Source organism: Ammospiza nelsoni, chromosome 13, assembly GCF_027579445.1.
Source record: "Ammospiza nelsoni isolate bAmmNel1 chromosome 13, bAmmNel1.pri, whole genome shotgun sequence".
Lineage (NCBI taxonomy): Eukaryota > Metazoa > Chordata > Aves > Passeriformes > Passerellidae > Ammospiza > Ammospiza nelsoni.
In genome coordinates, this window is record NC_080645.1 from 10,586,607 (window position 1) to 10,658,695 (window position 72,089).

The window sequence follows — 72,089 nt, forward strand, 5'->3', positions numbered from 1 at the left end:
AGATTCTGTTAGCTAGGTATATTGAAGACAGAAAAGACGCACATTTATTTTCCTAATAATTTTCAAATTATTAGGAAAAATAGTCAGGAACGATGTACTTGGAGGTGCACAAGGCAATAAATTATAGCTTGTTCATGCTGTAATTGAACCAAGAGAGAAACACTGGGCAACCAAGGGATGGCTGTAAGCAGATCTACACAATCCCAGGATGATTGCTTGGAAAGAACTGCAAAGGAAAATGGACAGAATGAAGTAAGGAGAAATTATTAGGACAGAAAACTTTTAAGTGCTTTGCTCCTTGTTCATCTTTGATGCTTAGAGGACCAGATAATTTGTTTCAACCAATCTAAAAAGTTGACACAGTACTGCAGTGACTGTTGGTTGACAACCAAATGGACCACAGCTATGTAAGCAAAGTTCATCAAACAGCCCAAGGACATGGCCACAGGGCACTGAAAGTGTTCAGAGCTTCCCTAGAGGGACTGGTGATCCCTCACTGTGCTTTGGTCCAGCAGGCCAAGGACCTCACAGGATACAACCAAAACTGAGCATGAGGCTAGCATGGATACTAAATAGAAGGTGCTACAGCAAACGTAACAGCAAATATCACAGTTGAGATGGCCACAATACAATTTCAGAAGGCTTTAAGCATTTCCCCAAACAGAGTAACATCTTACTCATCAGAAGGCTTCAGGTTCTGCCCATCCAGAATAACACCACACCACTTCAGAAGGCTACAAGCATCTGCCCTTCTTGTTCTTTAGCACTACCTTTTATACCCCCCATGTTGATGCCCTGCCCCTGTGTGCCCTCTGCTCCCTTTGGTGGTTGCTCAGTGCCCCTGGGCACTCCATGGCTCATTGCTGTCAGTGCTGCTCACCTGCTGCTCACAGCTGGAGCCCATTGGGGATGAGGCTGGGCCAGCCCCACTCCCAATTGCTACAAACTGGGTACCTACAAAAAGAAAACACAGATTCAAACAAATTTTAACCTAACATTCTCTTTTTGTCACTTCCCTTAGGTTGAAAAAGTTCAACAATGGCCAGAGAACACAGGAATTGCCCACAAAAATGTGTGAGGAGCAGCTGGACTTGCCTCCCTGTGGCTGGGGCAGGTGGCAGGGCCACACTGGCCCCAAGTGCATCTCCCTGCATGGGTCCTTCCTCTCAGCTGGCACATTAATGGAACTTCAGGCCCACTAAAAAATACTGGATATATTTCTCAGTCTCAACTCCAGCTTTCAAATGAGTGCATTATTTATTCATTAGTACTACATTCAAAGTGCTGTTTCCCTTGTTACTTGGTGAAATAAATGAAAGAATAGTGATATCACTCTAAATACCAATTTACAGCTCTTGCAGGCCCCAGATGACTGTATCATAAAATTCTCCTTACCCTCCCCACTTTTCCACTCCTTTCTGCCTTGCATCTGACTGAGACAAGAACTGCCCACTGCAAGGAGCTGAAGGCTGGCCTGGTGGCCTGATCTAAGAAGAGGAAGATATAATAATGATCAACAGATTGCAAATGGGGGTAAGGGCAGTCCTAGACTCAACACTTGGATCAGAGGATTGGGCTCTACATGTAAGGTGCACCTGCAGATAGATTTTCCCTCTGGAGAAAGACTGGACCGAGAAAGTAGAGCAGACTGGACCATACAGACATGGTGCACATTTGTGGAGAATTTCAAATTCATTGTTTGCTCACTTGTCATATGAAAAACAAAATATTTATCTAAAAAAAATGTAGACTTGATTAATTTCTAAATCTTGATTTTGACTTTTTCTTTGGGAAACATCCCAAAATATCTCTGGTTCTCATGTGCTGAACTCCTTATGACTGTAACACACAGTTCAGCTCTCATAAGCTGCTTCTGGCCAAACTTGCAAATTTGATATTGCAAGAAATTGAGAAAAATACAGGGACATTAAATAGTGGGAGGTTTTCAAATATGATAGGTTTAGAACAAGCTTCAAACTTTATGTTCAGGTACTGGTATTTTATAATTATGGGAGAATTCTAGCTTTGGCTAGAATTTAGCTCACACTGGCTTTGGGATTCTAATCCTGCTACTTTTGACACATCATACTCACAAGGAGAATCTTAACCCCAAATGCTTGATATAGCAGACTAATAAGATTTCAAAAGTTTTCTAAAAATCTATGATTTAAAAACTATGACTTTTAAACCCCATCTGGTGATTGTCAGTAAGGATACTGACACACTGTGTCTGCCTCACACTTGAGACACAGCAATGTGGAGGTATGGGGTGTAATTTTTCAAAGGGCTGTAGCTGTTAAGCCCCCACTTCTGACCAATTTCCATAGTCACTTAAACTCCAAGGAGCCCTGAGTGTCATGGGAGAGCAATACTTAAAGGCAATATTATCTATCATCTCTCACCTTACACTTCCCTTGGAGCTGCTGTTGACTGTTAAGACATTTGAATTACTTTAGTACCAGGAAACTTAAATTTTTCTCTCCCCAAATATTCAGGCTCCCAGGAAATAGCAGATGCTTGTCCCATGCAGATGTGTATGTGTGTAAGGGCACAGGAAAGAGGGAGTGCAGATCTGTGTAAGGGTGTGACAGACTGGAGATGGCTCCTGCTGTTCACTGAGCTGTCTAAACACACCCAGATACCTTCAAACAGGCAGAAAAATACCAGCACTGCCTGCTCAGGAGAGGCAGACACGTCACTGTGACTTGAGAGGAGGATCTAGTGGGACAAAAGCAAATTTAGTCCTTTCTGTTTGAAGAGGTAACTCAAAAGAGGCTAAAGTAGGCAGAGTTAAATTAAACCAAGGTCAGAATGTAACCATTCCTAAAACAGATTTAGGCAGCAAACCCCAAACTGCTTGAGGAGACAAAAACTGGTACTTTATCTTGAAATCTAATATGCACTCTCGGGCACAGCATTGTTTCAATTATGAAACAATTCTCAGCTGACGCATGTAACGAAGCTTGCTACTTGCCTAGTACATCATTTAAGGTAAAAGAAAAGAGGGTATGTTTTATCATGATCTTTCATATCTCTGTCTATTGTTCTGCAATCCATTTGCATACCTAAAGGGAAATGGCCTTTTTAATTTCTTTCCCCTCTCCTAATCATCTGAGGCCTATTTAGAAGTGTTCTGTATCCTGTAATCAGACAATTTATACAGTGTGCACCCTTAGGCTACAGCCATTACAAACAAGCTGAAAAACTCCTTTACAATAAATGATTTAGCATGGGAAGACACCATTCATAATTAATTTTTTTCAGTTTTCATTGGCAGATGGTCTCAGACATTTAAACATGGCCTATTGCCCACATCTTTATTCCAAAGACAAAAGGGCAGCCTTAGAAGAAAAAGAAAAATGCCTGTAAGACTGCTTCACTTTGGGAATAAACATGTCCCCCAGCTTTTCATGAATTTGTGTATGCTAAAGACTGGATTCAAAGATTGTGGAAGTCAAACGAAAAATAATTCCCATTAGCTTCTGACCAGGACCTGAATTAAAACCACAAGGAAAATATTGACTTGAAGGACAGTGTGCCTTTTTTCATTACTTTCCATAAGAGTTATTTCTGAGGCAGTTTAAACAGATTTATTGTGAAGGTGGTCTTGAAAATGATCATCTTTGGATTTCTGAGGCAGCAAATAAAAGAGAGTTCTGCTACTAGCTACATTCTAAAACATGCATTTTCCTGCTTCCACAGAAGGACGGCAGATGACAACCTCATTCTTGATTTACTCATGTGTTTGCTCACTGTTTACACATTGCTTTTCAGTACTTTAAAACAACTTCTGATGCACTTCTGAGTTGCTGGCATCACTGCAAACTCCCCCAGACTGAGATCCAGTCAAGCAGGCTGTCATTTTAGTGGCCTGTGCCAGCATTTTGTTGATGGTGATAGGATAGTCCAAACTGCTACACAGCAAATTCCTAACTTAAGGGAAAAGAGACCTTTCTGTGTCATGACTCAGAGTACTCTGACCCTCCCTTTTGCTCTGTAAGAAAATAGCAAGCTGCATTTCTATACGCAATCTCTAGAATGTGGACTAATCAAGTCTCGCTGAAGTCTGCAATGTGTTGAGTGCTGGTACCAACACCCAAAGTCACTGACTGCCCATTCAGGATGGTCTGGCTGGATTTACACACACACAAATGCAAAGTGCCTGCATGAGTTCAGAGGCATGGCACAGGGATGACAAGATGTTATCTGAAAATGCAGTTAGCTTTAGCTGCAACCTCATATTTGTATCTAGTCGTGCCTGTGCTTGCCAGGAAGACACATTTACCATAACCTCCTAGGTTATTGTAGCCTCCTAGGGCCAGTATCAGATAACTGAGGTGAGCTGACCTTTCAAGAAGAGATGACACAATGTACTTTAGGCAGGGCACTGCAAGGAGTGATCATACACAGCCAGAGACACTCGCCAGGCCTCCACAGGCCTCATGAGGTTCTTGTTGTTGACCTCAGGTAATCTTCTTCTGAAAATGTAAGAATTAGCTAGCACTAACACCTACAGGCATTCCACACTACATTACAGTTTCCAAAGGAAAAAGAAAATGGGAACACCCCATCTCCAAACACTTTCCTGCCCTCTGGATGTGCTCCTCAGCGTTGCTGACCTGTGAGGACAGAGCCAGGCCCGGGGATGGCCCCGGGGCCCTGCAGCCACACACAGGCACCTCCAGCAGCACAGCTGCGTGAATTAAACCAATACTCACTTTCCACTGAGCTAAATCTTACTGATTTCTGCTTTAAGAGGGTTTTGGGAATCACCAGAGTTGCTTAATGTTGCTTTGGTCTTCTCTTTTTCCCACTGTGCCAAAGCCGACTTCCCTGACAGATGTGTTGAAATGCCAACAGGAAAGCTGTTTTCACTGTAATTTCAACCTGGCTCAAACCATCAGTTTACCACCACAAGGATTTGTGAAAGTAAAAAAGTTTCATCTGATTTAGAAACAATAAAGCCTTTGAGTCTTTAAGTTTTTCATTTATCACATGTCCTAACTATCAGTCCTGTGTCAGCTGAGAACTGAGGAAAAAGCTCTCTGAAAATCTCCAATTCTGAAGAAATAATCAACTGTTGTTAAAATGGCATTGTTCTCTCTGCAATGCAGAACCATCTGGATTCTAGCAGAGAACTAGGAGACACTGGATATGCCACTGGCCCAGGGAAAAGTACTTTCAAAAAACCAATAAGCTTCCTTCACATGAATACATTGCTCTCACTGTTTCTTGCAGTTGATGCAATACATGTTTCTGCCTCTCTATGAAATTTCAGCAATACTTGTATTCATCATAACTGACTGCTACTGGTCTTCAGAATGAAAGCATGTTTATTTTATTAATTGGACCAAGTCTTGAGGCCATTAAAAGGTTATTTTCTTAGCCCTTCATTACGTATTCAGTAGAGAGGGTAGCCAAGGTATCTTTTTCCCTTTTCTTTCAGCCACAGAATAGGAGCTTTCTCTTCTCTCTCTTTCCCTCACTGATAGACACTTAAAATTCAAATTACAATTATACTAGACCACAAAAATATACAGGTAAGGCAGATGTTGTGAGCAAGGTACTTGACAGAACCTCTTTATTTGTTTGGATGACTTAATAAACTGCAGAAGCTGAGGTCATCAAAACTTCTCAATCATGTTGCAGTCTAGTGCCAACAGCTGTAACAAAAACTGATGATGTAAAACATGTTTAACATGCCAAACCCAAATTTCAGTCAAGCCAGTCTGTAATAAGACTATTTTCTACTTGAACATTACACGGCAGTGTGCTCAGGTTTATTTATGTTGTTCTTAATAGGAATAACCAGAAACCCTGTTTCACTTGCTCAAGGCTGAATGCAAAGACTGTTTTGTCATGAAACAGTTTGAGATCTATGTTGCTTTCAGATCCAGTTAGGCAGAACACAGATATTAAAATTGGATTTTAGAAATTGAGTTTCATCATTTGTAGGAAAAAAAATCTTTTCTTATAAAAAATAGGGTGAGAAAGAAAAAAATACATTTGTTGCCTTCACTATTTTCTGCCTCTTACTTTAAAACCCTATTTCAGTAAGTCAAGAATTCTATAAAGAAAGCATGAATTGTACAAATAAAAACAAAAATATCAAAATTGATTGATCAGATAAAATTAAAAGGTCTTGGGCAGGATTTCAGATTGTGAAAAACAATCTACAGGCAAAACAAGTAAAAATTGCTATATAGGTAAATTATATTGCAAAATATTAGGGAAAAAAAAAGTAAATAGAAAAGAGAGTAGAGGCAACTCTCCATGGTTTTCCTGGGACACCACTGTGGCAGAGCTGAAGGGTCAGATTCCAACATCTAACGCACAGCACGTACTGCCACACAAGTCTAAAAAATTCTGCTGACACTCGCAAATTGCCACATGTTTGGATTTCCAACAAGATCTCACAACAAGCTGTGTTACTGCAAGTCATTATTTCCTTTGGGGGAAAAAATGTCTCTAGTGATGTTAAAAGTCGTGGCAGGATGTGCAGTAGTGTCAGGAGAGCTCACTGGGGAGCATTCCTGCCCCAGGGCCAGGAGGTTGGATATAAATTCTGCACCTGGTTAGGGGCTGGGGGGAATGGGCTGAAGTTTATCTCAAAACTGTCGAGAGTCAGTGGTTGTGGACAATGCCCCACTGGCAAATCCAGAGAGTAAAGGCAGGAGCAGTGCAAGATTCCCATGGTTTACACATTTCCAAACTCTCCTGTATGGAAAGTGCATCTGAAAGACACTTATGCAAGCACTTGCCTTTTCAAAGGTACACACTAAGCTACAATGAGCTTTAGAGATTTTTCTGTCAAAGTGAGACCCATGTTAATTAGCTGGTCTGCATTCCCCCAAATCAGAGACCAAAGAACTGCATCTATTTTCCCATAAATACATGGTTTGTATCTGTTGCGTTTTTCTGGAATAAGGAATCAGAAAATGACCAGAAACACTAAGTCAGCTTGCTCTTTTTTTTGCTCTTTTTTTTCCAAACTGATTGAAAAGATGCTTTATATTTGAAAATTTTAAACAAAAATATGATTCTTCCTATACACAGACAAAAAAAAAACCAAAAGAAGGCATTAATCTGGAATAGCTTAAAATGAAATATTGATGGCCTGCACAAAGTTAATATCTTGCCTGTTTGTCTATGACATTGGCTTAAAACCATATGGATTTGAGACATATTTTTGTTTTTCACTTCCTGTTACACGTTGCTTCAATGGCCTAAGGTTAGCAGGCAGCATGCAAAACTGTTACTGAATTTTCCCAAGTTTGAACACAGAGAAAAGGGGAAAAGTTTGAGCACCAACTTATCAGTGCCTATGATAGGTAAGAAGGGGCTGAGTTTGTTATGTGAAATGTTTTTCAAGTTCCTTAACAGAGTAGAAATTAAACATCCTACTCTCCTGAAGTGACTTTTGTCTCCATAACTCTGCTAAGAGGCTAGACAGGGCAGTCTTATTTCAGTCACATGATATTGTTGAAGTTTATAAAAAAAATTGTCACAAGAAAACCACTTAAAAGCAACAATAAAGGCATTAATGAAAAAACAAGATAAATTTAAATTAATATTTTGTTTATGAATCATATGTTATCTTCTCATAAAATGTTGCAGTTGACATATATTTATACATAATATTTACAATGCAAAATTGAGTTAAACAAAGATTTGTACTAAAAATAAAATCTTAGCTTCATTTCTTAAATTCTTAATTGTGCAATCCAGTAATGGGACATAATTTAACAGGACTGTCTCAGTATAAAATCTAAAATTATATACTTGGCTAATAAAAACCAGTTTTCCCTAAACAGGCATTCAGAGGTTTGACCTTTAACTACATTGAAAGTAATCCAAAGTATTCTGAATTTATTGGACTTTGGAAGAGCAGTTAAGAGGTCCTGATTTAGAAAAGCCCATTTTAATCTTAATTTGAACCATGATACATATTTAAACTTTAATCAGGCAAGAGTACAATGCTACCATCAATGGGGTTGAAAATAGGAGGGTTTTTGACTCTTAGTGGTGTGGCCTGTTCTCCACAGCCTGATGCACCATGGTTACTGTGATTTAGTGGTATTTCACATAGTTCCTCAGCAGATGGAAATGATGAGAAGAAAAGACAAAGGACACAGACTAACATTTTGTGAAATAACCTTAGGAAAGTCCTGAAGAACATTTTGGAAAATAAACATGCACTCTTTTTGTTTTCATAAAAGTGATAATGGCTTTGCAATGGGGGAATTTTTTTACAAGAGGATGGGAGGACATGGTAGATTAACAATATTGTGAAGTAATCTGAAATAATACATACATAAATTCCTCAGTTTTTATGAAGACCATAAAATATTGATGACAAAAGTTTTGACTTCAGCCATGCAGATGTAGATGACGACACCTGTAAAAAGAAGTTAAATAAGATTCTTATAATTGTCTTATGTTCACAGGAACTAGTGACATGATTATACCATTGCTTGAATGGAGACTAATATAATTTCTTTAAGTTTGCTTGGTTTTTTTAAATCTTATTCAATTGAGAGGTGGAAAGAAAACATGCTTTTTAATACTAATACTTGCACTAAACCACAAACAACTAACATGCAAATATATATAGAATATCATTATTTTTCAAAATGTACCAGACTTACAATCCTAGATCTTAGTCTTTTAGAAACTTACAGCCTTAATTACCTCATGTTCATGGCTATGATCTTAGTAAATTAAAGTAGTTATGTCTTTTTTAAAAAAGCAGATGCATAGGAGTAAGTGAGGACTTACTAAAATCAGGGGGGGAACCTCAAACCCAGTAGCACATCTAATCTTAGTTTACCTAATAGAAGTCAAAATACAGTGAGTCAACCCTCAGCTCAGTGTAAAACAGCACATCTTACTGATGTGAATGGAGCTATGCTGACTTACACGTACTGACACAGCAACCCAAGAGATGTAAAGGGAAATTCTGATCCTTCCATTCCAACAACTTGCATCAATCCAACTCACTGTCACATTGTGATTTCTGAAAATTTAACCATCTGGGGGAGGAATGTGAAAACACTGATTATTTGTTCTTGTCTGATGACTTGTTCAAAACACAGAAATAAAATAAGTTGCAAAAACATTCTCCATACAAAGGAAGTTTGTTTTGGAGAAATTAAGAAAGAGGAAGAAATAATTAGGCACCTAAGGATTTTTACTCAATGGTATTCCAAAAGTAGTTTATGACTGCTTTTGTTCTCTTCAACAAATAACATTTAAATACTCCATACGACAGAGAAGCCTAAGGATGTTTCATCACAAAGTAGCTGATTCTGTGGGGTAACACAGTTCCTTGAGACATCAGAGCCCTCAGTTCAGCCTCTGCTGAATTCAGTGCATGGGCAGAAATTTGGGTTCTTCTGGCATATGGTTGAACTGCTGTGATGTGAGGATTCCTTCTGTACTCAATGACATACAAGTTGACGATGCAAAGTGAAACATTTGTCAGGATAAGAATCAGAGCACACATCACCTGATGGAAGGGCGAGAGTGCCCTTGGAAGGCTCAGATGTGCTTGAGCCAAGGCATCTCCTGGCATTTATTCGGTAAGAGTCCTCAAGTAGCTGGATGAACTTAGCCTTTTATTTCCTCAGCTTCCATTACAATGCAAAAGCCCAAAACATTTTGAAATATCAAACCAGTTCATTTGACATTTTAAAGACGAAGCATTTCAACATTGCGTTGAAAACATTTGCGAGTTTTGTTTCTACTCAGACTATTTGTCAAATAGTTTCAACCACTCTGAGCCTTTTCTCAGCAATAAATGTTACCCTGATTTCCCCCACTCCTTAGCTTTGCCTTTCAAATGGCTAAGCCACAACCCTACTGATACTTGGTTAAATTTTTGTTCTATTTCAAATGGTAATTTTAAGAACAAGGCTTCCTGTAATCTGCAATGCAACAGCCTGCTTAGTCAACACCAACCCTGTGAATGCTTAGGAGAGCACATGGTGTTTAGAAGGAAGCAGGATATGTAACATTCTGCTAATTGAATAGGACAGCTTTTATTACTAAGCAGCGTCTTTCCATTTCCCACTGAAGTCAAGATATTTACATACACCTAATGCTTCAATTTACAGGCTATAAACAGCCGAGTCATTGCAATGCAATTATTAATTGTTGGTGTATTTGCATGGAAATTATTAAGCAGTTAATATTTTAAAGGAAAGAGCAGCAGCTAATTTTGGCCTTACAAGACAATTTGTCCAATGACATACTTCCTAGACCTCAGAAATAACAGACATAAAAAGACAGGTTTACACTGGTATAAGATGACTAAAATACAGAATTTTCAATAAGTTATTTCTACATGTTGAGATGTGCAATTTATATGAGCCCTAGTTGTAGACTTGAACAGACAGTAGAAAAGCATGCTGAAATGAAATGCCTGGATCATTCAGACCCACTGAAATGGCACAAGTTTCAAGGAATCTCTCTGATCTTTTAGTCAGTGTTTTCATTTAGAGACAGACTAGGAGGGCCAGTGTTGTACCATAGCACAGCAGGCAAATTGCTCTAAAATTTATATTTTGGGTTATTATCTTGTTTTGGATGTGTTGAAAATGTAATTATATCAAAATATGCCTTCCAAGCTTAATTGAAATCTTAGAATGCAATGTATATAAAAAAAAGGCAGCCTCAATATAAATTATGACATAGGAGCATATATATATATAGGCCATGTAACTAGATGGAAAGACAAATTAAAAATTATCCAGACTTAAATGTTCTCCTGACTTTAAGGGGAAAGTTTTGGTGGCTAAGCTCAAATATGAACAACTGCTTCTAAATACATAGCTGACTATTTCTGTCTTTTGCCAAATGTAAAATTATACCATGTACTACCTGTAGCAGAAATAAAAATGCATGTATTTTTGACTTGTAAACAGAAATAGCACTGATAGCTCTTTAAAGAAATAACCTATGTAAAACTATGAAAGTTTTAAACCAAAACCTGTTTTTCTGGGGAATAAATTAAATAATACCAAAGAGGAGGTCATCATTACAAGTGTGTGCTAAAGCCAAGTGAAATCAAAAGGCAATTTCACAGTATTCAAAGAACTGGGTATTTTGAATCCTGAAGTTAAGTAACAGTAGCAATTCCCTATCATCTGTCTAAGCCTAAATGCTTCACAGGGGTAAGGAAAACACATTTGATCACATTTACTTTGTTACTTACTATGCATTGACATTTTTTTGTGCTCAAATCCTATAATCTATCTGGTCAGGGAATATTGCAGATATGAATTGTGCCTGGAAGTCACTGAAGAATAAATGAGAAAGGCTCATAAAATCTGATTCTACAAAGGCTCAGCCCCAAGTTACAGTCAACAGGCTTGGAGACCTCACCAGGGACTGCAAATGGGGAGGAAGACATTTTTATGACTGAACTGTACAGAAACATTGTGATGTTTCTTTACACAAGTTCTGGACTAACACAAGGTCAGTGTGATTAGTCCAGAACTTCAGTGAGGCACACAGTCTTAGCTGTCTGTGGGATCAGGATCTGACATTGCCACTAGCATTTTCTACAGAAATTTACACTGCTATGGGTCCTCTAAAATCATTATTCAGAATATGCACTTTGAAAATAAAATTCAATTTGCTAACAAGTTTCAAGGGCCTGTTAGATACTCTCCTAAAGTTTCTATCTTCAAAGAGGAGAACACTAAAGTTCAAAGATTACAAAGAAAGGAAACAAGTTACATTTCAAACTACTTGTGGACGAAATTTAAAGCTTGTTGCTTTTAAGGTTTTCTTGTCATCATTCATTAACTCATTTGCTCATTCAAACCCTCAAGAGAGTAAAACTCAAATCCTGACAAAGTCACTACACCAAACATTATTTTAAATTTTGTACGTGCTGCTCAAAGCCTTGTGCTCAGAGCTACAGGAATATGTCTAATCTCAGAGTCAAACACGGTGCAGCTCCTACCTTGACTGGGAACTGTTAGTAATACGAGCAAAAGACATTGCACTGCTGGTGCCAAAGCTTTGAACAAAATTACTTCCTTTAACACACCACCACCTTAATTATGTGCTGGGGAACATAAAGCAGGTCAGACAATTTGTACTGGGACATCATAATTCCATCAGTATAATGCTGACATTGCTAAAGATTTATGAACGGAATGCCGCAATTATTTTTTTAGTAAACATATCAAGTTTCACTAATGGGGGGGCTGGAAGTACTAATTAGCTTTTGTTTTGGGTGGGTTTTTTTGCAGTGTATCATATAAGATGTGGGGAGCAGAGGGTGGAAGGGAAGGATCTGTGACAAAAACAAGCACACACAATTTATGTATGGCCTGTAATTCAAGCAGATGTTCTTATATAGGGGCCGCAGGGATTAAAGCCTTTCTGCCCATAATTCTATTTGCTAACTACCTTCTCTCTGCACAAACCTTCCAGCCTATGACAGAATTTTGCTAAGCCACATCTCTTTAAAGGTGAAAAGGAACAGCAGACAAACAATCTTAAAAATTTCTGTTGCTAAGTCTCAGGGTTTGGCAGTTTGATTGGTTTTAAGCAGCTGGGTGATTTTATTGGAATTATTATAACTGCATCCAACAACAGTGACCTTGGTTGGCAGAGTTTCCTTTGGATATCCATTCAAACCAGCACTGGACTACTGTTGGCACATATGCACCGGCACTGCAGAAAGAAATTTTTCTCATGCTAAGTCTGAATAATTGATATTTAAATAATATCCAGACACTCCCCCATTAGTGACCATGCTCAAAGGGGTTTGTCAAGATAAATAGACAGCTCTAGAGAGAAAGAGGTAAAACCAGTTGAATGGTCAGGATTGTAATTCTATAATATGGCAATATCACAATATGATGGCAATACAGCAAGCTGGGACAGAACATTCCTGAATTAATGGTTTAACACTCACCTGCTGGACACTGCCTCCAGAATAAAAGAACTGGTGGAAACGTTGAAGAATTCTGAAATTTTCACTGACAATTATTTACCTGTATGTAAAGAAAACAGCTGCCCGAGCCCATTTTCTCAGACACATCAGTGCAATTCCATCCTGACACCTCTGTGGTGACTCAGCATTTGCACCAAGCAATATCCAAGCGTGTCTTCAGGAAAAATCTTTTCTGTCACCACTTGTAGGCACATCCAGGAGTTTCTAGCAAGGAAACATAATATACAGAGATAATTTTTGTAGCAAGTAACCGTTCAGGAACAGATCACTCTGTCTTCCTCCTCCTTCTTGAAAACCTGTCTGGTTCATCTCTAGCTGGGTTTAAAACCACAACACAAGTATGGAAGGAGAAACAACCATTAACTAACTCTTCTTATACCTTGTCATTCTTCACAAATGTAAAGATTGTAACAGTCTCTTAATGCTTGTAAATAAAGCTCTATCTATGTGGAGACAGGCAAAAAGGAAGTGGAACAGGTTTCACTTCATGATCCGGAGCTGGAACTGAATTTTCACTGTCCTCTCTGTCATATTGTTAACTAGCTTAATACATTAAAAAATGAGAAAATATTATTCAAAACTTATCTTTTATTTTATAAAATAGCTGGTGTAAATTGTGGTTTAGGTGGATTTCATTAAAAATCTAAATTCTGCCCCATCACCCTCTGCAAATAACTTAAAACATTTAAAATACATAATTTCAAGGACATCTTTACCTATTTTCACATGTAAGAGACTGACACAATCTAGTTCAGGAATATTTTGTATAATCATCTTTTACTCTCTTACAGCTTCATTAAAAGGTTGTTGATTCACAAGTGCTATGGATCCTTAGCAGGATGCACCTCGGTGCATTTCACTGTTTCTCAAATTGTCTTTGAAATAAAGAACATAAGTCAAGAACATGATCCTATAAATGTGACAGCTAAGCATAGAATCCTTAAGGCCCTAAAAGACCTGTAAGATCGTCAAGTCCAATTGTAAACCCAGCACCATGTTCAACATTAAACTATATTCCCAAGTGCCACATCCACATACCTTTTGAGCTCTGTAAAGTGGTAGGATAAATTTCTGATCTCAGAATAAAGATAAAAATTAAATCTTTATCAAGAGATTTGCTTTCAATTATTCTCATATTAGAGTGCTTCCAAAGAAATCTGGATAGCATCCAAATAGTTTGGGATCACTTATTTTCTTTGAAAAGGCTTTTAATATGATGTTGATCGTAGACACTCCCATCTTCTTGTGCTTCAAATATGTGACAGCAATGAAACCTTTTCTTTAATGCCAGCCAGCTGCAGCACCTGCTCTTGTGTTCACTTTTCATATTTCACTTGAGATTTGAAGCTTTGTATAACAGGGCATGTTAACTAATTGTAGTCTTCTTATTTAAGTATTCGTCTTCACGACACTGAATATAAAATGGAGAATGTTACTGAATCCTCTGCTCAGGAGTATCAGTGTGAATATTGCACATACAGCAGGGCTTTTGTCCTATATCACTCTGCAACTGCCTTAGAGATTTTGCACACAAAAGGTGGAAAAACCCCAACAAATTATTCTATAAACATAAATACAAATCATACTTATTTGTCACTGGGTAATATCACACATAATAATTCACTATTTTTTTTTCAGCATGTCAAAAACAACTGATCATCAGAAGCTGTGTTTAGTCAAAAAAAGTAGCATCATCAGGACCTGACAGCGGAAGCTTCTGAGAATAAGACAGATGTTCAGAGATCACCACTCAACTGTGAGATGTTCTTCAGTGACAAGTGGTGCCAAAGTAAAACCCTGGATAGGAGCTTTCTTCATGATCCCCAGGGAGAAAGCAATCTTCAGAGTGGTTTAAAAATAAAACAATGTAGTCTGAATACTTTTTATCTTATCCATGTTTCTATTTTTTTTCTAATATTTACTTGCTTTTTCATCAGATATTAGGAGGATTTTTTTTTTGTCTGTGAAAGCTACACCTAAAATAACATTATGATGAAACTTCAAGCCCATCTATTTTTGGTGGTATAAGGCAGAAATTATTTCCTCATTCACTTGCACCGAATCCAGTTGTGCCTACAACAAAGCATTAGAAAATCTCATATGTAGCATTTTTGTAGCATTTTCATAATTCTTTCATAATTATTTTTAAGCCCTTGCTTTAAAAATCCACACATCTTCAGTGAAAGAAAATGAGTGGGAGAAACAGATTTCTTCCTTTTTATATCATAGACTAATAGTTTCCTCACACCACTTTTAAACACTTCATTGGTGAAGAGCACATCATGAGAGATTAAAACATAGGATAAAGACACAAACTGACATGTTGGAAGAGGGAACAGATGGTGACATGCCAACATTACTGGTAGGAACAAGAAATTCCAGAAGCGTAAGAGGAAGCAGCAATGCAAGACACAGGAACAGCACCAAATGAAACTTTTCTTCTGTGCTGCTTTAAAGACTATTACTTGCCTCGATCAAGGACTTGTGCCACCAGTGGCCTTGATAAGAAACATATGGATGCATTTTACAATGGTGTGAGGATGCGATTCTGGTATTATTAGATCAGTCGGCAGCGTTCCCCCAGGCAGTGGGCACATTGTGAGCATAATGGTATTAATTCTACTTCATTTGCTACAGCTTAGTTGTTTCCTTTGCATCAAAATCCTCATAATGAAAGGAGAGAGGTCAGAAAGTTTTCCAGTGAACTGAAGGTCCACTGTAAGCCATTTGGATGCACATTCCTAAATCACTGTTACAAAGGAGAAGTTATTAAAACACAACAGGTAACACAATGGCTTGTGAATATTTGTGCAAATGAAGGCTTGCTCATGAATGGAAGGTTGAATGGAAAGAATCCAAACACATATATGGAGTATGAAGGATTGCTTTGGTGAAAAAATCAAATCTCATTCTAAAAATCACATATGTGAGAAACAGATATTTCACCCATTTATAGTTGCTACACAAAGGGATTCTGAACTTTCTTCAACCTTTCCCATTCTCAGCTACATCTTTTTCTTAACTGAAAGGATTTTTGCACTCAAAAAAGTCTATAATGCCTGCTGTGTACAGAGTTTGCAAAGATTTCTAATGAGCACAAACTCTTAAAACCCCTCTTCTTTTTTTAGATAAACATATTTGATCTTTCCAGTCATTATCATTTTAACTTGCAAAGTGACATTATGCCAAAAAGAAGGAATTCATAAATTAGTTCCAATTTAGAAAGTTTTCTTGTCATTGTATAAATGACAGATCTTTAAAAAGACGACTTAAAATGAAATGCAATAAAAAAAAATTCACTTTTGTGTCAGGTTTTTCTTTTCTCGCTCTCTTTTTTTTTTAAGACTGAAAGAATAAAACAATGTGCTATCAAAAAAGAAATGAGTGGTACAAAAAAATCACAAATGTGCATGGACAGGAAACTCATTTAAATTCTCAGATTGTTTAGGAAAGTTAAATTTAGTTGGGACAGTAACAAAATAAAATGTGTGCAGAAAACACTTTGCAAAGTTAAATTCACTTTTCAGCAGAAATTAATAAAGCAGGATTCACATCCTATTTCAAGCCCTGCTGGTGGCTGGAGCTATTGATGTTTGGGATCAAACGTACTCTCCTGAAGTCAACTAGAAATTTGCTAATTATGTTACTGAGCCAACATCACACCCATGCATTTTGTTTTTATTCTCTTTAGAGACTGCAAAATTTAGATGCAGAGTTGGGTTTGGCCTTCAAATAGCTTTAATGATTCAAGCACTTGACTTGAATTCTTCGAGCAGAGTGTATTACTGTAATGAATTGATGATATGTGCAGAAAAAGATCATGAGCACAAGAGATGCCAAGGACAAACAGACCAGAAGCTAATGGAAGACTTCCCTCAGTGAAGGGGAGAAAACAAATTTAGGGTTGTGTGTGAAGATTTTCTACACAAGGAAAGGAAAGCATTCAAGCGAGATACCAGTCCAGGCAGTGACCACAGAAAACTCCTGGGGCTCCTGTTCCTGAAGCAATTCTTCAGTGGATGCATTACTTTAGCTTGTTCTCAGCCTAAAATGGGATTTATCAGGGGTCCCACATGCCTGTTCTGGACTTATGGCTGGCAAATTCATCAAAACACTTGCCAATGTACTGCAATGGAACAACAACCACACAACCATTGACCTATAGGAAACAATTTCCTGACATCATCTTTTTTCCTGCTAACTGTCCAGAGTTACACACATTTCTTTCACTCTAAGATCTACCTGGCATCATAACATTTACTTCCCTGTTTAGTAAGTACATGTTTAGTTCTGTAATACTGAGATTTTACTGCCCTGCTCTTTCATTTCTAGGTGTCTTTTCTGAAAGTTTAATAATTATTCCAAACAAATAATTAAAATTAAGTTAATGAGAGCTCTGTTTAACACCTCGGGTTTGTGTAGTCACTTCTTAGTGAGATTCTCTTACTATTTTTAGCTTCAAGTTTTAGGCAAAAGCATTTTAGATAGGAGACAGCTACTTTTTCTCACTCAAGAAATCACAGTACTGTCTTGTATTGCCTGCATCACCACACTCCGTGAAAGGCAAATAAATTAATTTCTGAGGCATTTTCACCTTTCAGCTCTGAAAGAAGTTTCAGCTGAAAAGCAAGTCTTTAGGCAGCTTAACAACAGCAATGTGCAGGTTAAAAAGTACATCTGTCAGAAGCCAGTAGATATCAAAATAGAATAAAATACTCTGGTGCTTGTATCACAAATAGGAACAAGGCTAAGAGAAAACCATTTGATGTGCAGACCTACTGCCCTAGTGCTGGCCATTTTAACAGAATCCAGCTAAAACAATAATGGTTGCAGGACACAACTTACAAACCTTCTTCCCTAGTGGGGCAGAATTTGTTTTTCAATACCTTTTTTTTGGTAATAGAAAGTTGAACATTGAAATTTTCTGGATGTAGTGCCAAAGTGTATTTCAGACAGTCACAAATGAACTGTTAATTCCTGAGGTGCATTTCTCCTGAGTGGTTCTTGGCTACAAGCAGGTTCCCTGGTTAGTTTGACCAAATGCAGAGGATCATTGCAGCCATGGCCTGGAAGTCCAGATTCCCCTTTCAGCATTGCACACGCAAGGGAAGACCAGCAGCACTGGACAGGAATGCCATGGCACTGTGGGATCAGCTCCCAGAAAGTCAATTCAGTTATTTCAACATTAACAACTGCCAAAGTATAAAGAGTTCAAAGCCTTTCATGGGCTGTAACTTCATTCTTCCATAGGAATGCATTCAGAGTATGTCTGACACCTCAAGCAACCAACATTATTTTGGGGAAAATTTGGATCTGAGTCTATCCAGTACAATTTCAAGATATTGTAACTGCAGCTGATAGAAACCTCAACATGATTAGAATGATCACTATCCCCACATGCAAACTTTTCTGGTTTTCATTTTTACTCTTGTAGTAGACCTCCTTTTACTACTTTAATGCCTATGTTTAAGGCAGAAAGTGAAATGATATTTAGGATAATGTTTTAGTGCCTGTTTCACAATGGTTTTTATTGAAGCTGTAAAGCACTTGCATGCATAGAGAAAAGAAGATGCATTTTAGAAATAAAAGTATTAAGTAACATCTTGCCATGGTTCATTCCCACTGGGATAGGAGAACCACTTGAAAAGCATAACTGAATTCAGCTGAAATATAATAAACTTTTTACCTCTATCTTATCCACCTTTTCAGCATTGCATGCTGATCAAGAAAGTAATGAAAACATTAGTGTTTATGTTTAGAAGCTTTTTTCTCATCATATGTTTTACAATACCTCCATATTTCCTCCCTACTACGTAAATTAGAGAATAAGTTGAGCATAACAGCTTCCTCCTGGAAAAGAGGATGAACATATATGTTTCCATATCTAATTACCAATATACAGTCCACCAGCAGCAATCAACATCACAAATGGATGAAGATAGAGGAGAAATGAAAATGTGCCTCTGCATATCATGGCAAGAACAAATGGTCTCCAGGTAACAGAATGAAAAGGCTGCTTATATCCAGCAGAAATTCACAGAAATACACTCCAAAGCAAAATTTACAGAGACAACTTCATTGTCATTTTTCTGGGGGAGAAACCCTGGATACTGTATATATTTCTTTTGGGAATGCAGACACTGACAGGAACCATAGAGGCATGCCTATTAGTTATCTTGAAAAGATTGTTTATTGATTCTTTCCAAAGAATATAGAAACTGTCTTATTTAATTACTAAATATAGCTATAATAAATTCAATAAAAACATAAATACAAGATTATGAATAAAATTTACCAAGTAGTTAACTGAGAACTAAATTAGTATGCATTTTGAAATATAGGCCCCATATCCATTTTGTAAGTGACTGGGTCTATGAGTGAGCTGCAGACTCACTCATCAGTGACTCTGATCACTGATGATCAAAGATGCCTTTTGAAGTATATTGGTTCTCCTATCACCCTTATGAACACTGCTCCATATAGAAAAGTAATATTAAAACCCCAGTACACAGTAGGGAAGCAGCATTTCTGCTTTGCAGATGGCCAGCTGAGACATGAAGAAATTAAGTGATTTTTCCAATGTCAAACAAGAAACCTGCATCAGAATGGAGAAAATCTAGGCCTTCTGAGTCTTGGCTGATTTCCTGAACAATCAAACTATTCTTCTGTTCTGGCATGAATAAACCTCTGGTTGCAGATTGGATTGGTGAAAGCATCAGTTCATCATGGGATGAAAAACAAAAAAAGAGAAGAACTATCTGACACAGTACAATATAATCTGTACAGCAGTTTTCTTCTCCAAAATTATACCCCGAAATCTCAAAGTAAAATAACACAGTAATTAAAAAAAAGAAAAAAGAAAGGCAAAAGAAAAATTAAGTATCTTAGACAAAGAGAAGAAGATGTTTCAACTGAGGCATGAAAATAAATGTAGATAATAATTACCACTTATGCAATGCTTTTTATCTTCAAAATGCTGTATAAATATTACTTTAAAAATCCTCACAACACCTCAGGAGGTGGGAAAATATTAAGCATAATGTAATAAGTTATATCCTCATATGATTAAAACCAACTTTCATTCTAGAAAACCAAACTAAAAAGAAGGTTGGGAGGCTAAGAGAGTTTGTTTAAAGCGCCTGAACCTGGTCACATTCTTCAGAAAAACCTCCACTACCACCTAAGAGGACTGTGGTTCTCACAGGCATACATGAGTCAGCTTTAATTAATCCAGCTCAGACTCAGCACAGGCTCAGCAGCCAGGGTTCAGCAAGACTCCACAGCCCAGGGCAGACCCCAGGCAAATCCTGCAGGATAGTTAGCCTGGTCTGCAGGCAGTGGGATGGGGTCACTGACAGGATATGAGCTGGCTCATTAAAAACTGAGTACCTTGCACAAGAGGCCATCCTGAGCCTGCACATACCCAAGGCTGGGGCTCTGGAGCTGCCTCTGAAGTTTTCTCCTTGGGCTCAAAGGCACCCAAGCAGGCACACACAGAGGCTGTTCCACACAGGATGGAGCTGCAGTGGAGATGGAGCTTTTCCACCTGCAGAGCCTGCCAAAATAACGTAAAAGGGCAAAAAGGGAAGGTGGTAAGTCTAATCAAAGACAATGTTTTGAGCTGAATAAAACACTTAACTGCATGGAAAATTCCATTAGGTTGATTAGATACTTGCCTTAGGGCCCTCTTAAAACACCTGTTTAAAAAAAAATATATAGCTATTGCAATGTGGCTTAAAAATATTGGGAAAGCAGGAAATGGAGCTTATTAGAGCTCAAATTAGATCCAAGATTTATGTGAAGAACAGTTGGCCTCTTTAAAAGGCCTGCTTAATCCCTAGATGGTTTTTATTGTTTCTATTATTATTATTTATTTATACAGTGCCATAGGTATACATGGCACTTTACAGACAAATAAAAGAAAACATGGGTCCTCCCCCAGAGAGTTTACAGTACCTGATCCAGCAAAGAGTTAAGTACATGAGTAACTTCATTTGCAGGACTAACCTCCCTCAGAACCAATGAGATTTTTTTAAAAAAATCAATTTATTGACATGATTATCTCTTCCAGGTCAGACCCTCTCAGCTCAGACATTCAGTCTGCAGCCACAGGTGAAGGACCCAGTTCACAGGAATAACTACTTGAGCTGGGCACTAACTTCTGCTGAGCAAACCTTACAGTAGGATGTAGTTTCCCGTAAAGATTTTGTTCCATGATAAAAATAAGCCCAAGCAAAGAAGGAGGGAAGCTAAGCATGTTTTTGTACTGGTAAGTTGGTTTCAGTGAAAGTCTTTCACCAGTATTTGTGCTATCCTCTGAGAGATAGACAGAGAAAGAAAATAGAGACAGAAAAACGAGTCAGTGATTGAGGAGCAGCTCCACAACATGGCTTGGGGCACCCCAGGGAAATGGGATATTGTGCTCCTCCTTACTGCACCCCAGTGTGACAGAGCTGGCTCTCAGGCCAGCTGAGAGGGACAGGGCTCCACTCTGGGCTGCTGAAAGGGAACCTCACAGCACGTGCATTACACCTCAGGTGCAAACTCCAACAACATTCCATGGAAATGTGTTCTTTCTCTGCAAAAGAAGCACTTCCGGCTCCCATGAAAACCCCACTATTCTGTTGTATTTTGTCTGGAAGATGAGGGGATCCTGCTCTGCTCCGTACTGTCCTGATGCCCCTCTTTCTGTGAATGGAAAATTGGAGCTACCTCAAGCCACTTCTCTTTTGGAGGGGAGTAATGACTACTCCAAATGTGCAACCCTATTTGCCTGCATATAAACTTTTAATAATGTTCATTAAACTTTATTAGAATTGTTCGTGCAGCCAGATCAGGGTTACAAATTAAAACCTCAATCCTGCAAACACTTATGAAGCTTTATTCATGTAACTAAAAGGAAAAATTTCTCTTTCTATACTCACACACTTAAACTGAATCTGAAATGTAAATACAGTGCTATTTATTTTCTTATCCTCTGGCATTAAGGCTAAAACGATGCAGGCAGGAAAGAAATTATATGTTACTGGTGTTTTAAAAGAAGAAAATAACTCCACAACCTTTTTGAAGCAGCGTTTAAAAAAATCATGTGGAAAAAAATTTCAAGTTGCCACAGACTTAGAAAAGTCAATGAAAAAAGTGAACTATGGCTGTAGGTACATAATGATGCACAGTAATGCTGGCCAGAAAAGACACAGAAGTCTCTAGAAGCATAGCACAGAACTTTATGGGCAAAAGGACCAGATCAAATCAGAGCCTGATACAAGAACCCAGTGAAGCTGGAAAGAATTTTCCCATTGATATGCTTTGAATCCGATGCAGTGACCAACAAACTGCAGGACTGCCTGTATAGGAGCAGCCATAAAATCCAGAAAGAGTTTTTAAAGAAAGCAGACATGAGTGTCATAATGTCAAGGTCAAATTCCATCACCAACACAAGTGCATGTGTGAGAGAATTATACCTCTTTTAATGCTAAGTACAGTATTTATGATTATTTATTTATCTTGGAACAAAAGGTAAATTAATCCATTTATTTTAAAAAGAGTGTTTTTATTCCATTGAGTAATTTCCTTTGAAAAAGAAAAATGTTTCCTAAACCCATTAGCAATTAAACCCGATATTTTTTGTTGTTTCTATCTGAGATGAGGTTGCATATCATTATTCATGCATAATCTGATTTCAGCTGATTCCTTGTTTACAGATTTTTGGGTGCATTTTCTTATATAAGCAGGAATTAATATACTCAGGCATGAAAGAAATATGCTCTATTGTCTTTTTTTTTACAATTCTTTGGAATGTGCCATACATCATCTTTAACTCCCAATGACATTCAAAACAGCCTGAGGAAAACAGGAATATATACACATATAAACAAGGAGAAATACACTAATAGCTAAATCATTTAAACACAGGCTTGCACAGAGGTACATTAAACATGTGTAATATAAGCAATGCAAATTATGAGCTGAGCCCAAATTTTGGAATAAGCACAAAAAATTACTTAAAGTCCATGCAGGCTGGCTGATAAGCGAAGTGCGAGCAGAGCCCCAGAGTCACTGGCTGCTCCCTGGCAGCAGCAGATGCCAAAAGCTCAGCCCTGCATTCACTGCCTGCCCGCGGGAGGACCCCAGCACGAGGAGCTCCTTCTGCTCTAAATTCGAGCACCCTCCAGTGTGCACACCCAGGAACATCCACACACCAGTAACAGCATCCCCACACCAGTAACAGCATCCCCACACCAGTAACAGCATGCACATACCAGTAACAGCATCCCCACACCAGTAACAGCATCCCCACACCAGTAACAGCATCCCCACACCAGTAACAGCATCCCCACACCAGTAACTGCATCCCCACACCAGTAACTGCATCCCCACACCAGTAACAGCATCCCCACACCCAGTAACAGCACCCACACTCCAGTAACAGCATCCCCACACCAGTAACAGCATCCCCACACCAGTAACTGCATCCCCACACCCAGTAACAGCATCCCCACACCCAGTAACAGCATCCCCACACCCAGTAACAGCATCCCCACACCCAGTAACAGCATCCCCACACCCAGTAACAGCATCCCCACACCCAGTAACAGCATCCCCACACCCAGTAACAGCATCCCCACACCCAGTAACAGCATCCCCACACCAGTAACAGCATCCCCACACCAGTAACAGCGTCCCCACACCAGTAACAGCGTCCCCACATCAGTAACAGCGTCCCCACACCAGTAACAGAGTCCCCACACCAGTAACAGAGTCCCCACACCAGTAACAGCATCCCCACACACCAGTAACAGCATCCCCACACTCCAGTAACAGCACCCACACTCCCGTGGGCGTTCCAGGCCAGCCCCGGGCACTGAGCCCGTCCCTCGGGAGCCCCGGGCCAGCAGAGGCTGTCACTGACCCCAGCGCTGCTCCCCGCCGGGGCTCAGGGCATCACGGACCTCTAGGGAGAGCTGCTAATCCCGAGAGGATAATTCACACCAGAAACACGGTGAAATATTGAGCCTTGCCTGCAGATCCACCCTTTCTAACCCTCCCGGGTTTCCTGTCCTCACCCTAATTCCCTCCTGCTATTTCCCACACATTTTCAATAGTTCTGTAGCAGTAAAGGTCTCAGAACACCTTGAATCAATATAACCTGCTTGATTCTTCTCCTTTTGACTTTGTGATACTTTTTGATCATGGGCAGTCCCAGAGCCTGCAGCCTTTCATCAGCAGGCAGCTCCTCTGATATATTAATTGTGAGGAAAAAAGGATAAAAACACTTCCCCCTGCTCAAGTACAGGAAAATATAAGTAAATATGGAGTACAGTAATACTCAAAAGCCTCTGTCCCATGCAATCCATTAACATTTATTCCTGAGCTTCTTATTACAATATAATTTTGCTACTTCTTTATATTTTGAATTTTCTGTATATGGAATCACAGGCAAAAAATTTAATATACAGAACACTGAGACTGTTTATCCTGCAGTACTCTTTCTTTCTTGTTTATCCTTCATAATAATTGTCTTCTCAGCAGCTAGATTGGTTTTTATTTATTTTTACAATTTAAAAAAATATATGCAGTTCTCATTGTTTTTTGCCTACATGCAGTAGTATATTTTGTGGCATTTTAACAAATTAAATTTCACATGGTCAGTTTTACCAAACTGTAATTTTGCAAGAGTAGTTCTCATATTCATGTACAGGAAAGATGAAACAGGTATAACAACTCTAGAGGTAGTGATGGGTTGTAAAGTTTGACCTTATGAAAGAAGTAATGTGATGACTGTTCAAAACTAAACTGTTGGAGGTCTCTGGTATTTTAGGGCCTGTCACAGTGTCCCTCTGAATGCTGCTCACAAATATAAAAGCTGTCTAACCTGTCTTGCAACTAAAATTAAAGTTTATTCCAACTAGTCTGTTCACAGAGCCAGATTCTAAGGGCAGCTGTGACTTGGCAAAACCCAGGTCACATCCATCTTTTCCATTTCAGAATTTCTCTTCCAATCTAAGGTTTAACAAGAAAGAAAAGATTTTATAGTAAATTTGCATATAATTAAGAGGATATACTTGCCATCTAAATGTCTGATTTACATCACTATAGGCTTTGCCAGGAGCACCTCCCAGTGTGCTGAAACCAGTCCTACTTCCCAGGGAATACTCCAGAATTTCAAAGGAATCTGTGTGCCCAGCTTCTGCAAAGTTGCCACCTAACGTCTTTCATCATGTTGACTGAAATCTCAAAACCTGATTTTTTACTGATAGATTAGTTTGGATGCCCAGAGCCTCAAGCAGCACAGCTGCTTTGCAATCTGAACCATGTTCTCCAGCAAGAACAAGGATGCTGACCACACTCTGCAGCCAAATCCAGCCCCTGCAGGTGAATCTGAGGGACACACAGGTGTCTCTGGAGGCAAATCAGCCATATAAAAATCAATATAACCACACAAAAAATATAAGAGGAAAACACTCCCAGGGAGCTTACTAATAGGTTTTTGCAACCTGTCTTTTACATTTAGATTAATCAATAAAGTAAGAACCATCACTGTCAATGTTTAGGCACATAAGCTTCAAAGCTGTATTTCTCAATTTCACATTTTTCTTGGATATTATCTCTAATCAAAATACCCTACTTCCTAATTCACGCCCTAACAGGACATTTTGAAAGAGGGACTTTGATTCCCTGACTAGTTTAGAATATAATGAAAAGGGAATGTTCATATTTTAACATATTTTCAAAAGGAAAACTCAATTTACTTTTAATTCTAGAATTGCAACCTGGCCCCTGTTCACAACCCCCCTGGCAGGCACTGGGGGCTGCTGAGAGGTTGCCACCAAAGCCTTGTCCTTTCCAAGCTGGACAAGATCCAACACCTGAACCACTCATGGTGGCCCTTTGCTGAGCCCCCTCCAGGTTTTCAGTGTCCTCCTTGTTTCCTTTGCTATTTACTAATACACTTTAACAGCTACCCAAAATTATTGGCAAAACAGAATCCCAGAAACCAGTGTTGTCTTCTGATTAAAAAGATGTTTTCTGCTGGTAGATTCTATCCTGAAATCTATCAGTGGCACATGGTATTTCTGAGTTTTCTCATTCTTACCTTTGATATTTATAATGTCTTCCCCTCTTCTAGACATATAATAGCTTATTTACTCACATGTCACCTGAGGAAAGAAGTTGACATAGTGACATTATTGTACTTAGAAGAAATAATGGAGAGATGGTCTCTATTAAAATATGATCACTGACTTGAACTGCATAGAAAAGGCAGTTAGAGAAAAATTCCCATTCTTGTTCTCCCAGGAGCAAAGCTGCATATTCACTTTTGGTTTCAGTCCCAAATTGCAGGAATGTTCAACTGAAAAATGCACCTATTTTCAATTATGGAACTCTTCTGTGCTGCTCTTTTCCTGTGATTTAACTTAACTGCAGCAGAGAGAGGCTGGATGGGAGCAGTGAGAGATGACATCACATCTGCCTGAATTAACAAGGTTACAAACAACTACAGCAAGTTCAGCTGAATGGATCAACAAATGAGCAGAACTACTCTTTCCCATTGCTTCCCAACATAAGTCACAAGAACTCCAGTCTTTGGTAAATTCTCCTTCAAAGCAAGACTAATTAATTTCACATTCTTGTTTTTGTACATATTAATACCTTTTATAAGTCCTTAACCTGAACAGTCATTTAGCTTTTTAAGTTTTAATGTGTTATATCTTTAATAAATAACTTCTGGTGTTGTTTCTTCCACCTTATCTTTCTCCTCTGCACACCATACATCCTGCTGCATATACAAATGCTGCATCTTCTCTCTCTATAAATTATAAAGGATTGTCTATATTAAAGATGTTCTGCTCTGTTTTATTTAATTTCACTGATTAATACTTTTATTCTCTGATCATGCAAATACTTTAAATGCAACCAATGGAAATAATCTCACAACTGAACAACAATAATTTCAGTTTTTACATGTGCAATGAAAACATTTTGTTAATACGCATAATGAGAAACTGAGTCTGGAAAAATAAATTCCATCCCTGACTTGGTTACCAACTTCTCTTTTTGACCTTGACTGTATAAAAGACAAAAAAGCTAAAATTTGGTTTTGCTCAGGGTTCCTCATTATTTGATTCCAATCTGCTGTGTGAGGGACTGAAGCTGCCCTTCAGGGACCCTTAGCTCAGGGATGTGACAATGGCAGAGTGCTTTGCCTCCTGCCTCTCCAGAGGAACTGGAGAAGAAATTTATCCACGCTGTGTTAAAGAGCCACTGAGGATAGTTAAGAAGCATATTTCCTAGTGTTGGGGTTAAGGAGTTAGCTGGATAAGAGCCAGGACTAAAAGAGCTGCAATAACTCAGGGTTGTAGGTCTCAGCTGATTGTCCACAGTTTTTGGCTTAATTCAAAACCACCCTGAATTTTGGCAAAACCTAGGTTCTGCCTCTTCAAACCTCATTAACAATTTCAGTGACCTGGCTGTTACAGAAACATCACCAAAGCAGCATGCACAAGGAAGGAAATGTGATGTGAGGAAAGATAAAGGACTTTGGACAGATGAGCTTCTTGATCAAGTGTATGCAAGTAATAAAGGGTAGTTTAAGACTTATGTGACCTGGTCTGACAAGAGTTGGTGAGTAAATCTCACTGGTATCTCTGACAGAGGAAGCTGTAAGAAACCCCTTATTTGAGATTTGTGGTACTGAGCTGAACATTTTGAAAGTAGACTAAAAAACTTGTCAAACTCTCAGTTTCTGGCACTAAGAAAAACTGAAGAACTGGACCTGCTCCCTCTAACTGTTTTCCTACTTCATTTATTTTCCTTCCAAAGGCTTGGGCTGCAGCTCCCCTCTTTAGATAAACCATATCAAAACCAGGTGGGCGAACATGCTATTGCAATAGCAGAGTGCAAACCTGCAGCTGTTCTCTGCAGAGAACCTGGTATCAGCCACACTCGGTGCTAAAGCTTGGACATCTCATTGGACACTCTGGCTTTTTGCAAGCCCTTCTGAGGCTGCAGTGTAAGAGGGGAAAGATTTAACAATTATTTATTGGTATTTAGTAATTTTTCTTTACCAAAATTAGACTGCCAAGTCCTCCAGGCCATACTTTTCCTTACACTTATTGTTAAGAAAAGAAAACTGCACCAGATCTTTGGCTGATACAAAAGGGAATAGCTTCATGTCTCCAGGGCAGAGCTACAAATTGAAATTATGCAGTAATTAATTCACAATATTGTGATGGCTCCTAAAGAATTCTTACAAATTAAATGAATCACAAGTTGTTTTACTACTTATTTTAATTTTAAAAATAATTTCAACAAATTCCATTCCCCAAGACTCCCATGCTCCTTTCCTTGTCCTTAAAATTTCAGTGGATTGTAAAAAAGGAAAAACTGCAGTAATTTTTCAATGATGTGGTAATAAAGCTTGGTATATCTAATTGTGATAACAAGAAATGATGAAACTGAAGGGTATTTTCAGTATTAGTCAACCTAGGACTCAAATTTTATTTTTCTACAGCTAATTTTCACAGTTCCACATTGAAGAATGTAGTGAATAGGATTCTTATAACACCACTTGAACACCTATTGGTATATAATTAATCACACAGTGTTTTCATGACTGACCTCTAGGAAAACAAGAACAGATTTTTCATTATTTCTCATTTCTAACAGGCAAACTGAGTAAGACAGAATAAAATACTTTTCCAAGAGTCATAGATTAAACTGGACCAAGAGCAGGAGTTCTTGGACCTGTTATTTCCTTTAGCTCATATTTCTAAACCTTTTTTTCTGAAGCCAGTCAGAGCTGTTGAGGTATTGCAGACTGCTTATTCTGCTTTTTGGCAGCACTGCTAATTCTGTGCAAAGTGGTAGGATTTAAATATATGACTTTCACCACTGCTGCCCATATTTGAAGTCCTTCCTTTCATTTAATATTAGATAACTGAAGATATCATTCATAAAATCAGTAATACCACATAAAATTACCTCTTTTTGAGGACAAGACCTGCTCCACTAAAAAACACAAATGGACTCTAATGACATAATTTCTTTAAGGAGCCCTCTCAGCGTTAGTGTGCAAACGACACCAAGGAATTAGAATTCTTTAATACAAACCTTTCTCTGCTTTACTGGTGCCATTAATGGCCCCCTGTGTTCTCAGGAGTGACAGAGGTGGGAAGGAGAGGGGCACATCGTGGTCCTGTGGCACCCAGGTCCTTGAGCTGGCCCCAGGAGCACCTCCAGGTCTTTATCTTTAGAGAGACTTTCTGCCATGGCTGGGGCTGGCCTGAAAAACACATTCACCATTCTGGTATGAGACTGGCTGCTGCTGCCCAGACTGCTCCTGTGTAATTTGGAGGATAATCTGAGCCAAATGAGGAAGATTATTGCATTTTGCAAATGACTGGCAGTAGTCTAAACAAGAGATTAAGATGAGTATATAATTTCTTTGCTCCTTCACCAGAAACAACTGTGTTTATATTTACCAGAAATCTCTTATGTGAACATTTATTTCTAACTAAAGCTGTTTCACCATATGGATCAGATATTTTTCTTTCTCAAAAAAAAAAAATCAGTTAATTTATGATGCAATATTTTTATGACTATTTCTATAGAATGACAGGGGAAACTGGTAACCATAAGGTTTTATCTGTACAAGGAGAAAATGTCAACACTTGTTTGCTGCAAAAGATCTGAAATTGGAGCTAGTAACTTCAGGTATACATACCTGAAGGTGCAGAAGGTGTAAATCTCCTCAATCTGCAAAGCTATGAGCTCTTCACTTCAACTGTGTTGTCATTGTATTCACAAGCTATTAGTTAACAGACAATTAGAAAGAGAAAATAAATTGCAATTTAGGATAACTAGCATTAATAAAATGAGGGAAAAAAAATCCCAATTTAGATACAGAACTAACAGACACGAAAAAACAGAGACATGAGAGGCAAAATGAAATAGGACTATTTCTAACACACTAAACCCCTTACCATCAATATGGTGATTAAGCTTTATCAGCCATACAGCAATTGTTGTCCTTGTTTATTTTTGTGTTGTCAAAAGTTTTCAAATACAAAAACGTAAAAGTCACAATAATTAAAGGAAATGGTGAAAGTTCATCTCTGTTAAATTGAAGTTAAAAAAAAATAGAAAAAAGAAAAAAGGAAGGAAAGAAGGAAGGAGTTTAAAACCTAGATGTTTAGACAGTCCTGCAAGCCCCCTTGTGACCTTACTCTGATATTTAACAAAACATTAATCTTCTTGCCAGCAATTATAAAGAATACAGTGATGTAGCTGGGCTCAGTGAGTGAGTAATAGTAATTCCATTGTTCTCTTTTATTTATGCCTTGGCTGTACCAGGCAGATGAGGTAAGTTGGGGCTTTTTATATGTTATTATTCTGAACTGGCAATACATAAAGGCTGATTACACAAATATCTGTCTGTTTCTGAAGCACTGTTTCACACCTCCTTCCAGCTCATGATCAAAGCGTTTCAACATTTTATTATGAAATCATGAATCCCTGCTTAGTTTGCATATGAATTATAGCCTTTAAAAAAACCACACTGGTGTACAACAGTGACAGTGCCTTTTGAACCAAGGAACAAAACAAGGTGTTACACATTACTTCTGGAAGGCAATGACTTGCTGATTAATTCTGTTTGCTGGAGCACAGTCCAACCTCCCCAGTGAATACATAAGCCTTGAGACCAAAGACATTTTTTTTTGTGAACAGGCCAGTGATTTTTCCTCTTGTAAAAACCAAGCTCTATTGAGGAGCTGAGAAAATGTTGTCATGTAGCTGTAACCAAAACAAAACTACAAGAGCTTCCCTCTACTTTTCCGAAATGCAGTAGCTACTCTAAAAATGGAAAATAATCCAATTGTCCAGTTAACAGCATCCCACTGTACAAACCTTGCTGTGTGAAAGTTGCTGAGTGAGTTCCACCCCTGTGAATAAAGCACATTGAAAGAAGACAGACAAGGAGAGCTCCCTAAGCCATACACAGGCGTCCTGCACCTACTTCTCAGGAAAGCTGCTGCAGTGCCTTTAAGATTCACACTCAGTAAATTTCAAGGATCAAAAAACCACTTTATGTTCAATCTTTGTACTTCAGAAAGAGGAGGGGTCAAGTTACCCACTCTGATTTTTTACCTTCTGAGAAACTTGCATTTCAGAGTCACAGGACTGTGAAGAGAAGACATAGCACTGAGTTTTGGAAGAACAGCATCCAGTAGCTGATGCTTATGCCAAGATGGGGCATTCTTGTATTACCTATACCCCTAACTGAATGCCAGCAGCTGATCTTTTACATATACCATGTTTTCCTCACAGTAGTCTGAAAAAGTGCCATTCCTATAAAATATGGAAAGGATTTTCCAAGTTTGTTTTGCATGATACATATATGAACTGTGAACAATCTTATGAATAGAAATAAAATTTTATAAGGTTTTACTGTCAGTGATTTGCAAGTATTAATTCTGTTGAAAGTCATGCCATTTCTGTCACTTCAGTCAAAGCAGGATTTGGCCCATAATTATTTATTTTCTTTTTGTCATGACATCTTCCCCCTCTGTTTACTTGTCTGTATTGGCAGATGCAGATTCATCTTGATAAATCTCATAATGACACCAAATCAAAATTTAAGATAGGAGGGCAAAGAGAAACTACTTCTGTTTCATGACCTGCCAAAAGAATAATCTAAACTGTGATTGCTGCACTTCCCCACAGCTGTACAGTTAAAGGTCCTGTGGCCAAGACAACAGCCAAGCTGAGAACTCTTGGTTTGTTAAAAGATTTTTCAGATCATCAGTAGGTGGCTGAAGTAATTAAACTTAATACAGCATTTATTTTCTGAACAGCAAAAATCTTTGCTTGTGACACTGAATCGTATTTTCCTTTTGGAGGAAACGCATGGAGGTTATCCAAAAGGAGGTTCAGCTGAATGGCATCTGTGTAACCTGGCTCTGCCTCACTGCTGGGCTCTGGGGTCCTGAGCACTCACACATCTTTTGTCATGATATCAGCCAAGGAGTTCTTTGGCTGGCCAATTCAACACATTTGAAACATTCTGTAAAGCTAGCTACCACTTCAGATGTTATCTGTGAAATAATTCTGAATGTGCATCTTTGACCTTATAATCATTTCTTCAGCACAGCCTAAAATTGGGTGGGTTTAGATTCTGTGCATTAGAGAAATTGCATTTTTTACCCTAGCACATTTTAAAGCAGGGCAGAACAGCATTGCAGTGTGTGAGACTAGCAATTATGCTTTTATCAGTATAAATACATTATTATTGAAATGAATGAATTAATATATAAAACCTCCATGTGCAGACTTAATAAAAGGGCCAGACCAAAGAAGGAGAGATCCCTGTCTGAATGTCAAACTTCAGAAAATAATCCATCTGGTTCTATTCACAGACAGACAGGCCACATCTCAGAGTACCTTGCAAAATCACTGCTCTCCATGCATGAGACACAAACTCACAAAGGCAAGAATTCAGAGTTGAGCCTTAAGCCCTGTTCATAATTTGTTTCATTGTTCCAGCACATATGAGATATGTAAGACCCCCAGCAGCTTTGAGGCTCCTGTTCTGTTCCTGCACAATAGGGGTGAGTTAAGGATTGCATTGTGTCTGTACCCCCTCAGTTCTGGTGCCTGTGTAAGCTTTAAAGAAGATATTTTGAGTTATCTGAATGAGGTTTTATGGTAATGTTGAAACAACAAAATAATATTTGGGAAAAGTAATACAATCCTCTCTCAAACTAAGATACATTCAAACTGGCTCAGTATATCATGTAATTCATTATATGGAATTACACCATTTCTCTGAGCTATGAATTTACATAGTACTAGAAACCATATGAGATAGTAAAAGACACTTGTAGCCAGTGCTGTAAGAAAAATATTTTTAATATGAGAAAATATACTTTCTCAGAACAGATACTTATATGCTCAACCTAGTAAATTTCTACTTCAAAACCTAATTTTATGTAACAAAAATTTATCAAAGCTAATGATACATAATTTGGTTTTGTCCATTTTTTACACTATTATCTTAATAATTATTTTGTAGTCTCATGAATCCCTGACTTTATGGGATAGATATTGCATTAGCTAGACTCTAATGGATCACGACGACAGCTACTTTTAGAAACACTCCTGTATCACATGCACAGAACCCATCACCACAGAGTATTTAAATAATATTAAATACATACAGATAAATATCATAATTAAATGCAGTTACCACAATAAGATGCATTCAAAAGGCTTAGAAATCCTCATTCTTTATCTATTTTCTACTAAAGTGTATAGAACATAAGAGCCTTTCTGTAAAACTTGTAAAAATTATACTTTCAATATTATCAATGGGGAATTGAGCTGCACAAAAATTTAGTGTGCACCTTGAGGAACTCAGAATTAAAAAGTTTACCCAGGAACACAATGGGATTGTATTATGCTGATGCAATTATGATATTATACCATTTGCCACTTTGCTGGCCCATGGAGACTTGTATTCTCTGCTTGGAAATATCTGATCGTTTTGCAGGTTAACTAGTGATAAGATTGTTCACAGTTCTAGAGCTCCAGGTCAAGATGACTTCTAGGGCTCCCAAAACTGGAACATGTAGAGAATTTTAGTTAAGTATTGCTGGCTTGAGGACATCTTTAAGATTAGAAAAGAGCCACAAGCTCAGCACAACCAGTAGAAGTCCTAGAGCCCAAGTTATTTTCATTTCAGATTTCTGAATCGTGAAAGCAAAGGACTGTAATGAGATTTTATTACCCAGAAGCAAAGCTATAAGTAGCAATGATTTTCGAAAAATCCTGAAGAAACATGAGGTGGAATACTGGGCTCTTCTGGGAGTAAAACAACCTTCAGCTTTTTAGGGTAGGTAGGTGCTGCTTTCTGAGGGCTCTGGCTGCATTCAACTTGGCTGAACTTCTAAGAAAAGCAGTTAAACTTCTCTTTTGAATACTCCTGCTGTCAGAACGCTGTGGGTACCCTTCTAATTTGGGAAAGTGGACAGGGAAGAACAAAGGAGGGGGATATAAACACTGCCTGATTAACACGCACGTATCTTACCTTGAAATTCTCTGAAAAATGTTTCGTTTCCTCTTGCTCTCCAGCTGCAGTTGGGGTTGCAGTTATTAAATTTCTGCAAAAGTGAATGAGGAAAAACTTACTTTGGGGCTCTAACTTGGCATTCAACACTTGAGACTTCTGTTGGTGAGGTAATCTTAGCTTGCTCACACTTGTTGTTGCCATATGGAATTTAGAGCAACCTTTGACTCTGGTTTCTTCTCTCTTTCCTATTCTGAGCTACTACTTCCACTATCAACTGCATTTATACACATTTCCAAACTGTTCTTCCAGTTGCAGCAGTATATCTAGGTCAACTTCTAATCAATGACTGTAAGAGCCTTCTTGACAAGCTTGCTACACTTTGCTCTTGAAAATGGAGACTCATAGGACTCAGCTCAAGAGATTTTCTATTTTCCCCTAAATTTTCTCATTACTCTGATGTTTGTTACATTTCTTGAATTCATTCACGTATATCACACCGATGGTCAGTTTGCACAGCCATTCTACAATATAACTGAAAAATGCATCCATTACTATGATCACAGAAGCATTTGGTGATTTTGTAACTTTAAAACAACCTGTTGTGGTGAGACAACTCAAAGGCTCACACAAGAATGTACAAAACCAAAAGGTCAGACGCTCTCTCTTGGTACTCATCCTCAGAGGCATGGAGAAGCTCAAACACACACATACCCCAAAAAAAGGTTTTCACTAAGAATTGGAGGTTCTGCTCTTGGGTGCACTTGGACAATCATTCACAGAACCCACAATTTCAGCTTCCTTTCTTGTGCCCCCGTGGTTTGAATGAACTTGCATTTCCAAGCACAGCTGGTCACTCCTCCTTTTCTCCAGTGACTTCACCTCTTTTGCTCAGTATATGAGGGAGCTGGAACCTCTCCTAAAGTAATTTTAATGTATTTTTGCTACCTTCTGAGGAGTTTTGAAAGGCAAAATTGTCTTCTACTGAGGCTACTCTACATTAGTCTAAGGAACTTGGGAATTGTCTCACAAAACTTTTAACAAAGTAACAAGGAAGTTTTGCTCATAATAAGATAATAAACCCTTAAAATTGGGTTCCTAATCCCGGTCCCATTCAATGAGATTCTGGAACTTAATTCCCATGGTCTGCACCTTGGAAATTTTGGCGCAAGGGAAATGAGATGAAAATTGGTTTCCCATGAAACTTCATGTCAGGTTTGGTACAGGAATGGTGTGGCAAACATCCAGGCAAAGACAGCTGATTGCCACAGGCAGGGAGGTAAGCATTGGTTCTGCAGCCTCTGCATCAGCCACGTTGCACTGCTGAGCAGAACAATTCTCAAATACTTTTAAAAGCTAAACTCCAAATGCACAGAAAATGGCTATGGGATTGAGCCATATATGATTTTTAAAGATATCTTTTGTCTCTGTAGCATCTGTTCTCATTATGAACTAATTTTCTTATCTATGCTTGGGTCCATTTCTTAAATCTAAACACAGGACAAATATTTCCACTGGCTTACATGGGCGTTTGAGTTTGAAAATAATACTTTCAATATGGTTAATTCATCAGAAAAATAAAAAATACATTTGCACAATTTTAGTACATTTCTTCCTTTAGTACTTCTCTTAACTGTAATTGTAAATTTACATTACTTTGTAAATTATGCTTATAATTATCTATATAATCTCAGCATCTTTAACAAATTAAGAATAAGATGTATCAGTGAAAAACAAGTTACATCCACTTGAAATAAATTAAGCTGCTATTTATATCTGATACACATTCTTCCCAGTCATGATGGGACTGATGTAAGACCATCACTTCAGTCAGATATTCCTGTCTCTCAGACATTTCCTCGCTCTCTCTTGCCAAAGTCTCTTGTTAACTGTTCATGAAAGGTCTTCCCAGAGACTGATCTGCTGCATGAGGTCCTTAGCATGACCCTCTTTATTCATGCTGAGATCATATCTACTGATTTTCTAGCTCTTCTCCTACAGGTTCTGTGCTGCAGTCCTTCCTTTTTGAAGCTTCTATTTCCATAGATGACCATTACTTTCTTATGTTTAATTCCTCCTAAGTGCTGTAATTTCCCAAATGTTTTTAATTCCATAAGCTGTTTCCTGTGATCTTCTCCAGACTACTTCTCAGCATGGTTTTCAGCTTTCTCTGGGGCTATATTTTTTTTATCCACCTCTTCCTCTCCTCTCTCTTCCCTCAGCATACAACAGCACTGGCCTCCTTCAGCCATAGCTCATTTGTCTGTTTAGCATCTGTTTGTCATTCATACCCCTTGATGTTAGAACACTCATCTTTTTCATATTCCCATCTACAGCCCACTGTGAATAGTTGCACAATGCCTTGGAGTCACCATAAGCGTTTAGTGCTATTTCTTCCATTAGAATATTTGCATCCTTATCTCCAGTGCTCTCCTTTTTCCCTGGGAAGTTTTAATATTGTCATCACTGCTTTGAATTTACTGTTTCCTGCAGCTGATCTTTAATTAGAAAGCTGTAATGGGACAGTGTACTTGCAGAAGCCTCATTGCAGAAGTCTAGACTCCATGTATAAGAATCTGTCCCTAAATACAGAGTTTGTCAAAATGCCATTCCTTTTATTATCCATTACTTTTGTTATTGATAAGGGAACCCACTGAAAATGTCCTAATTTGTCCCAGCACTCAGAATTCACAAACACCACAAATAAACTGGCATCACTTCATGAAAATAACATTGTAGAATTTACTTTGGGGACAACAATTGCTAAAATTGGTTTGTAGTAGCCATGTTCTTCTAAGCTCTCTCTGTTGTGTTTCTCTACACAGCTGTGAATCAATTCAAGCTAAACAAGGTAGAATTTTCACAGAATGTTCTATCCTGAGGCTAAATGATTTTTCCCCCCATTGCCCTGAAACTATTGTAATCAGTATTTATTCTTGAAAAAACTTGAAGGCCATAATCATATATTAAGTCCCTGTTGCGACATGTAAATACACCCATTTTTTATACAACATAAGAGAGCTTGCAAGCCATGCATGTGAGTGATACAGTGAACACAAAACAGATGAGGAAAGCCCAAGGTAACAGGGAGATGATAATGGCTGGGGTAATAAGCAGTGCTACTGCACCTCAACTGCTTGGCTATGATTAAACTAATGTAATAACTGCTACATGCTAAGAGAAGGCATTAACAGCAGAATGGTGGTTTATTGTCTGCTCTCTTCTGAAATTTACTCAGCACCAAAGTATTTATTAGAAACATATTTATTGTATACTCACTTTTGGATGGGCCATATGTTCCTCTGCTGATGATGTAATAATTTGTGTTTATTTTTTTTTAAGTGCTGTATAAAAAGACTTAAAGATGAAACTGGAACAAGTCATTAGATATCAGTGCTGAATGTGAGATCAGTTTCATAGGAAGACAGTCATGCCTCCAACAAGAAGTTTGCTCTAATGAAATGAAGGAGATCAAAGATGATAGAAAGCAAAGCTACGTAATGAAACAGCGATTTAAGAAGCCTGGGACATTTATTTTATTTTCATTGTAAGATAGGTTACTTGCCTTACTGTTTGGTATTGTTTATTCTGGTGTCTGTACATGGTTTTGATTATATTAATTACATTATTGGCCAAATTCTAAACTGTTGTAAATCAAAATTACTATTCTGACTCCAGTGAATGACAGTGACTTATACCAGCTGATAATCTACCCTTCAATGCCTTACAAATGCAGGATAAAGACTTGCAAGCCTTCTAAGAAGTTTGTTTGTTTGTGAAAATGTTACAATTTATTGCCATTTTGCAAATGGATAGAATTTCTTGCTGTAAATACTTTAATTACTATTATAAAATGAATTGAAATTTAATTAAAGATAAAAAAAGCACAGTGGAAATTTTTAAAAGGATAAAGCCAGTGAGAAACACTCCCAGATTTGAATGTCATTTTTACAGTAATTTGAACCAACATCTGAAACGTGTTATATAATTTTAAACATATACTAAAAATTATTTTCTTCCAGCTTAGAGCAAGTGCAGACTCAATAGCTGTTCCAAAGCTTTTAGCTATTTTCCCCCTCAATCTCTAGACATAAACAAACAAGAATGCTAATTTAAAAAGTTACTTCAGGCAATAATCTTGTCAAAGTAGTTAAAGAGGTTTAGACTCAATCATCAGAAGGTAAGGCAACATCTAGAGAAAGCATTCATCATATAAATACATTGCATTTATTTAGTCAGTGATTCTCCAGCAGTTTGAAACAAATGCCTTGGATATTATTAAAAAATGTTACTTTTTCTCTTAATGAGAAAAGCAAAGGTGTGTTTGATTCTCTTAAGGTGAAAAATGAACATGACACCGTTCCAAAAGGCATTTATGATACTAAATAGGTGGGCAGGTTTCACTGAAGATTGTTGTACCCTAAATTCCCTAAATTTTCCCTCAGAGGCTGTCACCAATGGCACCAGGTGCTGTTTCTCCTCTGTTTCCCCCTTTACTGGGGTTTATGGAGGGCCAAGACAATTGGGGAAAGCTAAACCTGATTTCTAAAAGGACCTCAGAGTAGTTTGTGTGCAGGCACTGTCAGCGTGTCAGCAGCTCAACCGTGGGCTTCCTTGGAAAAGGAATGCAAGCTCAGCGGGTTTTATTGGGCACAGCTGAAGGGCTGGACACCAAATGCATCTCTCAGGGTCTGAGCAGGCTGCACACACATCTGGAGGGCCCTAAAGAAGGCGAGAGAGGCCTTTGAGCAGGCAGAGCTGTGGTGGTGCCATTCACCAGGGCCTCAAGGGGCACCTGCTGGGAAATTTGGGCACAGCAAATGACACCTGCAAGATTTCAGCCTAGAGAACATTTTCAAATGAGTTGCAAAATAGCAAGAACTTGAATGCCTCTTAGAAGAATGCAAACTCCAGTGAACATTAAACACCCTCTTGTGCTGACACAGACACTATTCATGGAGCCCCCTGTGGAAATCAGCAAAATCCCTGGGGAAGCTGACAACTCTTCCACTGGCACTCACTGCTCCCATCGTGTGTGTATCCAGGTAGCTACCTTCAAAATAGACCCTTCATGGTGCAGTGTGACACGCTGAGGATTTGTATTGATGGTGTAGCTCAATATGCTGGTCCAAATGAACTTAATGTTCTGTAATTTATGCCTTTCTTTTTATGACAACATGCCCTCATGTTTTTCCAAAAATAAATGTATAACTTATTATTTTGGGCACTGATCCACTTTACACATTTCCTGATCTGCCCTTGTGTTACTGGAAAACATTTTCCAGGATGAAAGCTCATCCTGGTTTGTGCAAGCAATAAAATCAATTTCATTGAACAGAGATGATGGTTGCACAAATATGTATATTGTGTTAAACACAAATGTTGACATTTATCAATATGATTTAGAACCAACCAGATAAATTTCTTCTAGTAGACCAAACTTTTAATAGTATATTTACGTAATACTTGCATTGAACTTAGAACAGCCTGTGTTCTGCATAATGTTTCAAATAGGAGTGCTAAATTGGTGCATTTCTTTTCCATTGAACAAAGATTTTATGTTTCTGGCAATGGTTTTGTAAGATACTGTACTTGTTAGCCAAAAAAACCACTCAGAAAATAACCCCACTCCTACTTTAATGTACAACTATAACAACGGGGTTTTTCTAGGAATGTATATGACCCATCTTATTTTTACACATTATATTATTTCTTTTTCCCAAATGTCAAAGATACTCATCTTAGTGAAGGGCTTCTTATGGATCATGTTTCCCTATTTTTTTTCTAGGCTACCCTCAAGATGAATGAACTTTATCTTTCCAGGAAGTTAAATTTTATATTTAAAATGTGAAATCTTGTTGAGTTCCAGGGTCAAGTGCATGGTTTCAAAACATATGGCTCTCTAATTTCTAGCTATATTTAACATTCTTTTGTCTTGAAACATTTTACACAATTTCTCAGAAATGCCATTTGTTTAAAAATAAAAATAAATTTTTCTGAATAAAGTCTCCAGCAGGACCTCTATTTACATACAGGACACAACCCTGGCAACAATTTAACTCCAGCTAGTTGGAGAAATTCCACCTGGACTAAATGTCCCACAATCAAACTGGTGTGTGTTCCAGAAGAAGGTTCACTATCAATGACAACTGAGAGTATGTTGCATTTCTCTTTGCATCAAGAGAAATATAATCATTTGTGCAGGAATTTTACATAGGCAAGTGAGCCTAAATTATTCCACTTTGTGCTGGGCCTTGCTCTCAGAGCACTTCATGGGGCACTTGTAGAGAGCCCCAGGTCAGACTGGGATTCCCACACAATCTGGCAAGAGTGCACTACCATCTAGGCTATACACATTTCATCAATAAACCACTCCCAGATGTTTCCCTGTTAAATATTTCAGCTGGGGAATCAGGACCTCCAAGATATAAAACTAAATAAACTGCAAGTATTTGAGTGTTTCAGAGTTACTCATAAGAGAAATGCTAAGACATGCTTTTGGGAGCTATGCTACTTCTAATATCATTAGGAAAGAGCCAGTCCTGAATAAACATGAAGAATTTGAGAGCTACTATAATTAACACATGAATACAGCTGACTTTGTAATGGCCAGCACTGTTTCATTAATGAAAGTGTTCTGTTATGCAATCTGGATAAGATCCAGAGTGTTCCCCCCACAGAACAAGTGATAACTCCTGCACTACCTTGCATCAGGTGCATAGCAATGGTGTTACACAGCAAGGCTACTTGATCCATTAAAAATGCAAGAAATAAATAACTAGTGAGGATACTTACAATTGGGATACTCTTAGAAGACAGAATTGAGTGCCACTTTCCTCTTACCCACTGTGTCTCACATGCAATCAGTTCTGCCTTACACCTGCACAAGAGAAAATTGAATGGTTTAAGGTTTTGACGAAAAAAAAAGTATCTAATATGGCCTAATCAGTCATAGAGATGTGGCAGCATCCTCCTGCCTTGCAGATTCTCACTAAATATTCTAACCCCTCCTAGACACCTTCTGAATCAATTTTCTCAACTACTCCTATTGAGATTTTAATGTAGAATTTCTATAGTTATGCAGAGATAACACAGAATTATTGCAGAAATATCTCTACAGTACTGTAGAACTATTTACTGGAGCTGAAATTCAAAATGTGCTTTCACATAGGAGGGCATAATCCCAACATTTCATATTCTAGTGCAGAAGCAGCTCCATTAGACCAATCACCATAATCTGGAAGCAATTATCTTTGTTTTTTCCTCCAAAAGTTCTATTTTTATAACTTAAGAGTGTTGTATGAACATTTCTGTTCTTAATGAGATTATATTTTCTGTCAAAAGACATTTTTTCTCAAATGATTCTTAGTATTGCCTTACAAAACATAGATTTGTCATGAGAAAAGGTAGCTAAAGTGCATTGCCCAGCCCCTTGTTTCCCGTAATGTTCACTGAATTTCATAGAAATAATCTACTGGAGAACTACTACTCAATGTGAGTAATTGTGAGACTCTGCCTGCCATGTATCTATCATGATCATCTAAGATAGCTATAGCCCACAATGTTCAAACTGTGGAAAATGGCACAAAACTGCACAACAGCTACGAGAAACAACCAAGATTGATTTTCTAGTACCATTAGGTCTATTACATTCAAATATGTTAAAAGTGAATAATAATAATAATCTTTAAAATTACAAATAAAAGCCTAAGGCTATGAGGACATAAAAAACAATGATGACAGACTACCATGAGTACAGTTCAAAAGGGATATAACATATTTGTGAGATTTAAGTGCTGCTAATACTTTTATTAAATGTTAAACCTATACTTTGGAGATTTTTGATCGTGACACATATTGGAATTTACATTAAGGAGAGATGGCTACTCATAGACATTACTGTTTATAAATAATATCTCTTTTATGTAACATACAAACTACCAAAATTATTTAAAGGAGTGCTGATACTGAAAAATGAGTATTGATTAAAAGACAAAAAACAATTCCCAAGAAAATTAAGCATTGAAATCAGACAAAAAACATTAAATAAAAGAATGAGCAGTACCCGTAACTTGGAGTGCCACTTCCTAAGAAACACATACAGTAGCAAAATCTATTTTAATTGCATATGGGGACTTTGCCTGGATTATGCCCAGGCACATGACAAACCATTACCAAGTCCCCTGTTGGGAGTAAAGGACAAAAAGGGCTTTTACTTGGCTTGTTGCCACTCTTCTCAGGAACAATAAGTCAGTCACTAGTCACAAAACAAGAGTCCCCTGCATCAAGCCAGCCACCCCCAGGGAGGCTCTGGCTGGCAGCAGTTCCAGGCAGCTCCAGCTTCCCAGTGCCCAGGGCTGGGGGCTGCCAGCCCCTCTCCTTGGCACCAGCTAAGCTGGGCTCTCCACTCATTCTCTCTCTTTACAACTCTTCCTCATTGCTCTGGATCACATTCTTTTATAAAGTTATTGCATAGCAAAGAGAGGCAGTTTCAGACAGCAAGCCATGAAATATTCTCCTGATTAAGCAGTAGTCACATTCTATATTTCCAAATGGGACGAGTTTCACCGCCTCCGGCAAGAGCAAGATGTACAAGGCTACTGCATCTGAGCAGGCTCAGAGCAATCAATGGTTAACTGGCCAAATAAAGGACAAATACAACCACTGGGCCCCAGCAAGGGTCATGATAAAGGATCTGGAAGGCTTCTGATACCTTAAGGGCCTGGAAGGCATAGAGATCCCCTGAAAAGTGAGTTACACAGTCCCTGTAAGCACCCAACAAGCGCATTTTGAACATCCCACAGATGTCAGCAAAGGCTGACCACAAAATCAAGGGATCTTCTCAGCCTGGTGAAACAGAAACAATCTCAGCCACCCAGAAACCCTGTTTCAATGAAAAACAGGGGAACAAGATACAAAAAGAGCTCACTTGCAGTACATATTTTTAAAAATATTTTTGAGGCATCTTTAAAGACAAGGGAAGGAGTCCCTTGTCTTTCCCATTGTGTCATTTGTTCTCATGGTACTACCATAAGGACTTAGCCTCTCTCCACCTTCTGCATTCCTAATCTGGTGATGCTGCTACTCAAAATGACATTTTATTTCCCCAAGAATCACACACAAGTTGAACTAATGCCTGATAAGGAAGACTGATTGTGACTTTATTCAACATTTTGTATAGTTGCACTAGAACCTGTTCTTTTATTTTCCAGTGCAAATCTAAATATTTTTTGCATGGAACTGATAATCTTAACTGTGGATTGGAATTGCAGGTGAATATTTTTCCATTAATACTTCATAAGTTTTTCAACTAATCTAAGAACAATCATATTTGCTTTTCTTATAACATGGTATCAGTTTTACATCTTTTAGGATTTGTAATTCTCCATCAGATAGAGTAAGATCATCTGTAGTATAGATAAAAAGATTAAAAAAGGAAAATTATTATATGCCTTCTAGATACATCAGAAAAAAAACATATCAAGACCATAACAATTCTCATGTTTATGATTTCCCTATTTTTATAATAATTTGTTAAATTTTCTATATTTTAAATACTATTGCACAATGAGAAAACAGCTGAATTGTGAGTTTCCCTTAGAATTACATCTGAAATGTTTATAAATAGTTGATTCCCACCTTTTCAAAGTTCCTTGAAAATGCAATGTGCATTAGTTAGCACACAATGTATTAATTAGCACAACGAATGCTGGTTTATATTTGTAATCCCACCTAGAATCCATCTTTGCATTTGTTGCAGGTCAGAAATGATGCTAAATGCAGTATTTTCATAACTTCAAGTAACAGATAATAGAAAAGCTGTAGGTTTGATTTTTTTTTTCTGAAGTTAATAACACACAACAATGTAAGCAATTTAACTTCTTGAAGCAGCTTTGATCCTACCATTATGCTTCATGCCTTTGTTAACAACAGTTTCAATATTGATTATAAAATATAAAAACAAAAGTTAAGAATAAAACCAGACATCCCATGTGCTAAGTGTTTAATGGAAAGAAGGATGAGGAACCAAAGAAAAGGCCCCACATTTGCACAAACACTGCCTGGTAAACTGTTTTTCACACAATTTCAGAATAAACATTCTTTGGCAATGAATTGGTTCCAGGTCTTATGCAGAAATGTTAATGCAACACATCTCAGATATGTGCATTTAATTGTTTTTGTAATTATATATCCTGCCACTGAAAACAACACTAGGCCCAAGAAAATTTGTGCAGTTTTTTTGGGCGGTTACTTCTGAAGAAGTTCCTTAAGGTTTTGTTTTGCCAGTTTCTCTGATTTTGTTCTTTAAATGATATCCAGTCCCCAAGGCAACTTTGATAAAGTCAATGGAATTATACAGGTAAAAAGGACAAAAATGCAGTCTCTGGATTTCAAATAGTGACAACACCAGTCTCACCATTAAGCCTGACATAAGAACCTTTTAATTTAAATGTAATCTCCAAAAGACCAAATTACCAGCAACATGTTCTCATTAATTCCTGTAAGGGATGCTCAAGCTTTGACCCCTCATTGTTCTCCTTATCGAGAAGTGGCTGAGTCATAGTATTAATAAGCCATCACTCCTTTAAGTGGTCATTCACTGCTGGGCGGGGAAAAGATAGGCTCATCCTTTTGAAGTGGGAATGGGCAAGCAAGGCTGCTGTAATAGGCTGTGATTATTTTCACTATGAATGCTCTCCCAGCTTTCAAAAATTAAAAGGAGCACTCATTTTCCTGCTTGAGTATTTCTCACACTGGCAAAAAAATGAAGCCTTTGAAATGTAAATGATTTAATCTTTGCAAACCCCTGCTTCAGAGGGAGGTACAGCTTCATTTACAAAATGAAGACATTTTAGGAAATGATTATCATTGTAAAATTGAGGTCAGCAGGGAGTCCGAGTTCAAACTCTTAGAATATCAGCAGTGTAACAAGTTTGATCTTCCTTACTGCATTGCTTGCATTTGCTTCTCTGGGTTCCAGCAGAGAGCCATTGTCAGTCGGAACTTGTTCCCACTCATTTCCCCTGGTTAAATAAAATAGTTATGCTTATTACGTAGAGTTAGCCAGTCCAATAAAATTGAGGGCAAAACCAAAAATAAAAGAGGGAAGTTGAAATTTATTTTTATTAATGTATGTACTATGTGCATATTCAACTTAGAACATTTAAAGGCTGACAGCACTGAGGATATTTTTTTTCACGTTTAGTTCAGGCAGTAGTGTTGGGCAGTGTTACTATACTGTAACTGAAGGAGACCACCCATAATGGTGAGAGACTATTTCATTTAAAATGTAAACATTAAATCCTTAATCTCCATTCTACAACATCCAAGTAGAATGACAATTATTGTTGCTGGCATTATAGGGTTTTATGGCATCAGTCAGGCTTATTATGAACTGATGGAGATGATAAATTTGTATAACAAAGTGCAAATGATAACAGCTGCCATTTGACAACAGCCATTATGGAGAGCTTCCCTGCACTGATGGGCATTTCAGCTGAAACCAAGGGAAATCTGTCAGAAATGAGGATGAATCTGAGCAACACACAAAGTGAGAAGTTACAGAATCGTATTGGTAATCTTGAGACATAAGTTGATAATCTTTTAATCAGTGTTATATACTTATTTTCAGTGGAGTTACTTATCTTTCTGCCATTCCTGAAGAGCCATTTCTGTCTCTCAGCCAGATACGTTGAAAGGGATAGCTAAAATTAGAATGTCAAAATGTCATTTGCCTTACAAAGATTCTTGATGTTACACCCTTCAATAGGACCGATGAAATGCTGTTACTGCATGAAAGAAATATATCTACATCTACCCATAGATCAACAACATGCAAGAGAAAAATACCTAATGAAGCAGAATTCAGCACCTGTCCATTACCTGGAAAAGGGATAGGCAAGAATGAAAGGCTGCCTGTACTCAAGTTAAAGGGATGTAGTTTGAAGTCAGTCTAAAATCTGGGGAGCCAGGCTTGCAGGACACTTACCCAAACCAAACTTCAGGAGGTGTGTCTTTACTAATGACAAAAAGCAAAATATTAGCAATAGTTTTTAACATATCTCAAAAAGAGAAGAAAAAAATTATTCCATAAATAAAGCTACATAATTTTTTTTAAATTACCACAATGCTGAAAAATAAGTTATAGCATTTCCAAAGAGATAAAAGATAAAGTCTGAACACCATCCACCACATAGCCAGACCCAGTGCTTACTGGTTTTTCTGGTTGAAGCAGGTGTTTTGTTTGTGTGCACTGGAGTGTGAGGCAGCTGTGGCTGCTCTCTCGAGGTATGAAGGGCTCCATTATGAGCAGCACCCGCTCCCTTTCCTCACAAGCTGGGCAATTGCTGCACTGGAGAAAGCTCCGCACCCTGGCCTTTGGGCAGGACTTCTTTTTCTTAGAGGAACTACACACCTGACAAGGCATGCAGGTCCAAAATAAAGGGGCATGATCAGAAACAAACATGAGAAAAAGTTATACACAGTAAATTCAGGTTTCAATGCATATGGCCAAGTGTGTCTTGCTAACTCCTGGAAACTTTGCATGAGTTCTGGATAGCACTGGCCTGAAAGACAGCTGTTCAGCAGAAGACTGACTTCTTTCTGCCAGTATTACTCCTTTAACTATTTAAAGGTACCTAGGAAGTTTCAGACTTGATGCTCATAACCCAAGCCAGAATGCAAGAGCCTCTAGAGCTGGATGAACTTAAACTTCAGAATATCTAAGTTTGGATGAACTGATGCTATAACAGATAATTAAAAGCTGTTCCAGACTGTAAACTCCCTGGGAGAAAGACTACTCCTTTAATGTGTATAAAAACATCCACACACAGCATGGTGGGCAGTGAGATCCCTCAGCCTTCCCCCATCTCACACTCTCCAGCAGAGGAGAGCAGGATTCAATGAAGGCAAACTTTACTGAGTTGGAAATTAAATCCAGAAAATTCACAAAGATTCTGAAATCACAATTTTAAACAGACTTTGACCAGAAGATTTATAATTTTTAAAAATTATTATTGTGAACTCTTTCTTATTGCCAACAATGCTTAATATTGTGCCTCCCAGTTATTTTTTTCTGAAAGTTCAGATCAAAGGTAGGAGCACAAATACTGCATTAACTCAAGGCAAAATGTACCAGTGGAACTCTTTGGATTATGCTTCTTTAGCTCCACATTCTGGGCAACTGACGCAATATTTTACACAATATTTTACTTTGGAGAAGTTGAAATCAATTCTGCATGACATCTTCTGAAATAATGAAACAGGAACCTTAGCTATTTGCCTGGAACTCTTTAGGAATTATGTGGCTTGAACTTCTTAACAAATGCTGTGCTTTGTCATTAACTCATTGCTTCTGAAGTTCTCCAAACTGCTTCCAAGCAATTTTCTTAATATTCTCTTCACTGACAGATATTTTACACATTAAATCTATTTTTCATGTTAGCCCAATGATCAAGAAGGCTGGTGTAATCCACTGGGGGAACATATATTCCAGTTTTCATTCATGCTTTAGAGTATTGTCACAGCCCAGCACAAAGGAATAATCTGATTGTTTCTCATAAAGCAAGAACAAACCATGATTGAAGGATTTCTTCTATTTAAAGCTATGCTTTGCAAAGCCTATTGAACTTGCTAGAAGAGTCATCTCCGATGCCTACACTAACTACACAAAGCTGCTGCACAGTTGCCATTCAAGGGCTAATTTAGTACCAAAAGGCCAATATTGCTGATTTGCAGATTACAAATATCACGAGATATTAATTTATTTATATTTAAATCAGGCCAAAAGATTAAGAGAACTTTCAGTAGATCCATTTACAATTAAAATGAGCGCAAGTTTGAATTACTTTTCCATAATCTGGCTACAGCTGGGCTTTGAAAGAGTCGCCGCCAGAATGATGCAAGGCATTTGCCTTTGACAGAGTAAGGCAAAATTTGTGTAAGTGGGTGAAAGAGGAGTAGATTATACCACCTCTTAGGTCAGCTGGAAAATACAATATGTATTCTGATTATGAGAAAACAGAGTGAAAGGCAGAAAACAGAGTAAGGCAAAATTTGTGTAAGTGGGTGAAAGAGGAGTAGATTATACCACCTCTTAGGTCAGCTGGAAAATACAATATGTATTCTGATTATGAGAAAACAGAGTGAAAGGCAGAAAACAGGTGCTGAGGGCTGGGCTTGGGGCAGCCGGGGCTGTGCTGCCAGCCCTGACCCTGGGCAGAGATAACAAAACTTCCACAGCCCTGCTCTGCTCTTCCACTCAGTATCCCAGTCCCAGCCCTGACCCTGGGCAGAGATAACAAAACTTCCACACCCTTGCTCTGCTCTTCCACTCAGAATCTTAGTCCCCAGTCCTGACCCTGGACAGAGATAGATAACCACAGCTTCCACAGCCCTGCTCCGCTCTTCCACTTGGTATCCCAGTCCCAGCCCTGACCCCGGGCAGAGATAACCAAAACTTGCACAGCCCTTCTCTTCTCTTCCATAGCTCTGCTCCACTTTTCCACTTGGTATCCCAGTCCCAGCCCTGACCCCGGGCAGAGATAACCATCCTTCCACAGCCCTGCTCCTCTCTCGGAATCCCAGTCCCAGGTCCCAGGATAACCATCCTTCCACAGCCCTGCTCCTCTCTTCCACCCAGAATCCCAGTCCCAGGATAACCATCCTTCCACAGCCCTGCTCCTCTCTTCCACCCAGAATCCCAGTCCCAGGATAACCATCCTTCCACAGCCCTGCTCCTCTCTTCCACCCAGAATCCCAGTCCCAGGATAACCATCCTTCCACAGCCCTGCTCCTCTCTTCCACTCGGTATCCAAGCCCCCCCGCTATAAAATGTAAAACCAGCACATAGAGTGCACTGCTTTGGAGGTCTGCCACTTGCATTCAGGCAACCATTTGTACTTTTGCAGGCGTAATCAATCTCCTGTTGCTATCAGCGGGGAGAGGGGCTTTGCTGCTTTATGGCTTAAAAGTAGTTTTGTGAAAATTCTGCTTCCCTCCCCCCTCCCTTTAGCTCCACTACTCACAGGATTTCCAGGGACATGGGCTAGAGCTGAGAAAAGAAGCTTGTTTGATTTAAGCACAGAGGGGTTTTTTGTGTGTGTGTTTATATTTTCTCTGCATCTATTAAGGGGTGAGGGGGAGAGACTTCATTTATATGTTAATATTAGCCGGCACCCTGACTAAACTGACAGAACTATTTCATGGGAAGCTGACAAATTTTGTCAGCTAGGCTATCTTTCCACATCTCAATAGTGGCAATAATCTTGATTAGCAAAACAATTGGGGGCCAAAGAAGTCCTGCTGTTCCAAAGACCCTCTTCTCAGGTTACAGTTTGCTAATGTGATGAATCCAGAGAGTCCTTCAAGCTTGAAAAAATTCCCCAAAGCAGCTGAATTTAGGCAAATGAAGGGAACCATTTTGGAGGCTGGACAAAAGGGGTTAATTTGATCGACCATGTCTCCATAGTCTTATAACAATCATTTACTTAACAAGCATATAGAGAGTCATTCCATGGAAACTGGTGGAGTTAACAGAGGAAGTTCGAATAGAATATCTGTTTATCCCAGATGTGTGGGAATTTTAGCCAAAAAACAACACCACATAATTGCTGCCTGTGGTATTGATTCTTACACAGGAACAACAGCAGAACTAAAGGGCTCTGAGCACGTCAGGAAAGCCTTGGCTATGAAGCTGTACAAGCTTCCATTTTCATTAGCTTGTTGCATTGCTAATAAAATAATTAGAAATTAACTCTTTCAGAAAAACTAAATGAATGCAAAAGGTTTGTGCAGTCCTATTAGCACTGCAATTTAAGGCAACCACTTCGGTTTTCAGAAATAAGAGCTTTTGTAATATTTTTGATGAATATTGATTCATCTTCTTAAAAGTTATTGTATTGTTGCTTGTTATTATTAGATAACAAGCTATGTACTGAATTATATTTATGCAGCTCAAATCCAGTGTATTTTTTCTAGAGCAATCAGGCTGCATTTGTCTCAAGAACAGGACCAAATAGTTACTAGAACTATAAGGAGATGGAAATATACTTGGTCCAGGTCAGCATAAATATATAATCACCATACCAAATACCCTCATACTTTTGGGTCCTATCTCCCACTTATTTATGAATGCCATTAATTTGAAAATCTGTCATAAGGTGATCTAAAATAATTAGATTCTGTTTAACTCTCTGATGCAAGTTTTAAACTTACATTGAAAATTTTATTGTGAAAGTACTAACTAAAGCTTCCTCTCTTTTCACATGCTTTTTCCCCCTTGGCCAGCACCATCTTTGGAATAATTTCTAATTCTGTTACTGAAATAAAAATCACCATTCATACCATGTTTTGTAAGACTTAGGGATTTGACCTGGTGTGTACACACTGGTGAATATTAACGTAAATATACATTTTGCCACACATCAAATACAGGGTTCTTAAAAACTGCTGAACTCATCTGTCTTCAATGAGTTTCAGAACCAAACCTTACTTGTAAATTATGCAAGTATGAAAGAGGAGAGGAAGGGAAACTCTGGCATTTTTATTTCTTGTTCTTTTGTATATTTGTGGTGCTGTACACACCATCTAGAAGGAGTCCACTCTTTAAAAGATGTTATGATAAGGATTATGATTATAATTATAAGTTATTATTAGGAAGGTTTTGATGCAGTCATCAAACTTCCTCATTTCAAGCTATTTTCTTGATAGCTTTCAATGAAGAAAGTCTCCAACTTTATTAACGTTCATGTGAGCAAGTAAATGTTTAAAATTTTTCCTCAAATTTGTGATAAGATGTGAATGGGAACATGTTTTTAAAACTGATTGCTTATACACTTGAAGATAAATACATGGACAGAAAGATTTATCCAAACAGAATTGGTCCATAGTCTTTCACAATAACAATTGGGAAAAAATACATGCAGAGTTTCTACCCATAGAGAACTTCCAACATTTACATTGGCAGAGATGAATGCTCATTTATAGTTAATTTCTAAGATGGGTATCTGAACTGTAGCATCAGAAATTCCTCACTTCTTTTCAATGTAATGCCTTTAAAGATCAGGTTACACAGATTACTCAGAAAAACTCTGGTTGATGGCAGGTGAAATTTTGCCCAAGTTAAAAAGCTTACCAATAGCCTGGCACACTTGCAGCCAATGAAGCAGACATACAAGAATGCATGTGTCCCCATAACTGTTTGAAAACTCTGCAAAAAGCCTCTATTTTTTCAGCCTTTTCTGCTTCCAGATGATCAAAACTGATTTTTTTAGGAAGCTGAGGTGCTCTGTTTTATACAATCTGCCACACACTATCATAGTGAAAAAGAGAAGGGAAACACACTATGCCACTAACATGAAACTGCTACATGATCATTAAGAATCTCATATTTTTTCATCATATAGATCTCTACCTATATACACAAAAATCCATTCTGTAACTCTTATTTAAGGCTGCTTTTAGCAACAGCACAATGACTGTACCAGTAGAGAAGGTATGTAGCCCTCATGCCATGAAGTTAATAGGGAACTCAATCCACCTCTGAACAAATGAAAATGAAAAAAATTCTTATCAATCTTTCAGAACATCTAATTCTAAAGTTTTGACCCAAACAAAAGCTTTCTTATGGCCTCAAGTTTGTTTTCCTTCCTTTTAGGTTAAGGTGGCACAAACATTCAAACTAATCCTAAAGACTGAAATTTTAGTACGACTTGAGTGGATCAAAGCTGTCATCCTGACTGTGCACAACTTAGACTCTAGCAATGACTCTGGAGGAAGTTTTCCCTGGAAAAAGGATTTTGCCCCTCCAGCCAGCCTTTGGCACAGGCACTGGAAGGCAAAGTGCTTCATTCGGGCTGTGTGACTGCACTGCAGCCTCCTCTGAGGGACCTGGACATGGCACAGTGCCTGTGGGTCGCTTCCCCAGCAGCTCCTGTGGGACAGGATATTTCCTCAGCAACGTCTGTTGGTATTTACAGAGTGAGTTCAGACAGTGACTGGCCAGAGCACCTGCTAAGCCCCAATGGTTCAAGTGACAGCTCAGATCCCCTGCCTGATACACTGCCATTGAGAGAGACAGACAGAATTCCCATCAAGGCTAGGTTTAGGCAGGATACCTGAGGCTTCTGGCTGTAAAAACATGGAACTAGCACAGGTAATAACACTACTCTGTGCTAATGTTTTCCCCTTTTTATATGATCCCCAAAAAATTATAAATGAAGAAGAAAGTGACAACATGCTTTGCACAATTTAAGGAAAAGAGCTTTGGTCTGACTCCAGATACCGTCAGCAGGATGAACACAAAGAACAACATTTAGTTATAGATTAATAATCCAAGTACAAATAGTTCTGAACAAATAGAAAAAACATAAACCCACAATATTAAGCAAACCACAGGACAAAGATCACTCAATTCTCAGAGCTATATTATTTTTAAGTGGGGAAACAAACCATACAGAAGACATTGAACTCTGTGATGTCAATATCAAAGTGAACCAACCTGAATGAAACGTGCCACAGAGTTATGAAATGTAAAATCCAAGTAAAGCATGTGGAGTTTACATGAACAGCAGTGAACTCACTGAACCAGAGAACAGACATTTTTTTCAAAAGTTCTCAAACTTCTTTATGTTGGAAAGTATGATACAAAGTTATACATCAAATAATGAAGAAAACTTCACAGGAGAGCAAATTAACTTTCTTATGTTACTGTAATATGTTAATTCCACTAGAATCCACTTGAATTAGATAATCCTCTGCTTGCAAGATTTTGCCAAAAATAAGTAATTAATTGCCCACTTTTCTATCAATAAATGAAGAAAACAAGAGACAGAAATATTTCTTCCACCAGGAAAACAGCAACACTTTCCTCTGGAGTGACACATTTTGAACCATTGCATAAACTCCCACTCCCACAGTCAGGTTTTGCATTGTGTTTTTCAACTGGTCATCCTGTAGCTCATGCATCATTACCACCAAAGAATTATTCTAAGAAAGTTAAACGCAATACAGGCCAGAACTAACGTGTAAAACCTGCTCACTCACTCTTCATTAGAGAACTAGAGATAAACACGAGTTGACAGTTGAATTTTGCCATGAATTTTGCCTTAATACTTGGACAATAATTCTGTTATGTCACTATTCTAGGGCATAAACCATTTTCTGTCGTCCAGTGATAACAGCAGAATGGTCATCTGTCTATCACTGTAACAAAACCATTTTGGCAGAAAAGTTCATTAGATGCAATGAATGCTAGGCTATCAAATTAACCATTATCTATCCACCCAGACAATCTTCAGACTGTGTTTCTCCTCTAAAAATTATAAGATACAACATTGTAGATCTCAGGTCACAGGCACATGAAAACCTTCCCATTATATCAGGTTTTTATAAATAATGCTTTTGCAAGTTTACCTGCTCACACTCCAATATGGTTCTTTACAAAATAATCCTTATTTTGTGAGCAGAAAAAATCCAACTCATTAAGATCAATAAACTTATAACACAGAGATAAATAATTTTGTGCTCTGGATTTAAACAGAGGTACTTTCCTTAGTGTTGCAGGTTACTTCAGATCTTTCCTAAGATCTGGTACCTAGTGATACTTTATGTAGGTGAAGTGTCAGTGTCACAGAAATGGCTATACCCCTAGCCATTTATAAACTGAAACTTGCACAATTGTGCATCTTCTTTTGATAAAAGAAACTTTGTCACATTTCTAGTTTTCCTTTATGAATGTATCTCATTTTGCCTTATGAATACATTGAAAATAAACTGCAAAATTCCATGGTTCATTTTTTAGTTCAGCTGCATAAGCCAACATTTATGATAAAACAAGTAGGGAAAAAAATTCATGCTTTAAATTATCCAAATTTATACATGAAGATTTCCTGTCAGTCTGAGGTCTGATAACACTTGTCATAACTGAAGCTTTCCCAAGTACTCTCAACTTTGATTCTCAGTATTTGGCTAAAATCGTAGTACTGAGTAAGACAGAAAGCAGCTTCCTTTTATTTTCTAAACAGATGATTTCTTCCAATTCTTTATGAGATAGGAATCAAACTTTGATCTTCAAGGTGAATCATTCATTAATCATAAACAAAACATGATTAAATCAGGGACACATCAGCACATATTGTAAAAATAAAAGCTTGCACAAGCTTTTTATTTAATATTAACTTCATAATGTTTTTATGTGAATTCTTGGAAGCTGGTTATCCCAGCTTAAAGTTAATATTTCCTTAGGAAGAAAACTGTATCATGTGATTATTCTTCATGTAGTTAGGTGGCTTTATGCATGTTAATGGTTAAACCATTTCAGAAATGACATTAAACCAGAGAGGAGTGCAGAGAGTTTCCACTGATTCTGTTGTGTCTTTGAATTACTCTGATACATAACACAGACCAAAGTGCATAATAGGAAGAATGAAGAAAATGCATTCAGAGAAGCATATGCTGCTTTATGGAGCTGCACATGACAGGGAAGAAAAAGAGAACAGTTTGCTGTTCTCTCAGGAAGATCTGTTTACCAGTCTAGTTCTGCTCACAATTTTGAGTAATTCTGTAAATAGGTAATCTTTTTTTTACTGTTTAATCTGTTTTTAGTAAATTTACCAATCCATTGAAAAAATATTCAAGCTGCAGCAACTTATGAGAGAGGAAAAGGAGTTCTACCTTTGATAGTTATCATCATTTTCACTAATAGCCGGTAGGGTTTTTTGCAGGGGGCAGGAAAGAAAAAGAAAGGAATTAATCAGTAAACTAAAAATTTGTATTCTGAGAAGAGTATGTATTGATAGTTTCTATCTCCTTCATACCTATTTTATATCCACTTTAAATTTAATGAGCCTCAAGTTCTCACACTTGGAGGATTTCCCTCCCACCAGAAAAAGAATAAGGTCTAGTAAAGTATAAGGCAGCATTGAAAGGAGTTCCCTCATCTATGTGGAAAAACAACAGCTGAAATGTGAATGCATTAGCAGGAAAACGTGAGCAGACAGAAGCCAGCATCCACCCCAGGAATGCACCAAAGTAACCAACCTGCCATTTGGACATGAATGTCTTTCCTTTTCTTTATTCTCCGAAGGAGCTGTAGTTTAAAAGTTTGAAAGCACATACAGAAAACCACAGACCATAATCTCAGCACCTGTATCTCTGTGAGCACTTAACCTTTCAGGAAATCCTGACAGTCATAGCTACTAATGAAATATAGTTAATTTCTTTTTTTTCCCCTGCAAGAATATATATAACATACATGCCACAGTAGGTCTTCGCCTGCTATCAATAGGCCATGCATGCAACAAAGAGCCATGGGTTGTGTCTAACTCTGACAGGAACACTGCATCTGTAAGATCCTCAGAGGCTGCAGGAGATGCTGTCAGGCTCAGGAGAAACAAAATATCAGCCTGAGGAAGCACCTGAGACCCCCAGCAGCACAGACTCCTGTTTCAGGAAGGCGTAGAGGGAAACAGAAAAGAATGGAATAAATGGAAAATACTTCAAGAGGATGGATAATAAAAGCCAGGATAACCAGGTAATAGCTCACTGCTTTATCACCCAGGTATTGCACACCAAGTGTCCTGCAGTGGTCAGCTATGCTGAAAGGTGACATCCAACAGTCACAAAATCTTCCTCAGCAAGGAAGCTCCTAGATTCAACAAAACCAGTGAGAGTACTGAGCTTTGTAAGCAGGAAGGCAGGTTTTAAGGAAACATCCTGGCTAATCTTATAGGAAAGAGCAGAACTGAAAATCCAAACCAAGAAGGCAATCTGCACCCACAGGAAAGTTTGGTCCCAGGTGGTCACAAAAGATTTAAGATCATCATGTCCTTACTTTCAAGGGTCTCTGAGTACTGCTCCAGTGAAACACTGGAATGAACTAGAATGGAAAAAACCTCAAAACCTCAAAAGACAGTGTCACTTTGTGTCACAAAATTCCTGTCCAAGTTTTCTACAGTTGACCTGAAGGAGTGACACAAGTCCTGGAGGGCTGCTCCAGTGTCTTCCCCATCTGATCCCCTCAACCTCCATCCGCTAACAATGATCTGTGTAATCCACGTGCCATGTGATATACTCATCAAAAAGTGATGTACCTGCACATAACACACACAAAACAATATGAGAAGATATTTTTAAGAGGAAGAGAGAACCTTAAACATTAATAAGTAGCAAATCTGTGAAATCAAAGCATTTTCCTCCTTTTTTTATAATGGCCTTTCATTCTTTTTATGATTTGTCTTTGAAAGCTCTTAAGCTCTTCCTGTGGATGACAGTTGATATTGTTCTTCCATCCTGCTGCAGACAGCACAAGGGAGGGAGGGAAAAGAAAAAAACCCTATTGTACAGCTTTTCGTCTCTGAAACATGATTTTTATAATTAATATATACAACTGAGAAGAGAAAGGTACGTTATAATGAAGTGCAATTAAGAGGTGTTTGTTCCTGTCCCACACATAAGATGACTATAATTTCCTTGGCTGTTTAGAAGTCAACCATTATCATTACATTTCACACATCTTTTCTACTTTTTTTTTTGCACTTCTGATTTTGTTTATTTTCAATTAAAAACTCCAAATAAACATACATAGAGAAAATCTGATATTCAAGTAACATCATCTTTTAATTATATTGTGCAGTGATCATTAAACCTAGTGCTTATACTAACCTTTTTGGATTTAATTTCATAGGCATGAATGGATCTGTCAATTTTGCATTAGACTTAAATTCATGCAAGGGAGAATAGAATGTGCATTTACACAGCCTATATTGCATGTAACCACAGATGTATTATTAGAGGAGTAATTTAAAGCTATTCTTTTGGCATATTTGTTTTTAAATTCCCCAAATCCATATCACAGCATAGTTTTCTATTTTAAATTTTGCATTAATATTAATTGCATTACTGCAGTGACTACCCTTTTAAATCTCACATACACCCACACAAAGGAGCAATCACTGCCTGGGAGACCGTACAGAGTGAAGACATTAAAGGGACAAACCATGAAGAACAAGACATATTCTCACTGATGTGATGGTGACATTTTTGCTAGCATTAAAGGCAGCTTCCTTGAGAGGGTTCCTTCCCATTTGTGTCGTGGCTGAAGCTGGGACCAGTCCAGCTGAAGCCAGAGCTGATCAAAGCTGGGAGTCTTGGCTGCCCCAACCCAGCAAAGAGCCCTGCAACGACTGGGGAAGTTCAGACTGACAGCTGAGTCTGTGTTTTGAGCTGAACTGCCATTAAACAAATGCTTCCTTTCCAGTTTAGATTTGTAAAACCTTTATAAAGTGAGCCCAGAAGGAGCTACAAAGGACCGGTTGCTGACAGACAAACAGATGCAGACAGACAAATTGGAAACTCAGGCCTGATTAAAGCCCATAGAAACATATGGAAAGATTAACAGTGAGCACAGTGGGCTCCTGCACAGAGGCAATTTACCTCAATAGGAAATAGATGCGTTACCTTATCTTCAAATAAGAAAATAATTTTTCTGTTTAGGTACTTCTATTGCTGAAAACATTCTTTGACACTAAAATTACTTGCTTTTTTCCCAGTTTTGCTCATGTGCTACTATTACTGCTGAAAAATTTGATAGACATAATTGTATTTTTCTACGTGCACTTGTGCCAATTAGGCTAAATAACTCAATTGTTCTTTCAATGAGTATGAACTCATTTCCCAAAGCAAATATTTTCTTTCAATTGTTTGTGTATGTTTTTATTTCTACAGAATACTTCCTGAGAAAATAGTTCAGCTTTAGTTGTAACAGATTACTTCCACTCTGTGTAAGACATGGTTGAGGTTGCTACTGCTGACGTTTGCTTTTTTTTTTTCTAGCTCTAGTTCTAAATATATCTGAAGAGATAAATATATTTCCATATTGAAAAACGTAGTCCCTTTACCACTTTAGTTATTGGCTTATCTTCATGTTTGTGCATTTTCCCTCTCTTAATATACTGTTCTAACAAGTGATTAGCCTTATTTGATTGACATGGAGTTGATATAATTTAGGAGATAGATTCCTACACATTACATTCTTCAGAAAAATTTATCCACATTATTGTCCATTTGCTGTCCATGCTAAGTGCACTGACTTATAGCTGATATTTTCCTGACTTTAATACTGCTTTCTTCAAATATAAATTGATGGGAATGCATTTTGAATAGTCTGAAATACTTCTTGAAACTATGCAATAGAATACACTATCAGGTTAACATTATATGTCATTGATACATTATTTTGTATTGTTTCTCCTTTTTCTTCTGTTTTATATTAGAAGAAGTCATAAAAAACTTGTATTGCAAAAAGCCAACAATTCAATCAACTCTATTCCAGCAGTTACAAAAACTTCAGTTTGCCAAAGCACGGAGCACACCCCAGCTGCTCTCTGCTAAGATGTGTTAGAGTGACCATACAGATTTCTCACTTGCTTGATGAAAGACAGACTTGGTGGTATTTGTACTTTATTCACTGATTAGAAGCAAGGAGCCAGCCAGGGCCACATCTTTCAACAGCTACAGAAGATTAAAAGTTATATTTTAAATGTGAGAATACAGCACCGGTTGAAAAGGTTTCCAGTCTTGCTAATTTCATCCTTTGGGTTGCATAAAAGTAGTAAAAATAATAAAAAAACCCAAACCTTCATATCTTGGTCTTCTTTCTAAACTGCCCAACCCTCTTATTAATTCTTCCTTCCACCTCCTTTCCTATTTTATGGGGAATCATCTACAAAGCATCTAGAAGTTGTTGAAAGGAAAAAAACTGAGGCTGCATGAGCAAACCAGCAGCTGCCCAATGAAGCTGCATGCAGCCTGTACACAAAACTTCAATCACTGCTCTGCTGAGTTCAAAGGGGTTATTTCTGGGAATAAATCTTCTGCTGCTCTAGCACGGACACAGCCTGATCTATGTGGAGCAGTTAAAGGAGCTTTCTCCTCCTCTCTCTTGTCCTTTTTGGTAACATCTCTTTGAACATTTACATGCTATCAGATTATTTCCCTACTTCTCACCAAATCCCACTCACTTTTATAACAGCATGGTTTAGACCTCCATTACCCTGTTAATCAGCCTTATAACATCTTACCACTTCTGCTATAGTGACAGAAAATACTGAGAATTCAACATTTCAGGATGATAAGCAGTGTAAATCATACAATTCGAATGAAATTCATAGCTTGAAGTGTTCCACTGTTATAATCATACTGTTCTAAAGGAGGGATTTCACACTCCTCCTCCTTCCAAGGTACTCTTTAAATCCAGGCACAGCCCACAGCTCAAGTTTGCTTTGCTCAGAAAGGCTCTGAACGTTCCCTGCAGCACAGCAGGAGGCTGCTCTGAGGCTGTTGAGATTGGTGGGTGGATAGAGAAGGCATGAGACCACAATTACACCCCGTTCCAGGGATGTGTCTGGGGCTGCAGTGACTCCAGTCAAAGAATTTGAAGTGTATGGGAGCTGATATCACTTCAAGACAGACCTAAAAATACCTGTCAGGGCTGCAGATTGGAAGCAATTACCTGGAGCAATTCAGAGTTTTCCTGCTGGGAGCCAAAGATGCTGCAGAATCATTTAGAACAGGCAGTGTGGAGTATCTGGTTATGAAAGAAGTGAAGCACAAATGTTTCTGAAGTGCACTGGAGAGATTTCATCAGCACCAAGACAAAATCTGAAACTCTGGAATAGGATTTAGAGGTGGACAGGATCCGACCCACTCAGGATACCAAACATGTAAACTCAAAGCAGCTAAACTCTGCCATTTCCATGAAGCTAGGAAAAATCTCTTAAATTCACACACCAGCCTCCTGGGAAGAGAGAAAGCACAATCATGTCCTAGTCACCATGAAAGGAATTTGCTTTTATGCCCTGGGAGTTATTTAGACTCTTCTGAAACTCAGCATCATGGAGATTAGCTCAACAAATCAAGACAAACAGGAAGTTTATTAGATGCACACCTCTCTTTTCTAATTTTAGCTAAAGCACTAGGTGCAAAACTAATCTGGTGTGCAGAACAACTGAGTCAAAACAACAATCTAAACAACTACTGAGTGCCTGAAACTGCTTCTTACTCCCATTTTTTTTTTCTAGTGGAAATGTCAAACACAGGACCTTGCAAAAAAAGAGAGAAAGATTTCTTGAGAAATCATTTTTGGCTCAGCCCAAGTTAAAACCTCAATTCTTTCCCTGAATTGAGAGGGACTCCAGTCTCTGCTAGGAAAAGGAGTAAATCAGTGTTTGCTAATCCACCAGGGCATAAGACTGAGGGCTCAGTCCTTGAAACAGAAAGAAAATCCCATTTGACTTTCACATATTTATTTCTTGATCAAAATATGAAACATGTTAAAGCCCAGAAACAACAACTCAGAACATATGATATTATCATGGAAACATGGTATGCACACTGGAACACAGGGACATGTCATGTGATGGACATGAGTTATCAGCTTACCCCTGAAAGACGCAAGTGAAATATTGATTTGAGCACTATTTGAACTATCCTGATATTTAGAGACAATTCTGTGTGATTCCTAAGTAATAACAAAAAAATCCTTTCAATTTTGTCTTTGCATTGAGGCTCAGTATAGATCTAACTATTCAACAAAATGTGCCCATGTCTCCCAGATGTTGCCTTAATTTCTGAAGTTTATCTGACTTATCCATGAGCTACCTTAGAATAAAACCAAGCAGTAACTCAGAGTTCAGTACACACAGTGAGATGCATTTCACACAAATCTCTGTCTCCCAACAAATTTTTACACCAACCAAATGTCTCTGGAGGCCAATGAGATAATCCCTGAGTCCACTGCCCATGTGCTAACTTGCTTTTGCAGTTATTAAATTTGATGTTAGTTTTTTCTGGCAAATCCTCACACCAAACTTCCTCTCTCCCTGTGTTACCAACACCTGCTGGACCAGAGCACCCATCAGGTTTCAAAACCTGAGCTGCTCAATAAGCTTCACAGCCTTCCTGTGAAGGAAGTACCAATTTATTATCTCCCTCTGAAGAGGAAGAAAATGTTTACATCGTGGAAAAGCTGGCTGCAATGTTTTTCTTTGAACTCTGCAGCACAGACCTGTGACTTAGGTATTTGTGGTTTGAGAAATTTGTAACTTAAGTATTTTTACCATCTGTTTATTTACACTGGAAGCTTTTCAGTACTCATTAGGAGCACATCACTCATCGTACATGCTCATTTGCTCTGAAAATTAGGTGCTTTTTATTTATTTATAAAAGCTTTATTGCTGAGCTGCTTCCACTGTTTTCTCCTAATTTGTACATTCTCCTAATCTCTACATGAAGAATTATAAGTCTGAAATGTTTCATTTTTTGTCCAGTGTTGTGGAACGCACACAAATACTGCACCCATTGAAGCAACTGAGGAAGTTTTTAATTTCAGTGATAGAATATCACTTGGAAATATTTTGAGCAATAATTTTCTCACAAACTGATTGCACCACCCCATGAAGATTTCTGTAAATACCTTTGCCTATCCTCACACTCTCCAATTTTACTTGTCAGAAGAAATATGACAGCTTTTGTGTTAGGTGAATTATGGAGAATATAAAATTATGGACTGAAATTATGGATTAACTGGTTAAATTGAAATAAGCATTTGTTACTAACATCAGTGAAGGTAGGAATTCTTGATGGCAAGGAAAAAACTGCTGAAAGCTTATAATCATCCAGAATCTGACCCTAATTATGGAAATACAGCAACTCTGCTGAATTCTGGTTTCTACAGTGAAATTTCCACTGGACCCTAAAGATGCAGATAGTAGAATCCTAATTCTCTGCAAATCTTTTATTAGCAGCAAGAAAAACATTAAGAAATACTCAGAATTAAGACAGATACAGACACCAGAAAAATACAAGTACAGATGTTGATGTCAGCTTTGACAGCTACACTGCTGACTGGCATATGCATGTTGACAGCTGAAGAAGAAGGGCTAAAGTAGGAAGAGAAAAATATTCCAATTCAATTTAATTGATGTAAATGACTAAAAAAGAAGTAAACTATAACATGAGCTATGAAATGGGAACACCAGCTGCATGCAAATTTAAATACTTTGTGAATTTTTATATTAAATATATACCAGTAAGTGATCAAAGTTGGACTCTCTAACTGTAGGTATATTTCTTAAATCATTGTAAGGAAAAATACTGCATTTACCATGAAGAAAATGAAAGAACTAAGTTCATACACTGAAACAGTTAATTACATAATGGATCCTTTCATCAAATTCTGATAGCCCAAAAACTCTTTAGCCTAGAAATTATCTGAGAAATACATTCAAGGACTGCTATTTTGCTATACTTCAGGGAGCAACATACATTTCCTAGATTTATCCCTCTGCTCCCTATTATCCCTTGTTCATAAAATATTCCCAGTTCAATATTTTATGAACAAAACCACAAAAGACAGATTTCTGTTTTTCATGAACATTAGTTTATCTCAATTTGATTTGCTCTGTGCTTCTTGATGAACCCTTCTGGCTAAGGAAAGTGCTTGGAGATCTTGCAGAACTTGGGCAAAAATATTAAAGTTTCTGGAAGGTTTTTCTGAAGTCACTGCCAAACTTGTTCAGCAGTTACCATATTTGTGACTATAAGTGAGTATATAATTTCATAATGGATCTACATTGAAGCCTATTTAAAATAACTTATTTATACACTGAGATTATCAAAGTGAATAAATACCAAGCTTTCCAAAACATTAGTTCTATCTCACCTTCAAATAAAACTACAACTTCAAATAAATTTTGAATTCTTTTAGCTGCAGTTGTTCTGCTTGACAAAAAAAAAAAAAAATCCAGAAAAAAAGTTTATGATTTGTGTCAATTTGTTTTACTATCCAGGTTAAAAAAAGTTTCTTCTCTAACAAACTAAACAAAAACAAACTAAAATTAAAATGTCTGTTCAGCACAAAATTAAATGTCATTAGACCATTTTAGCTACTTATGAAAAGTAAAGGCTTCTGCAGGTTAGAAATATAGGGATAGACACATGAAAAGAGTGTGGGAGGCAGATTCAGCATTTTGATATTTCAACATGTCTTTTTTACTTGAGTATGTTCACCAAATTTAACCTGAATTTATCGTTACTTTTAGGTGCCAAGAATCAAAGTGCTCAGTCAATTGGTATTTATCAGGAAAAAAAATGCAAACAGAAGTTATACAGATACCTACTGTGACTTTAAGTATCCCAAGAGTATTGCCCATTGGATTGTGTATTTTAAAGATTCATCATGGAAGAACAAAAATAACATTTGAAATAAACTACCTTTATTTTTCCCCTGTCATCCATAGAATCATCTTCAAACCAACTGTTCTGGAGCAGATATATTGCACACCCACAGGCAAACCACCTGCATGGGCAGAAAGCCCCTGAAGCACACAGTTCACAGCACAGCCTTCCTTGTGTCCCTGCTGCTGCTGGGCTGCTCCCACCCCGGGAGAGCCCATGAGATGTGGCTGGGCAGGGCCACTGCTGCTGGCTGAGCATCCTTAGGTCCCTTCCCCTCAGGGTCCTGCAGCTGGAGCTGCCCGGGTGCTCCCTGGAATTCTCTCTGCAAAGCTCCCTCCCAGGACAAGCTTGGACCATTGTCCTTGATTGCAAGATGCTGATCAAGTAGTTTGTCCTCAGGCATGGGGAAAGGCCCTGGATTATGAAATCTTCAGTTATTCTGCTGCCAGTTTATGGATTCTCCCAGGTGGGAGATGTCCTCCTGGCAGTGGTCAGGAAAGCACAGAAAGTCAATGCTGCAGCTTTCCAGGCAGGGCATTTGCTCTCTGTAGCCCCTTTCCCTCATTTAAGAGTATCTGATTTTAGGCACTCTTGGTGCATCTACCTAACTCCAAAAATAGGTGTCTCTGTTTAATTAATTATGCTTACTTCTTCTGGGTGCATAATTGCAGGAGCCAGGTGAGAAAGGACAGCTTGCCCAGACCACAGCCCACACTCTTGAGAACTTCATGGCAAAGCAAATTGCCAGCCAGACTGAAGAGTCCCAACTGGCCATGAGATCCTGCTTTGAGGTGGAGTCAAGTGAGCCCTAAGCCCTGCAAAATCACTGCTGGAGTAACACTCCTGCATTCTGCTCTGTTTTTCACCATAGATCATCAGAGGACTCTGAGCTGTAAGCTGTTTATGCAAAGAGCTGGATCCCACTTAAATCACAATCCCAAAACCAGTGAACAAGGAAACTAAGAATATTATTAACTTAATTTTTAAAATACTGGACATACACACATGCACACCAAAGGTCAATCGGGAAAGTCAAGGTGAAGTCTGTTTCATAGGTGCTGCTATTTTGAAGGCTCTGTATTCATGAATGAAACATATTATTTCAGTCCTCAAATCTGTGTACAATTTACTATGAAATGTTGATTCATAATTCTTGTCAAGCTTTTAATGTAGGAATTATATGTATATTTTAAGATAACGATACAGGCCACTTCATAAACACTGTCTTTGATGCAAAAGATCAGACAACTGTTACTGGCTTTTATTAGTGGAGGAGGAAAGTGAGGCTTGGCGTCAGCAGACAGGCTATTGTATGCACAATATCTGTGACTTCAGTTTACTCCAAGTTGGCTCCTTTGTAAATTCCCCAGGCTCTATGAAATCTAGAGCTGGGGCTGATAAAAACACTGAAAAATAAAAAGGCATCCAAAAAAGCATTTTATAAATGCAGCATATTTTATAAAAAGCAATTTCAAATCTGCTCCAGGTAGACACATAAAATCTTATGAGTAAGTTCAAAGCATGGTTAGAAAACTTTTATGCACTTCCTTAAAATAAAAAAGAATGCATATGCATGTTTGGAGAGTCTTTGATATAGGTATGTGTGTGCACACAACTGAGTCAGGATTAGTTTCCTTGGTATGAATATGTAAATGTCAGGTTTTGCTAAATAAATAACTTTTATTTTTGCTCTGACAAACAGATGCTGCAGATACCCTAACTCTCTACTTGATTCATGGCGCTGTTCATTTGCTGGGAAGTTCCAGTTGTAATGAGCCAATATAGGCAAGTGCCCTAGTAGCAAACTGATGGAAGCACTCCCCTGTGTCCAGGGACCAGACTGCCTGGGGCAGGGCTGTAGGCGGTGGAAGCCAGGGAAAGGCCATGGATGTGGGAGATCTGATTCACTGGGCCCCACAGAAAATAACTGTTCATGACGTCCTTACATAGAAAAGGTAAAGGTGGGTTCTTGCAGTGGAATCTCAAAGAAGCAGCTGTGAAAGAAGCTGGTGCTTCTTCTCCTCAACAGTGAAACTCCCACACCTCTGGAGGCTCACAAGGTTTAATCATGAGCTGTTGGTAACAACTAATGTATTTTTTATATAATCTATCTTTAATTATTCCAGTAATATTTATGAAATTGAAATTGATTAGCATTAGTTTATGAAAATACTTCCTTTCATCCTGCTCACCATCTATGAGGAAGAGACACCCCTTCTGCAATCCTGCTAAATTCCTTGTTTAAAGGGAGGGAGGGGAAGGAGTGTTAACATGCTAACTCACTCTTTCACAATCAGATTTTGTGTATTCCAATAGACTGGTTTTTTTAGTCACTGTTTTTGCAAACTTGTACATTATTGGATTAATGCTCTTAGTATCTACAGACCAGTATTTTCAGCATCCATTTAAGGTATGATGCCATTAAAGTATGGAATTACCATCAGGATACCATGATTCAGCCACATGACAATGAAAGCAGAATGTGAGGCAAGGGCTCTTCTCCTAAATCCTAACCTTGAAAATCACACAGGAGAGCCATGCAGTGGCTAATGGAATCAGTTACCAGGAGCTCACCTAAATGAGTGTCGTTCTGGTACCCACCACCCCATCATGAGCTCTAAGGAAGTACTGGAGTTTACCCGGTTAAACCTGTGGGTATAGAATTGAATTTCATACAGAAAAAAAGGCAAAATTTAGAATGAATTACAGGCTTATTATAAGATGTAACAGAAAGAGCCCAGCCTCAGATAAACAGACATTTCAACTGTTCCATGAAAAATATTTGAACACTTAATAGGAGTGGAATTTTGCACTAAAAGGGAGGGAAACTGCATTCTCCTCTGTGCTTGGTCCTAGAGCTCCTGAACAATGTTCTACATATCTTTGATTCAGACTATAAATTCATGAGTTTTTCTAGCAAGAAGCAGTGGCTTAAGCACTTACTACTTAATTCAGTGCTTCTCTTACTGCTGTTTTTAATATTCACGTGGCAAGCTGGAATTGGGTTAAATATAATGAGTCAAAGATGGACATTTGAAAGACACCTCTGTTCCAAGTTCCACATTTGAGAAAGTATCCACCTTTGGGTATGGTATTAACCCAAATATTTTTCTTACTCTGGGTTTGTCATCTACCCTCTACAGCCTGGAACAGGATGTGGAACCAAGAGTGATTCAAAAATACACATTTGAAAAGGCATAAAGTTATATTCTGAGTAAAATAATCCCTGACAGTAACATACAGAGCATTTAAAGAGACAGATGAGCAGATAAAGTGAGGTATTAAGGGCCAATGTAATTTCATCAATCACAATTGGAGCATGGCACCCTTTGGAACAGCACTGGCACATGGGAGCCTCTTGGAACAGTGCAAAGGGGAAGATGAGGAATCATTCATCAGTGCTTCTGACCTCCAGAGAAAAGCAAAAATATCAGAGGCTGGGAAGTAGCTGTTTAACATCCCCTTATTTACCCACTTCATTTAGTAAATGTATTAAATTAAACTGCAGATGTTCTGCTGTCAGCACAGCAGGGTAGAGGCAGAGTATTAGCGGGCTCTTTCCTGATAGAAACATTTTATGTACTGTAAATAAACAAACACCATTTTGTTAATTAGTAAATGAATTATTTTTCAAAAATGCTCCACTAGGCTCTTTATAGCCCAAGCCTCTGTAGTTCCTATTTTTAGCAGAGACCTTGCAAACAAAGAGGGAAAACACTCAAAATCTTGGAAATTGTAGCTCTTGAAAAACTAATTATCACTATTGCAATCATGTTTTAAGCTAAATATTTTATCAGTACTTATAAAATCAAAATCACAGTAACTAGACTGGAAAGGAAACCAGACTGAAAGGAAAATAACTTAAGAAAAATACCAGCAATATTGAGTTCATGTAACTAATTTAATTAAAAAAAAGTTCTGTTATTAATGATCAAAGGGAGATTTCCTAATAAAGTTAAACACAAAGACTCATATCAATCATCCATGTACTGATATAAGAATGAATTATGGAAAGAAAGTCCATTTATAGTTGAGAGAAAAAAACACAGAAAATCAACCCCAAAGTAAACCTTATATCTGGTAGCTACATTTCATTGCATCATTGCGCTCATTTGTTCCAACTTGCTGGCTCAGTAAAGTTTTTAATAGACAGATGGCTAATTTTATAATTTCAACCCAATTTCTTACTGGACCAACTCCAAAGATCCAGTGTTAGTATAATGCCATGGATAAAGGTCACCAGAATAAGAGGAGAACATATGCTAATGTCAGCACTTCACGTAGTCTTCTTTAACAGAATATACAGTGCTAAGCTGAGGGATTTGCACTGGCTCAACACTAACACCATATGGGTGGCCTGCTGAAAAGTAATGATGGCCTAAGCACAGAATCTTAATCAGGTACTGATGGCCAATGAATCAAATAGCACCACACAAGTAATCACTAAATGATTAAAAAAATTACAGAAGATGTATTGCTGAAATTACTCTGCTAACTAGAAAGTGATTTTGTCTTAACTAAAGCCTGTCACATCATTACCTCTTAATCTTAACCCCAATCTTTTTTATCCTCATACAAATCCTTCACAAATAAAAAGAACTCAATTTTTGGTTGTTATGAACATTTATGGGCATAAGGAAAATGTACTTGCAATTTAGTAACTCTACATTATTGATTTTAAGAATTTATGAAAGATGCGCATCAAGAGCTGTATACCTCTCTGTTAACTGCCAGTAAGCAACAGGAAAACTTCTTGCAAATTTCATAGACAAGCCTTTATTTGCTTTAAAAACAAAAAAAATTTAAGTGATGGGATTACTTGGTTTTATTAGGTAAGCAAGTGTTGGCTCTGTAGTCTGTGCCTAAAAATTGTACCACGCATTTCTGCTGCACATGTTAAAATGCTGCTCACTACACAGGGCAGGTTGCACCACCTCCCAGAAATCTGTCCTATGTGGAGGCAGGAGGGTACCTGCACATCCTTCACTTTCTTTAGGGAAAGAATGCTACCTGATTAAGACAGGCTTGAATATAATGGGAGTTTATCAGAGGCAAGGCCATAAGATCAATGATTAAATAGATTTAATTTCCCAAATAAATAAATAAATAAATAAATAAATAATCTCTTAGTTGAGGAGTTGCAGATAGTTTCCTCAAAGGAGAGGTTACAGAAATGCCTGAGAAGTTGTAGCATTACACCTATAAACCCAGAAAATTAGTTCACTGTCTCACCCCATCTTCAATTCCACAATGTATTTCACAGGGAGCATAGAGCTAAAGCCATCTGTGTAATCTGATCTCAAAAGGAGCAGTCTCTTCCCTTCCCATCTTGTCAGACAGGTATTTGCCTTTTTTCCTCCTCCATTTGGTTCAGCAGAATATAGAAAATTTTCTATTGCTGATAAGAAAAAAATAATATCTTTACATAGGATCAGCAAGAAGAGAGGTTTATATTTAAATTAAATGGAGGGTAGGAGGGAAGGGGTTTCTAGAACTGCCTCCTTCACTCTCACATTAACATAGATGTTTTGTGAAGGAAGATTCAAACTTATCTGCTTCAATCTGCAAAGAGGTGAGATGTTTCCAGTTTTGGGCACACAGATGTTTGGTTTGTGTACAGTTGATTTAGATGCATCGAGCTGGGGGAATGGGGGGCTGGGGACAGGATGTACAGAAAAGAACTCAGAGCAGAATTCTTTTTCTTCAAAAACTGCTGTAATCTTTTAAAAATAATCAGTTACACTTGAAAGAAATAGTTTCAAATAATTGACCTTGCTACTCTTAGTTCTTAAGTAGTGGGTGCAAATCTAACTCTGATACGAACACAAGGTATTTTTGTAAATAGAGGTTTTGAATTAAAGTTGTATCCTTCTTTTCATGGGACACAGAGTTTACACTAAGAAACACTTCACCATGCAGATGGGCTACCCTCACAAAAGGAGAAAAGAGATTTCAGAAGTGTTTCAAATCCTCTTTCATGAAAACTTGATCAATTCTAAACCCAAGTAGTCCCTGCAAAGAACTTTGTTCCCTAAATTTCACTTCCTGAAAATGACTACCAACCCTTTCAGGCATGCCCACAGGAATTTATTCAAAACAAAACGAGTAAGTGGAACAAAGCCTAAGATTCTATCTATAGAAAGCAGCCTTCAATAACGCCAGGAAAATACTCTGAGAACACAACTTTTGTAAATAAATGCTTCTATCACACTACTTTGAAGAGTTTATTTAAATATCCATAAAGTATTGCATTTTATTTTTATCCAGTAAGTACTGAAAACAGATTCCCTTATAGTGGTAGAGTTCCCTGATTTATATTTAAAATTAATCTGGGAAAATGAGAGACTCGTACTGTAGAGTAAACTCCTACATAAAGCTTAGAATCAATACAAATAGAAAACTGTTTTCAAGAGATAAAAGTGATTTACAACAGAAAAATCTCAAGGTAACTCAAAGATTATTTGAAACTAGTCAAGGAATGGATTCCTTATAAGCTTTTTAATATTCAAACCTGAATAACTATAGTCTTTATTTCTGCTGCTAATATGAAACGTTCTCACTAAATTTAAATATTGTGAAAAAACATTCAGACTAAAAACAAAACACAGCTTAAAGAAATGTCAGACATGTACAAAATTACTGTGAAAGAGGAAAAAGAAGAAAGAAAGCCCCCCAGAAATTAGGCCAGTTTTTAGGCTACAAGCCAACTGTTTGCTCTACTTTGCTTTATTTATTAGTTCTTAAGGTATTTAAAACTTCGGCATTAAAACTGGAGAATGATTTGCAAATGAATGCAGTTGCAGTTGTGAAAATATAACTCACAGCTGAATGTGGGTTATTCAGACAAATGGCTGCTTTGTTAGAGGAGGGGAAGTGAAGTTCTGTGTTAATTTATTACAAACTGCAGCATTTCAACCCTGATGTCCAGGCAACAATGTTTTTTATTTCAAGTAATTTATAAGTACTTCCCATAGCACTTAACAGTGATGTCTTTGGCTGTTTCACCATGGTGCTAGAGTGTATATGTATTTACTGTGGGAATTTGTTTTTAATAAAACTGTTGTAAGGCATTTTTATTCCTTCTCTTTGTTACATTAGAAACATTCTCTGCATAAGTAATGTATTTTTCCCCACTTGAAAGGCAGCAGATTATGGCCAGCACTGTTTTTGGTTGTGTAAAATGATGACAGGCTAAGTGATTTCTCAACCAAAGCAAGTTGTTTCACTTGTCATTATTTAATTCTCCCCCCTCCACTTTAATACTGGTGATGGTGCATGACTTCTTTAAGGTCCCTGTGTTGGTGTTATCTTGTCAGTGCCCAGATAAAAGCTGGTCAATATGAAAATGAGAAAACAGAAAAAGAAGTGTAATGTCTGACGCACCAAAAGTAACTGTGGCATCTCTGAAAAAGTAATGACAAACCTGCCATGTCAACAGCTAAAATTGCTTCAGCAGTTCATTTTTATGATAAAAGAAAAAAAAATTACAGGTAATCGTCATTTAACTTCAGTTTAGATGAATATTCAACCAATGGATATTGCTACACTTTTGCAAGGTCCTAAAAACCTTCAGAAATCTCTTCATTCATTTAGGTAATGTATCACTCAAAATACTCCTGGAATATGCTTAACCTCATACTCTTATACCATTTGTTTAAAAAGGTTAAATTGTTGCAGCTCTTATGGCAAATATAATAATTTTAATGTAACTTAGTTTTCAATGTCATGCTCCTGAGGCTTTTGCAGAATTATTACAGCAGTAGAGACAAGTATAGGCCAAATACATCCTCATTTAAGTCCCTTAACATGGGTTACTATGTGACATTTGATTTCTTTTAGTCCTATATTATGCTGCTTTAACAAGAAGAATGTTCATGAATAACACCACAATAAAGCTTCTGTAAGAGTTGCTTTACACTTACAAAGTAAAAGAGTTGATAAATATTGAAATATATAAGAAACTCGTAACAATTTTGTTTCTTGGGACAAATTTAAAACGATCAACTTTCTGAGCCTCTGCTCTAAGATTTAGACTCCTGCTTAAACACAGAGGGTGAGATTCTTGGCAATGTTTGCTGTTTTTTAGTTCTCCTTTTAACTTTTTTAGAAAAAACCCTTCAAAACAAAAAGATTGCTGAAGTGAAAGCCTCAATTCCTCAGTTAGCAGACTCATGCTTGGAATTTTATTGGCCCAATCCTAACATTCAGTCCATTGTCAGCTACTTTATATCTACCACAAGCCACTTTGACATTATTTATCAGAAACATTCTTGAGCAATTCTTGCGTAAAAATTCTGCAGAAAGCTTCTCATCTTTGGTAAAAAAAAAAAAAAAAAAATTATTTAATCATTTTGTTTCATGTATTTGCTTTCTCCTCTTCAAAGTAGAGAGGAAAAAAAAAACAAGAAAAAGTTCCCATAAAAATGCTCTTAAGATGTAATGCAGGGAAATACGAAATTTCAGAATATAAGTGCATATTTGGCATTGTTTTAGAATAATTTCCATAAAGCTAACCAAACACCTAAAAGTTCTCTCCCCAGTGGAAACTTGAGGCTGTTACATTTTCTGTAATCTTAGTGCTTTTCAGTAAAAGGAGATGGAGTTTTTGGTTTGGCTCAGCAGTTTATCTCAAAACCCTTTTATTTTTTTTCTCTTGCACAATGCCAACTATATTTATATCCTACTTCTGAATTATTCTAATATATTATATCTGACCACATCATAAACCCTGACAGCAGCTTTTCATCTTTAAAATTGCAAAAAAGGCTTCTCTGCTCCCAATCTGAGGATCCATCCCCACAAACACCACACAGAAAC

The 72,089-nt window shown here is 37.8% G+C and overlaps 1 long non-coding RNA gene across 1 annotated transcript; it reads right to left on the minus strand.

Moving 5' to 3' along the window:
* Positions 1–26,081: 26,081 nt before the first annotated feature.
* Positions 26,082–40,919, minus strand: LOC132079279 (uncharacterized). Its single transcript, XR_009419378.1, has 5 exons — positions 40,833–40,919; positions 34,059–34,131; positions 29,697–29,780; positions 29,084–29,255; positions 26,082–26,130 (listed from the first exon to the last, which is right to left on the minus strand). It is a non-coding gene; the product is annotated as an uncharacterized LOC132079279 (long non-coding RNA).
* Positions 40,920–72,089: the final 31,170 nt, after the last annotated feature.